General features: G+C 40.3%; 1 protein-coding gene across 2 annotated transcripts; it reads right to left on the bottom strand.

Annotated features, from left to right (window-relative positions):
• Positions 1-17,646: 17,646 nt before the first annotated feature.
• MSH2 (mutS homolog 2) lies at positions 17,647-71,823 on the bottom strand. 2 transcript variants are annotated; one of them, XM_061990180.1, is made up of 16 exons: positions 71,591-71,823; positions 68,250-68,404; positions 67,565-67,843; positions 67,092-67,238; positions 65,849-65,998; positions 64,009-64,142; positions 46,332-46,531; positions 41,315-41,424; positions 35,387-35,510; positions 31,160-31,310; positions 28,525-28,622; positions 26,530-26,775; positions 24,805-25,009; positions 24,188-24,435; positions 20,766-20,938; positions 17,647-18,022 (listed from the first exon to the last, which is right to left on the bottom strand). In XM_061990180.1, the coding sequence occupies exons 1-16, from the start codon at positions 71,808-71,810 to the stop codon at positions 17,852-17,854; spliced, it is 2,811 nt and encodes a 936-aa protein (XP_061846164.1). In that variant the 5' UTR covers positions 71,811-71,823; the 3' UTR covers positions 17,647-17,851. The 2 variants fall into 2 exon arrangements, with proteins under 2 accessions (XP_061846164.1, XP_061846166.1); XM_061990182.1 differs by having other exon boundaries at positions 68,250-68,396.
• Between the last annotated feature and the right edge of the window lie 266 nt (positions 71,824-72,089).

Raw genomic sequence — 72,089 nt, 5'->3', positions numbered from 1 at the left:
CCATTCCTCAAGCAACTCCTTCCAAGTATGAAAGACCATCACTGGGGGTAATTAAAATCAGTTCATATCCTGTTAGCATTACAGGTTTAAAAATCTGAGTGCCAGGGAAACAAGGCGTTTATAGTTTTCGTAGGAAACAAACTCCCACGAGAAACATGTAACTTAATTTTGCTGTCAGATGTTCCCACAGACTCCTCTTGAAAGTCAGCCGAAGCTGTGCATATGTGCCTGAGATCAGTTTTTGAAGAAAGTTAGATTTATATTTAGATTGCTGCCCTCCAGTCGTTCAAAGCGGTTCATGTGGGAAGTTTTTAATGCTGTGATGAAACCCTTTATTTTAGAATTTATTGACATTGGAGTGTCTATAATCGTGTCTACAGGGTGCATTGATTTGGAAGCTGACAGCCTTCCTGCAACCCATGAGGTCTTACACAGTGTGAGAGAGACCCCATGAAAAAGATGTTGAGTGCCATCAAAATCAAGAAGAGCTGGCCACAAGTCTTACCTCCCCAGAGTTGCAAATTGATTTCCTTCATGGTGTTATTCTGTTTTAATTGTAAATAAGTGAGTAGAACCTGAAGCAGTACATTTGCATGCCCCAGGAAAGATGAGCTTGCAGAGAAATCTTATTTCCTATGCAATGTTCCACATGAAAACTCTTGATTGCCTCTAACACAACACATCATGTCGACACCAAGAAAGATAGTCTCATGAGTGATTCAGCCCCGGAGTAATGGCAAATGACTGCACACACTTTCTCTTTGGGTATGTTTGCAGCCATAAGAGAGGCAGCCCCCTTCCCTCATTCCCATAGCTGCAGGTACTGCAGGTGAATGCGTGTTATACAGTCTTACGTCCGTATGTCCATCAGCATTAGTTGGTCAACCAGTTGGCAAGACACCATATGAACAGCCTTCTTGGCCAAGGAGATTATTCTGACTTGGTATGCTAGATAAAAGAATAACAAAGTACCCAGTCGTGTAGATCTAATGCATCTGTAATGGCTGTGCTTGGGTTTGATTTGGTAAGAGCAGCCATCTAATTGCATCTATTTGCTTTCAGTATGGTTTGATCTCTTATCATGTATGACATCGAGGGCAGGCCTGTGCACTGGGGGCACTTGGATACTGCTAGGCCAGTAAAAGTGTGCCAATCCCTCTGGCATACCAACCCTGTGCTGTTCCTCAGATCTTATGACTGCTACCAGAGAGAAATTCTTCATCCCTGCTGAGTCACGGACCTGTGGCCAACCCTACCTCTTCCAGGGGAAACTTTATGGGACAGGTGACACCAAGTGTCTTTCAGTACGTATTTCTTTCAGTAAGAAATATGTGGGAAATGGATTGTGCCTTTCAATGAAAGGATTTGTGCTAAACTGTGATGTCCAGGAAAGGAAAATGATTTAGCCTAACACAATACAGCAGCTTAATCATCACATGACAAAACAAGTGATGAAATTAACAGAGACACCAAACCCAGGAGAATTCTTCTGGGGTAATGTGAAAGGGACACTTTGCACTGTGCCTGTGCTTTGGGGTCTCTCCAGCTCACTCCCACCCCGGGCAGGCAGGGTCTGAAGCCTTCTGCTGCACTCGCAGCCAGAGATGTGTCTGTGCCAGGAGTTGCAACAGTCCGTGTCTCATTAAATCAACTGTATTGGCAACGCAAAATCAAACCAATTCACCTGAATTACACAGGGAGAGAAACCACCACTCCTGAAATCTCTGCAAATCATCCTCATCAACAACTAGAAAAGAACAAGCCAATATTGGACGAGACTGTTCATACCCTATATAATGACGCTGAATCTTTGTTCTCAGCTCTTCATGACTGAAAGTAAAATCTCAATTTGTACCAATATTTATCTTCAGCTTTCATTTTCCAAAATGTAGGCATAATTAAGCAACTACTCATGAGCATCAGCTGTGCTATTACTGAAGAAATGAAACATTTCTATGTAGATCTAATAGATGATGGTAAATGTTAACATATCCTTGAGATCTGCGAGATGGTTTGAGCAGAAATTACCTTATGTTAAAAATGAGTTATAGGCAGTTACAGGCTGTATCCACAGCACTTTAGAGAAAAAAAGAAAAATGAACCATCCAGGATAATTTTTAGTGACTGATTCCATCTGAAATGCAATCACCTTTTTTCTAACTCCTCAGAGCATTATCGATAATGAGGAGCCCGGGAATAAATTAGATACTCTGTCTTTGCTGCCTGGTATTTCTGCTGCCTATGATTTCCAAGCATCTCATGACCAGCCAGTTCAGAGCTTATCCTCAAGCCTCTGAACGAGAAGTTTTGGCATCCTCATTCCATATTCCTCACTCTGTAATCTTCAGAGTCTTTTCCAACCTAAATGATTCTATGATTCTGTAAGCAGAAACTCAGACACTGGAGAGTTGAGAATATGTCCATCATAATATGGGAGATTTCAGGAATTAACAGCAGATCCTTGAATCCCAGATCAATGTCTTAGGCAGCACATTTTTCTATATGGTTTCTCCTGAAGATGATCAGGATGAGAGTCCTGAGCCTACAAACCTTAAGCACCTTGGATCCAACAGAAACAGGGAGTATTCAGAATTTTCCAAATCTTTCACTGAACCGTCTCCCTTGTGCACGCAAAGCTGGTAAAAGCAGACATCAGGCCACAGCACTGAACACTTCAGAGTATTATTAAAGGCAAATGAAAGGGCTAAAAGCAGATGATGCCACGTATAAAGCTGAAGAGGATGAATCCTCCCATCACACAGGTATCAGATTTAGGAAGCAGGAGTCAGAAAGCAGCTCAGCTCAGTGAGATTTTAACAAAACATCCACTTATCAAAGCAGTCTAAAAAAAGCATAGCTCTACGTTTTGAAACTGCCAGTGAAAAGACAGCTGCGTCTCTCAGCAATTTTAAAAGCTATCCTAAGAATTACTTTATCTTTGCTTTGTACTTAAAGCATAGGAAAGTCGATGAGCTAACTTTTTAGAAGTGTTTTTATGGTACCACCTCCCAACCAGAATGTATTTTGATCTACACTTTGTTGTAAAAATATTGCTTCAAAAGTGCACGTGAAAACAACTGTGAGAGATTGTTCACTCTTTGTCTGGCTGGTTTCATCTACAAAAGAGCAGTGACAACAGAGAAATCTGGGGCTACAGACAGGCACTGCTGGAAGTTCCCAGAAATATCATAACCACTTTCCTGCTAGACCACGTCGGCTTATTTTCCAAAGCAAGTGGAAAAATCACCAGCTCAAAATTCTGCCTCATGTTACAGGTGATTTTGCTTTCTTTTTCTGCAGAGAAGGCCAGTGCAGACAGCAAATAAGGTAAAAGAAGGCTGACGTGCACTCCCATGCACCTCCTCAGAAGAAATTATGGCTTAACATAGGTAGAGGTAACTGCTAACACAGATATGGGATAGCAAATGCTCACCCTGCGTGGCAATGCGCAGGGGTCAGATGCCCAAAGCACCCCTTGGTGTTGTACACATGCCAGTGCAGCTCCTGACGTTTGGGATCCCATAAGCCAAATGTGAGAAGGAAGATCTGGGAGCCTCTGGGCAGATTTGGGCTGGATATGAGGGCTCTCTGAGGCTAGCTCGGCAACCCCGTCTCCCAGGGCTGCTCCCATACGGACCCAGCAGGGCGGGACAGGAGTGCCATGGGGGTCTCAGCACATCGGCTGAGATGGTTTATCCACTTTTCCTCTTTAGCCCCTCACTTTAATCAGACCTGCAAGACCGCCTTGATACTCAACCACCAAGCAGGGGAACAGTTACCACCAAATCTTACTCTCAGGCTGTCTTCTCAGTGCCTGCGGCAGTGCAGGGCCTGGATCTTGGGCTAAGAAGCCCAAAAGCTCTGCAGACCAGCCACAGCACTGTGCAGTTCCATTGCCAGCCATCAGGCAGAATCCAGAGCCCCACCAGTATCCCTTCCATTTGCAAGGATAAAATGGTTTGGCACTGATGCTCAAAGAAATAAATGCTCCTGGATGCCCTTCAAGCAAATAAATATATAACAACTCCAGCAGAAGAGACTCAGGACCCATTTTTTAAAGAACATAATTAGATTAAAGAATTTTAAAGGAATGGTCTTTGCCCAACAAAAGATGAAGAGGGTGAGTTTGCTGGCAGGACCTTGGTGTTCAGAGTGACACTGCTGCTCACAGAAGCTTTTTTTTCATCAGCCCTTCATCTCAGTAACAGGCACCATCACCACATCTCCCACTGGTGAGGAAAATCTAGTACTATGACATGAAGCGTTTCCAGGACCTGTCAGAAGGGAAACAACCTCCACAAAGCAAATAATTCCAAGTCAGTGCTGGTATCCATAGATGGCTAGGGACAGAGGAGGGAGTTTTCCCAGTGCCAGAGACAACTTTGTTATACCTCAAGTGGCATCAGTAGCACCCGATCTAGTCAGGAGAGGATGCATCCACTGCATTGTTCAGTATTGTCAGTCATCTTTCCTCTGAAAGTCTTTTAAAACTCCAGAAACTGCAGCTGAATGTTGTTAGCATGAGCCCTACACCCTCTGGTATCTTTATAGTACCCCATTAAGGTTTAATGTGCCACATCTATAGCTCTGGGAGTCTGGAAGCTACCAGTCAGCATGATCCTTCAGAGGGCTTGTCTCCACCTGGTTCAGTGCTTTCTTGTGTGGGCAGGAAATTTGTTGTGAACCTTATTACAGCACCTTCAAGGCAGATGCTGAGGACGTGAGGAGAAACTCTCAAGTACACAATATTCGACTTTTGAGTGGTGGGGTGTGTAATTCAGACCACAAAGGTTTTCACTGCTGCAGTTAAACAGGACAGTCCACAGAGCTGCCTCAAAGAGTGCAAAGTGACAGGCTCTTACGTCAATCTTCTTGCCCTGCTGCTCAATAAATTCAATCATTCATATCCTAAAATATTGATGGGCATTTTTATCTGAAGAGTACACAGAGGTGATTACAGGTTAGAATAGCTGCTACTGTCTCCAGAGAGGGACTGAGTATGGGGGCAAGCCTGACAACCAAGTAGTTTTTATTTAAAGGTGCTATCACCCACAGCAGTGACTGGTCCTGCTTCAGGGGGAAGAGCCCATCCTCTTTCAGGATATCAACAAGGATGCCTGTTTAGATTTGCATATGTTTCTGCTATGAATTGGATAAAGACCTATATCTTCACATAATTACAGAATGGCTGGGGTTGGAAGGAGCCTGTAAAGATCATGCAGTCCAACCCCCTGCTAAAGCAGGTTCACCTACATCAGGTTACACAGAAATGTGCCCAGCTGGGCTTTGAAAACCTCCAGAGAAGGAGAATCCACACCTTCCCTGGGCAGCCTGTTCCAGGGCTCCCTCACCCTCAAAGGAAAGAAGTTTCTCTTCATGTTCAGTGGGAACTTTTTGTGTTCCAGCTTATGTCAATTACCCCTTTTTGTGTAACTACACACCACAGGAAAAAGACTCTCCCCATCCTCTGGGCACTTGTCCCTTAAGTATTTATAAGCAATGACAAGGTCCCCCTCAGCCTTTGCTTCTTCAGGATAAACAGTCCCAGGTCTTGCAGCCTTTGCTCATAAGAGAAATGTTCCAGTACCCTCATCATCTTTGCAGCCCTACCTCCAGAATACTTTGTAACCCTGTATCTTCCTAAACAGTTTTTCCAGGAACCATTTTTAGCCACTCAGTCCATTCTAAAATAAGAACTACTGACTTTCGGGGTCCACCAAAGCTGAGAATTGTTATTTGTCTTAGGCTGGTTTCTGGCTGTTCTCTCTGAAAAAGCTACAAGCAGAGCTGGGTTCACCCCAGCTGAGCTCTGCCACAGAGGCTCATCCTTATTCATCACAGCTTACCTGCTCCCCTGTACGTTTTTAACATAGCCTGACAGGAGGGTGCAGAATGGTGAGGAACAAAGATTCTTTTCAGAAAGCTGTCCCTAGATACATGAATTTGATACTTCTCAAATCTATGGGATTCTTTTAAATGTCTTTTAAAAGAAATATTACTTTTTCCCAGTGTTTCCTAATTCTTGGGTATGTCAATATAAGCTAAATATGAGAAGGGATTTATACTAAGCTTACATTTACACATAAGCTTACATAGTGCCATGGTTATATTACTATTATCTTAATAGGTGATTATAAGTGATTTTAACAGGCTGTGCAAGTCTCCTAAATAATAGTCTCTTAAAATATCAAAGGTTTCCTGCCAGCTTTTCCCACAACCCACCCACAGAAGGAATGCAAAGGAACAGGCTAATCTCTGTGTATCAACACAGCCTTCAGATCACCTCTTCCAAACATTGTCTTAAACCTACATTTTCCCTGACTGCATTTCTAGAAACATGACTTTTTCAGCAGGCACAACACAACCTGATTGTATCAAGCTTTCTGCCATCCAAGTCCCAAAGGTTTCTGCCTACACACGTTCAGGAGCATCGATCTTCGCAGCCTCTTTCCTCATTAGCTGCAATTGAAGGACTTTGCAAGTATAGACATTTTTTTAAAGCAGAAATTGGACCATTTCCTGGTGCAAACAGCCTTTTCTCTTTTTTTTATATTTTGTTTGGCCCTCTTAGAGCAGCATGTGAAGGGCATCCAAAAGTCACAGCCTGTCCCTCTCCCACCTCTCCATGGAGGATTTGCTTCCAGCTCTGCTGCTGCACTCGCTCCCACTCACCCTCATCCCCAGTCTCTGATCCCAACCAGCATCTGCACTATTGCCACACAGGGGAAGGGAAGATAACGAGAGATGGGTAACCATGAGAGGGATCAGTAACAGCCAGTAAGTCAGGGAGAAACAGGGAGATGAGAGTGCAAAGGATATAAAAGGGTCTGGTATACAACAGCTCTCCTAGGGCTTAATTTAAGATTGATGTTTAACAGAGATGCTCTCTGTTGTGATCATAGAATCATAGAATCATAGAATGGTAGGGGTTGGAAGGGACCTTTAGAGATCATCTAGTCCAACCCCTCTGCAGAAGCAGGTTCACCTAGATCAGGTCGCATAGGAACATGTCCAGGTGAGTCTTGAAGACCTCCAAGGAAGGAGACTCCACAACCTGCTCCTCTGGGCAGCCTGTGCCAGGGCTCCCTCACCCTCACGGTGAAATAGTTTTTTCTTATATTTAAGTGGAACTTTTTTGTGTTCCAGCTTCATCCCATTACCCCTTGTCCTGTTGCTAGCTACTATAGAAAAAAAGGGATGTCCCAACCTCCTGACATCCACCCTTCAGATATTTATAAATGTTAATAAGATCTCCCCTCAGTCTCCTCTTCTCCAGACTAAACAGCCCCAGTTCCCGCAGCCTTTCCTCATATGAAAGATGTTCCAGTGCCCTGATCATCTTGGTGGCCTTGTGCTGGACTCTCTCCAGCAGTTCCCTGTCCCTCTTGAGCTGAGGAGCCCAGAACTGGACACAGGACTCCAGATGAGGCCTCACCAGGGAAGAGTAGAGGGGGAGAAGAACCTCCCTTGAGCTGGCCACACTTTTCTTGATGCATCCCAGAATGCCATTGGCCTTCTTGGCCACGAGGGCACATTGCTGGCTCATGGTTAGCTTATTATCAATCAGGACTCCCAGGTCTCTCTCTGCAGAGCTGCTCTTCAGCAGTTCGACCCCCAGCCTGTACTGGTGCATGGGGTTGTTCCTTCCCAGATGCAGGACTCTGTGCTTGTCCTTGTTGAACCTCATGAGGTTCCTCTCTGCCCAACTCTCAAGCCGGTTGAGATCCCGCTGAATGGCAGCACAGCCTGCTGGGGAATCAGCCAGTCCTCCCAGTTTGGTGTCATCAGCCAAGTTGCTGAGGGTATACTCTGTCCCCTCATCCAGGTCATTGAAGAAAATGTTGAACAAGACTGGCCCCTGTGGAACTCCACTGGCCACAGGCCTCCAACTGGATTCTGTGCCATTGATCACCAACCAGTGATCACCCACCAGTTCTCTGCAGCAGGAGCCTGGGCAGGGGTGCTGCAAGCCCACACTTCAGTCTTTGAGTTTAGAATGCCACTCAGCCTCAAAGTCTTCAGGACTTGCGTTTTCTGTACACAAAGAAGTGAGAATTAAAACATTACACAAGCGCATGGTGACCTCGTCTTGCTTTATTGAAATCGATGCAAGTTTTGTCACTAACTCCCATAACAGCAAAATCAGCCAGACTACAGTATGTGAAGTGAAAACCCTGTGGTTCTCTGTTTGCAGAGAGTTTGAACACATACTTCTCTTGGATGGGCTTCTCTTCTCCCTGTTTGTCTATCCAACAGAGGAATTTAGGCTAAATATTTGCACACATACTTGATACAGTACAATGCAGCACACTGTGTTTGCAGATACATTTAATTGCAGAAGAAACAAAGAAGAGCAACCCTTGCTTCCATGACAAAATGTATGTCCTGGCTTTGGCTGGAATAGAGATAATTTTCTTCCTAGTAGCTGGTATTGGGCTGTGTTTTGGGTTCACACTGAAGAGAACGTTAATAGCCCAGGAATGTTTTAATCATTGCTGGACTAGATGATCTTTCGAGGTCCCTTCCAGCCCTTAGGATTCTGTGATTCTGAGCAGTGATTGCACAGCATCAAGGCCTTTTCTGCTGCTCACAACACCCTGCGAGTGAGGGGGCTGGGGAGACACAAGAAGCTGGGAGGAGACAGAGCTGGGACAGCTGACCCCAACTAGCCAAAGGGCTATTGCATATCATAGGCCATCAAGCCTAGTATATAAACTGGGGAGAGTGGTCAGCAAGGGGAGGGGTCAGTTGCTGCTTGGGATGGGTATGGGCATCTGTCAGCAGGTGATGAGCAGTGGCATTGTGTGTCACTTTGTTTTGCTTGTTTTCTTTCCCAGGTTTTATTCTTCTCTTGCTCCATTATATTATTTTCCATTACTAATGTTATTATATGTTATTATTGTTATTATATTTTGTTTGGTTTAGTTTTTAAACTGTTCTTACTGTTCTTACCTCAACCCATCAGTTTTAACTTTTGTTTTCCTGATTCTCCTCCCCCATCCCATGGTAAGGGCAGGGGGTATGAACAAACAGCTTCACAGTGCTCAGCTGCTGGCTGGGGTTAAACCATCACATGGTGTCAAGTAGCACAAGGGCAGACAAGGCACTTGACCCCTACAGCAGCTGGAAGGTTTCACAAAACCACCCTGGTTGATGGTTATGAAGGTTTCTTCTAGTTGCCTGTCAAATGCATTAATGGTCACCAGTTCCCCATAGATGTGTTGCAATGCATTTTCCAGACTAAATTTCCCCACATGGGTAAAGCTCATAATTAGGCAGATCTCATAATAGGAGCTTGCTTTCTTTCAGGAGAGGTGAGGGATAATGAACTGCAGATAGCGGCAACCCAACTGAACGCCAAGCAGAAACGCACAAGCCCTGAAGACCAGTAAATAATCCTTACAACTATTTAAAGACTAGCAGCCATCTCCTGCACTAACAGGTGTGTTTCACTCTGCAGTCAAAGCCACAAGCAGCTGACTTCTATTTATACGTCACAGTAGAGTGAGCCCCAGCTGTTTGCTGTCGGCTGTCCTAAAGCCATGCAGGTTAACAGCTGGGCTAGAGCTGAACTCTGCTTTAGCATTATTTCTCTCTATTTTTGTAGTGCTTATTGCTCTAGACCTGATCAGCAGCCAAGCAATTGGAAATGGAGATCACTGTTTAGTGGGAGGGAGATAGATATTCAGAACTAAGAAGATACACCTTTCTGAGAGCATCCAGGGCCAATCTGAAAAGGTGCAGGGAGATGCCTTGCCCAGCTCAAGGTCACACTGCACTGAGCCTAGGGACCAGAGCTAGACCAGAGCTTTCATGGAATCATAGAATCATTCCACTTGGAAAAGACCTTTAAGATAAATTTGAGTCCAACAATTAACTCAGCACTGCCACATCCACCAGTAAACAATGTCCCTCAGTGCCACATTTATACATCTTTTAAATACCTCCTGGGATGGTGACTCCACCACCTCCCTGGTCAGCCTGTGCCAGTGGTAACAGCCCTTTCAGTGAATTTTTTCCTCCAGGCAGCTCAGGCCCAGTACAGCAACCCTATGCCAGCAGATGAAATCAACCTGGAAAGCTGTGAAACTGGTCAGCAGAAAACATGGCCAGCATTGGCAACCCACTTGGCTGGTGAGCTCTGCTGCAGCTGGGTGCGGAGGAAGGAGCAGAGCCTGGGAATAAGAAAAGCATGCCCATCATGCCTCACCAGCAACGCAGCCCATCATGGGTGGTAGATGAGTGAAAATTAGCTCCTACAAGCCTGGGAATGCAAATGCAGAAGGAATAGGCTTCTTTGCAGCATGCATAGCTGGTCTGTTCCACTTGCACAACACATCTAAACGAAGTACCACAGTCCAGGACACGGGCTTATTAATTTCCATGTAACCAGGTATTCAGTTATGTGGCTGCTACAACATACCACCTTGTCTGACTCTGGGAAGAGCAGCAAGGGATGGGCAATGATCCTCTCTCTGTACATCTGTCAGAGCCACTGCTGTGGTGTTCACTTTGGCTTCCAGCTCTGAAGCAGTGGAATTCGATATATCCCAATAGGAAATCAATATGTAATTTAATTAAGATAGATGGTTTCCAGTTCTTTCTGCAGAACTGTCAAGAACTGCTAAGAGACTTGCTCTCCATGCACATCCACTTGTGAGTGGCATACCAGGAGCTCCCTCGTGCTCTCGGCTCTATTTGGTCACACTGCTGTATTTACAGTACATTACAATAAGGACTTTTTTAACAAGGCTGTGCATGCTTTAAATGTTCATCTAATTACCATTTTACTACTTTCTTCTTCTCAATTAGCCAAGAAGGTCTTGTCTAATCATCTGAGCAAGAATAAGGCAAGAGCAAATAGCAGCTTACATTAAGAGTCCTCCAAACCACAGACAGGAGCCAGGAGTAACTCCTGCGTGTTTGACAGCAGTTTGATGTTGTGGGATGATGCCTTCAAGGACTGAAATTCAGCTGCTTCCACACATGCCCCAGACCACCTCACTTTGTTTGCACTCATCATACAGAGTGTGTCCTCCCCTACTTACAGCCCCCTCTACATACATACACAAAAGGCTGTGCTAAATCACTAGCAAGTGGACTCCAAGGACTACACGCTGCCTTTGAGCTCTCAATTTAAAATAATAAAAGTAAGAGACTGTCCTGTTCCCTGAAGCAGCAGCTGTACCTGTTAGTCCTGGTTCCTTTCAGTTTACCAGGTAATCCCTGTGATGCACCATGTCCTTATAGCAGCTCCCCCTCCCAGCTGCATGCAGCTCAGTGCACCAAGTGTTGGTGGCCAGAATTCCCCCTGGAGGGAGGCTGCTGGGTGCTATGCCCACAGCTAGCAGGGCAGCCACAGTAGCTCTGGGCTTTGTACCAGGCACCCCTCACATGCCACCTTGTCCTCCCAGAAAGGCCAAAGAGCAAGTTTTTTAGGCATTACCTGCAAATGTCAGATTATCGCACTGGTTACTATACTCCCCAAAAAAGTTCTTGTTCACATAAAACATCTTTAAGCAGCCTGACATCTTACCTGACTCCCTTTGGCAAGGGAAACTGGGAAAGAAAGATCCTAAAAGTACATTCCTTGGGATGAGTGGGAGGTGCAGCAAAGAAATCTTGGATGGTTTTAGTTTCTCTTGTGTGTATAGAATAAATGAGCATCTAGTCACTGACAGAGACCAGTTCTCACTGTATGGCTGGAATCCTTTTCAGTAAAAATGAACTTTCCAACATTAATGACTATGATATTAATTAGCTTCCAAAGTTTGCCTGTAAAGAAAATGACACTTTTATCTGTAGAAAAACTACACTCAAGAGAGAGATGAAACCACTGAGAACTACTAACAGCACTACAGCATCAGCATGGATCCGCAGACCAAATCAACAGCCAGTCTAATCTCAGGAAAAAAGCAAATTTACTTCATGTGACTCTTCCAATTCACACCAGATGAGCACATCTCTTACAAGAGAGATTACAGAGCGCTAATCCTGCGTCTCTCTCCAGCAGAAAGATAAACAACACTGCTTTCTCATAACTAGTGTTGCACCATGACATATTGTACTTCAAACCTAGCCCCTGTAGCAGAGAAAAGGGTTTCTGCAAGATTTCCTGTTTGCAAATTGATTTCCTTCCCAGGAAAAAAAAAATAAAGCAGTCATTAAAACGTTACTATAGTTGAAAATGTAGGTCAGATGACTAGGAATAAGACTCAGGTTTGTTAGATCCAGTTTGACTGCTGTAGCTGCTGCTTTGCTGAACTGTGAGTTGGTTTTGCTGCAGCAGGGCAGGCAGGTCGGAGCTGGGGTCCAGCAGGAGCCAGCGTGTTGGGGAGGTCACGCTTCTCCCTCAGAAGCCCAAATATCTTAAGTGAGCTACCCAGCCACAAAGTGTTGGATAGTGCTGGCGGACCACTGCCTGCTTAATAAGTGCCGTTCATTTTCTGGGGAAACCTCAAACACGTGATTCTGGTCTCAGATGACTTTGTTTAAATTAAAGGCAATACCTAGAACAAAATGCCAGCAGCCCAAAGACTGCTGAAATAGCATCCTGGAGGAGAAAAGAGTCAGCACTACTGGAGCTACCCCAGGTAGGTGCTTCCATTCTTGCAAGCTCAGGCTTTTGTGCCAGACGGGAGAGGCACAGAGCTGCCTGACAGCCAAGCCCTGCTACAAGATTTGTTCCAGTTGTTTGGTTTTGCAGTGCTCAGGGTACTGTCACAGCAACCAGCATGAAATTCACTAACAGTGCTGGCATCTCGCATGCTTAACTGCATAGAGAGAGGTGGAACAAGATGCTTTAGTGGGTGGATCAGCATCCTGGCATCCTGGGTCATCGGCATCCCTCATGACAAAGCTGAAAAGCCACCAAGGTTGCGACTTGGATGAAAATAATACCTTCAGTACATTCACACAGAGTTGGAGGGTTAGAAAGCTGTTGTGGGTTTGGTTTTAAACCCAGATGGCTGCTTGAGTTTTAATGTGGATGCACGTGCACAGAAAGAGGGAGCATCTCACACAGCTCCTGTGCAGCTCCTTGTTTTTGCACACCTAGATTGCCAGCCTTCTGCTCTTTAATACACTTCCTTTTATACAGCACACAGGCACAAAGTAAAGAAAGGTGTGGGTTCTTTTCTTTTAATGTCATTGATTGCTACAAATGTGCAAGAGAATTGTTACATTGCAACCCCAAATCAAATGATAAACAGCAGAGCAGAACAAACATTTGAGAGATGACCTACTGCAAACAGAAACAGAGCATGAGCTTGAAAAATCTATTACTGCCCAAGTTGAAAGGAGTGATCGATCAGTGGGTACAGAAACCAAAACACCTACACTGCCTTTCCAGGCCATGGCCAAAGAAAGGCTCCGAACAGCCAGAGCATCTGCACTAATATCAGCATCAGATTCATCTGACTGGCAATTTTGAGGTTGAACGTTGATGTGAAGCTTGATTGTTATTTTTACCTTACTAGCGCATCACAGCATAAGGAAACTACTTGCTATTGTGCTGGGACCTTGAAAACCAAGAAAGGTACATTTAAGCCAGCAGCAACCTACAGCAGAGAAAGACACAAGGATAAGTTACTGCAAATACCCAGGGAGAAAGGAATTGGTTCTGAAGGGCATTTCCAACCATCACCTAAAACCTGCAAGGCTTGCATTACTGTAACACACCTTACCATCTCTTGGAAGATTTGAGACCACATTGTAACAACAGATATGTTTCTTATCGTCTGTAGAGTGCTTGCTGTTGAAACCAGATGCCCTGAGGAGGAGGTACAGCATGTGGCCAGGTTTGTTAAGACTCGCTGTGGCTCCCCACAGAGCCAGCTTGGCTGCACCTGCTTAGGAACAGCAGGTCCCCAGACAGATCCCCCAGGGTGCAGAGGACCTTACAAGCTTGGATTGTTTGCTGTCAGAGCATCACAACCACGGGGCAGCCTGAAAAGACCAACAATCTCTGGTCTAAAGCCCAGAGTGGTGGGTATTTTCCTGATGGGTACACCATTTCTATGTACAAATAGAAATATGCAGGACAGGAGAAGACAAGGTAATATCTAAAAAATCTCAATATGAAAAAAACCTCTGGCCCTCAGGGTGTAAATGAGGCTGGCACAGACACGGTTTAGGAGTGCTGCCCAAAGTTCCTGCCTTCTGCACTGCACAGTCCAGCTGTGCATTGGAGGTGGGATCAGACTGCCCACAGGACCTGCTACAGCCCTCCCTGCTCAGGCTGAAGGGTTTTGTTTGCCACAGCAGCCAGGGCCTGCTGCCAGAGCCCACAGTGACCCAAATAGAAAGAGTTTGGAAAAAAAAAGGATTGCATTGAAGCCAGCCCCCATGCAAGCGCATCGCCCTGATGAGCAATGACTTTGCAGGATGCAGCAGGACCAGGCAGAGGGGAAATATTCTCATAAGCACAGGTTATTTACTTTCAGCTTTTCCCTCCACTCATGTTTAGCACAGCTGTTTTCAGCTTTCCAACCATCCCTTTAAGGACAGAATTACATCCTTATGGAAACTGTCACCAGCATCCAGCTGCTAAACCCAGGTGCCAAGGCACCTTTTCCCAGGACAGTGAAAAAGCAAATTAATTTGCTCCCCTCTAGAAAAGCGCTAATTACTCCAGCTGCTGGAGCAAACAAATCCTGCCATCTGCTTTTCAATATTGTTTTCGTTAGCTGCAGGCTCTACTGCTGGTCCAGGCAGCAGAGGACACGGTGTCAGGAGGGTAAACCCTGGCTGCCACTAAGAACAATGTCACTTCTGAGGTTGCCTCCTCTCAACCTGACTGGCAAGGCAGCACCTCCAGGGACATATCTACCCCCATGCCACCCCATGCAAAGGATAAAAAGTGCTGCTGATAGCTATGAGAGACACACATATGTAAAGCATAGTAATACAAGGCACTCCCCTGTGTAGAGAAACAGTGCAGACACCTGGCAGGAGTAGGGAAAGGAAAGGCAACAGGCTGGGAAAGGTGGCTGCAAGGCAGGGAGAGGAGCAATAACATGAGAGACAACTGCAAACAAGTCTTTTTCAACAAATAGGCAGCATCAAGAGGCAAGTTCTACCTGCAAGGGTTGCAGCCATCTCACAGCAATGACAGCATCTCTCCTACTGACTTTTAAGGCTTCAGGCTCCTATAGCTACTTGTTTTCTTTGTTCTCAGGTCAGCAAGACCAAAAAATTCACTGTGTGACCTCCCACTACTTTGGATGCAGAGCAGCAACTGCTCTTCCTTGATTTTTCAAATAAATCTGTCACCGCTACAGACTAGTAAAGCCAATGAGCAAAGAGAAATCTGCATCTTTATTCAAAGCTGACAGTTAAGTGGCCTCACTGCTTCTCAGCAGCTACATTATTTTGTTCTGAAGCTTTGATAATTTTTGCATCCTTGGCACAGCTCTGTAATAACAAGTTCTGGAATTGCGCTCCTGTCCCATAGGTACATTTCTGAACGAAGGGCTAAATTGGAACCAGCAAAAATAGCCATCCTCCCACTTACATGAAATCACACTACCTGTAACCCAGTTTGCAAGCAGCCCTGACATATGGAGACTAAACTCTGCCTGATCCTCTCTTGCCTATATCCAGCAGCAACAGTATACTCAGTGGGGAAGGCAGGGGGAGGGCCAGGGAGTGTAGTGTAGATGAGAAAATAGTTGAAAAGATGAGTCTTAAAAATCACATTAATTTACACCTGTCTTCCTTGTCAGTGTTGAAGGGCAAGAGAACAGTGAAATCCTCTTTGTTGCAGCTGTCTAATACCCTTTTTGAAGCTTAGAGAAGGTGCTGACCAGAGCTTGTCCAGTGAGGGTACCCCATTACTCACAAGTTTATGCACACCAAGTACAGCTTTCCCCTCTCAGGGACGGGCAAATCTGGTTACACAGAAGCAGCTCTATCAGCTTCCAACATAAAAATAAAAGCAGCCTTTCCTTGGCATACTGCAGACATGCTGTGCTGATGCACCACATTCAGAAAGAATAAAATCAAGAGGCACTCAATGAAACCAGGAATCGGGTTCCAAGCAAAGAAGTGGTCCCTGTTGCAAGTGGCAGCTTAGTGAGAAACCCCTTGTCTAAGAGTGCTGACACTGAAAGTTTACAGGAGGTGAAGGGGAAGACAGACACATTCCTGGAAGAGAAAAAATCCCAACAGTTTTGCACATGTTCCCACAGCTAGGGACAGGAGATTGAGCAAGGGGCATCCTTTGATCAGACCACTGCTATATCAGCGTATGTAGGAAGAGGCTGCAAGTACCAGCCCTTCCTGTCCCTTACAAGAACTGCCTATTCCTAGCAGCAGTTAAAGCAGTTTGATCCAATACAAATTATGTGTCATTGCAGTATTTGATCCTCCAACTTGATTCTCATTGTCTACTCCACGTTTAGTTCCAGTTTTGAGAGCTTGTGCTTGAACCAATTGACTCTGAAAAGTTTTATTCATTACTTTACATAACACAATTTTCCATTCATACACTTCTCCAGACACAGCTACTGAATACATGCATCAGCTGTGCAGTTTGTAAATGCAAGTCTATTTTTGCCTTTATAAGTAGAACGTGTTCTAATTGAAGGACCAAAATGGTGTTACTGCAGAACCCAAACCTCTCAAACAAGCCTTCTGTTGAGGGGTATCCAAGTACGTCCAAGTTCTAGACTGACTACAAATGTTTCCGAACTGCAAACTGAACAATACTCATCGTTTTCATTACTATTGTTTGAATGTTTAAATACAGACCACTGCAACACAATAATCCCTGATACAGAGCTTTATCACAGCCTGAACAGCAGCACTGCTGTCCCCAGCACACACCCACTGATGCAATCTCTGAATTCAACAAGACTTTGCATGGCATCTTCAGTATGATTTTATTCCTATAATCTCATGCGAAGAAACACCTTTTCCCATTAATCTTTCAGCACTGACAGTTTTATATATAGGTGAAGTGTTCTTGAGCTGTAATTTAAAATGCTAAATTTCAAGGAGACTATAAACTTGTATCTGCATGCTTTCAAACTGTCTTAGTGTGACAAGTGCCTCAGATAAAAATCAATGTGTTCTTTCTTTGTAGGCAGACCTCTCAAATCTTGACCAACTCAGAAGTTCCAGTTAAACTGTTAATGGACAAGAGCTGGAACACAGAAAGTTCCACTTAAACACAAGGAAAAGCTTCTTTCCTGTGAGGGTGAGGGAGCCCTGGCACAGGCTGCCCAGGGAGGGTGTGGAGTCTCCTCTGGAGGTTTGCAAACCTGCCTGGGCATGTTCCTGGGTGACCTGATCTAGGTGGGCCTGCTTTAGCAGGGGAGTGGACAAGATGATCTCTAAAGGTCTTTTTCCAACCCCTACCATTCTGTGACTGTGATTCTGTGACTGTAACTTCACCCCAGCCGTTGCTTTAGTAACACTAATATTGGGCTACTAAGACTTCCCTGAATTAATTACTGTAATTGCATCATCAAAAAAAAAAAAAACCCAAACCAATCACGGTCTAGCACAAAGATTTTGTATTTGTGCTGTTGCTTTTCAGGGCTGTAGCAGTTGTATCCCATCTCAATTGTTAGACTTTCTAGTATGCTTTCTGTTTGTACAGACAGTAACTCAATACTGAAAAAGCATTTTATTGAAAACTTCTCAAAGGACACAATGACAACAACTAAAGCAGGAAATCTGGCACAGGATGTGCTCAGGGTTTTTTACAAAACAATTTGAAATCAAGACAAAAATGCCTACATAAATCAGTACAAGTATCATAAAGTGTAAAAGCTACGAGACAAGAAAATGATAGTTCTTGCAATGTAAAACATGCCAAAAGAGCTGTATCCTGTTCTCACGTCTTTCATGAAGTAACTTTCGATCGGGAAATTATTTCATTCACAAAACTGTTGTTCTTTACCAACACATCATTTCTCATCTGTTTCAGCTTGATTTTGATGTCATCTTCTGACATATCTGTCAGGGGCAATGCTTTCACTTGACAAAGAAAATCCTGAATTATCTTTTCACCTTCCTGAAATGGAGGGAGAAGAAGGAAAGAAAACAGGATGTTTAGATTGCAAGCAGGATTTTTTTCCAAGCATACAAAGTATTGTTCATCACCAGAAATTTTTGCAGGCAAAAAAACATGGTTATTTTTCCACTTATTTTTCCATGTTCTCAACACTGAAACAATCTAGCTATATGGCTATAATCAGGAGTTCTTTCCCCTTTCAATCCATGAGCAAAAAGTACCATATCAGCAGATATACAGCATTTAACACTGCAAGCTCCTATGTGTTCCATATTTAATTCCAGCGTGCAATCACATCAGGTGAGGACTCTAGTAATAATAGCATCAGAGTGGACACGTTACCCAAACTAGCTACTTGTTGGAGGAACTGTAAATCAAAACTAATATTTTAACATGCAAAAGGAAAGAACAAATTGTAACTAAGCAACTGGAGAGTGGCCGTCACCAAGGAGAACAGATGATAATTAAGCTTTATGCATATGCTTTTACACAAACAGGCAAAATGGAACTTCTAAATAATCTGAACTGAACAAGAACAAACACTTCCATGAAGAGTATTCAGGATCCCTGTTATTAGAAACAATTTGCCCAGAATACAGAATTTTGACTAGCCCTCTGCTCTTCACGTATTAGAAGTCTATCACAAAGTTTTCTTAGTTTTGGTTTATTATTTAGGACTAATGCAGTATACTTTTAGTACAGAAGTTTCCAAAGGACCTGGAAATGCACTAACACACTTTTTCTTCTAACACAAAGCTAATAAAGGCAGACTAATCACCTGAGCAAGACATCTAAAGCTATGTCATCCTATGGCCCACAGAGTTTACAAAATATTTTGTTACTGAAATATCCAAGAATAAAACATGATGCTGTATTTGTTAGAAGTGTTTGCCATGTCAATTTAACTTACATCAACTCAAGAGCACATAGCCACATCCAACTAATCTGAAAAATACTTCACAATGATACCTAGCAAGCTGTCAAAAGAAAGGTAATAAATAGTGGAGCAACTAGGGTAGGTGGCAGCAGAACCTCCTGTCACTAAAAGATAGGACAGACCAGGGATCGCTCATCTGCATCATCAGATCCACTTATTGAGCCATGAACAAATGCAGCACACCTCTAAAACTGAAAATACAGCAGCAGCTAACAGCCTCTCTCTAGAGCAAAGGCTGTAGAAAGTGCTTTGGACATGGAATAACACTTCAAGGCTTCCATATACCAGAGTATTACCAAGATTGTCTTTGATGTACATAAGGAGATAAATGAGTAAAAAGTTTCAGGCTGGGCCACAGAATGAAGACCTGGAAGTAGGTTTATATGCATGCAGCAAGAAAGACCTGGCTATTAGCAAAAAACAATGCAGGTCATAAGGCAGCACGCAGGTTTCCTAGGAGGCTGCAATAGATTTCACCCTAAGGACTCTTAATCCAGCAATGAGATGACATAGGCTATTTTGAGAAAGCTTCCTGCAAGCTGTTGTTTTACTTTACACTATCTGCTAATGAACCTTCTTTTAAGTTCAGAAAGTGAAGAGAGAAAAGAAAAATCAGTTCACTCAGATGGCTTTACACGACTGTATTATGCAATGTGGATGTGATCAGATCTATGCTGAGATGTGCAATGTGCAATATGCTGAGATCTACACTTGAAGCCTGTGCAAAGCCAAGAGCGTTACACTTCTTAGTTGAGTAGAGAGAGAAGCAAGCTAAAATTCTCACATGTGAAATGAGAGGAACTTTGACATCTATAAATCAAGTGTTCTAGGCCCAAATTGCCATGTCCTTCAGTATTGTCCTGGTTTCAACTGGAATAGAGTTAATTTTCTTCCTAGTAGCAGGTACAGTGCCGTGTTTTGAATTTATTGTGAGAATAACATTGATAACACACTGATGGTTTGGTTGCTGCTAATTAGAGCTTATCTTGAGTGAAGGATTTTTTAGTTTCCCATGCTCTGCCAGTCAGGAGGTGCACAAGAAGCTGTGAGGGAGCGTGGCCAGTAGAGCCAACGTGAACTAGCCAAAGAGCTGTTCCATACCATAGAACATCATGCCCAGTATAGAAAATGTGGTGGGGTTGGCGGGGAGGCAAGCTTGGGCACCAGTCAGCTTAGTAGACGTGTTAGTACTGAGGGGACATGGAAGGGCTCAAAGGACAAAGCTGTGTACTCAGCTTTTCCCTGATGTGAGCAGATCTGAGTGTGTTCATGTTGAACTTCAAGAAACGAGCACTAGTGAACCCTTAAAGGGGAAGTGTAGCCCACCTGCAGAGGCAAAAATAATCTAAACAACAATTTAATCAAAAGCTATCACTTAAGTCACAAGACACACTACATACAAACTAATTAGCCAGCAGAAGTGTTGAACACAAAATTCTGGCTTGGTTCATCACATAAAGTAAACCCCACAGGACAGCTAGAGACACAGTCCCTTGTGTGACTCCAGCTGTACACCAATCATACCAACTGCTGATCATCATTCTTTAAGAAAATTAGTTTCATTCTCATTATTAAGTTTTTAGATAAAACTCTTGTCTACAGTAACTTGACATGAATCTAACTAAAACCTCCTATCCTCAAACATCTCTTCAGCTCCTAATGAACTTGATAGCTAAAACATTTTGTTATGGGAAAAGTTAGGTTACAGTTACTTATCCTCAAGCTTTGGAGAATCTGACTTCTTAAACTATTCTGCTTGGGCTATTACAGTTAAACAAATTTTTAAAAGTATTCCTGATAGCAAACCTCTCTTTCTGTGTAGAGTTTCTTGGCTGGTGGTTCTCCTTCAGATTCCTTGGGCTTGCCGATGTTTTGAAACTCCTCAAGCTCCAGTGCCTTCTCTCTTGCACTTTCTATCACATGTTTTGGGAAAGCCGCCATCTCTGCTACATGTATTCCAAAACTCTGGTCACATACACCTGGATGCAGAGGAAAAAAAAACCATAACAGACTAAAGAATATGCTCTTATTTAATTAAGATCTCTTAGAGCAATAATTGAAGAGCTCAAAAACACTTCAGGAAGAAAGGGAAGAAAGAATTTCCCTCTAGTACTTGAATGGAACTGAATAACGGTTTTTATGAAAGTGCTTCAGCACAGTCTGTAGAATATGGGAATTTGCACGATTTCTTCTTTTAAAATTTGTATTTTTCTCTATATTTATATGAATACATATGTATGTATATCTATTAAAAATATTGTAATAGTTGCATCCTCAATTATCCTCCTCCTCCTTTGCATCAGTACCATTGAACGCCTCCATCTCCAGAAGTCATCTTTAACTACATCAAAACCTTTCAACTTTACACTTACTTCAATTAATACACTGTTTATAACATTTGGTTGAAAAAGAAAAGTTCTCATAATTGCTCAAAATATGTTAATTATACAGTTACATAAAACAATTATCATTTCAATACTGAAACCCCTCCAATACAATCTGTCACCTCCACTACTACATCTTTTAATTCTGGTCTCTAGCAAGCAGTTATGAATAAATTCATCTAATCATTAAACACTGGGTAACTGAAGAACAGGTAAAGGAAAATAGCATTTAGGGTGGTTTTTTTTCTGGTTTATTAGCCTTGAAATATCTCAGGTTTTTTAAAGGAAATTAATTTCTGCTTCAAAATGTTAGTCCCCTTGATTTTATATTAAAAACACACATCTCCTGAGACACAAAGCTAACCCAGGTCTCTGCTCACAAAATCCTGAGCAGAGTCCTGGAGAACAGTACTTTGTCTCCTCTTCTAGAGATTCTGTCACAGTCTTGAGCCATGAAGACCACGAATACTGCAAAAAAGTTTCTTGTCATGTATTTCACATTTAGTTACACATTTCAAATGATGTGAAACTTGTTACTTGTTTCACAACACAGCTGTATCCCAGCGGCCTATACTCACATCCTTGCCTGAGCTACATCACTCTTCCAAAAGGAAAAGCACACAATTCTAAATGCAAAAACTTATCTGAAAGACACTCAATTTGGGACCAGGTATTTTAAGATGACGATTTCATAATGCTGTATCTCACCTGACACATTTGAATAAGATAGATGCAAAATACTGTGACTCTATGCTTAAAGGCACTTCCAAGAAAATGGACCAAAAAGACACCACAGAAAAGAAACTGTGCATATGACTAAAAATGGCAAAATTGATTGAAGAAAAATACAAAACCAGGCTCTCAGAGTTTTCACCAGGACCAGAATGGGTGAGTTAATACACATTTTTAAAAAGAAAAAAAAAAAAAAAGAACCACAAAAGCAGGGGCGGGGCCCAGAACTGGACACAGGACTCCACATGAGGCCTCACCAGGGTAGAGAGGGAGCTCAATCTCCCTTGACCTGCTGGCCACACCTCTTGAGTTGAATTGCTACACTTGTAGCGATTTACAACTATAGCTGTCTTCAGTCCCTAGCCACACTAAACTGTATTTTAAGCACTGACTTGAGAATAACATTCAGAGGGCTCTGAACTTCCACTTGGGTGGAAAGAGCTCAATATGTGGTGGATCAAATGGGAAACAGACAACTACGAAAGAACCACAGATGCTGCCTTATCTGGGAAATCAGGACCACAGCACTTTGGACTAATCCTCAGAAGCAAAGCCTGGGTATTGCCTTGGAAAAGTGCATGAACAGACACGCCACTTCTAAAGAATAAAGATCTCAAATGAAAAGGACAAAGAGTTAAAAGAAAAAAAAGCCTTTATGTCTGAAAAATATATGCCAGGAATAAACTGAAAAGTCCTAAATTAGCTAAAGTAATCAGGAAATATTGGAGAGAATACCAGGATAATAAATACATATAATGAATATGCACTGATCATGAAAAGCATTGTTATTATGATGAACCAGGCAAGTGAAAGCATGTATTTGGCATTGTGTCAACGTGACTAAACAGTTTTTAAAATGTGAATGAATTTCAGCAACTGTACCGGTAAGATTAAATCCTAAACTAAAAAGACAAAAGTAAACATCAGTCTCTAAGACCCAAGATATGAGGCAAGGACTAGCTCCTTAGCTTTAACAAGGATGGATGATACTTAGGCATTATTTTAGTAAAGACAGTAGCCTAACTCTTGAAATAGTTATTCCTTATTTAAGACAAAAATCATTCTAAAAGCTAACTTGTTGACCAGATACAGTATCGCCACAGTGTTCTGTATTAACCATGTTCTATCCATCCGAGTGTCATCTAACTCATTTCTTCATTGTGGAACTCAGAATAGGAAAAGCAAAGAGGTATTTTAAAGTGAAAACACAGCACCAACAGTACTCTGCTCACATTTTAAATCAAAATCTCTGTCCAAAGTTTGGCAACACAACTGAAAGCCTCTTACAGGAACAACAAAATCACTGTAGAGTTTACATCTAAATTAGAATGTCATAAATAACCACACCTTGCAAGCCACAGTTACACAGCCCTGCTTTATGTAGCATAAATACAGGCTTCTGCTGAGGGGAGCAAGAACAAATGTAGATACCACGAAACAGGAGGAACTGCTTATTGTGGTTAACAAATGAAATGTATGTCCAATTAAAGCTTGGCTAATTTAATACCAAAAGGAATAACTGCATTCACTAAAGCAGTTAAATAGAACTGACTTATCTTACATTAACAGGTTACTTGTTATTTTACTATAATGCCATTTGTTAAAAACAAAACATATGATTTTTCCTATATCAAACTACTGCATAAATTGGGCAACATCTTTCTTCAGTGACTAAGCCTTACTACAATGAAGCAGACGTTATGAAAAACTGCCAGCACATAAAACTTAAACTGTTTTTATAAAATAAATGAGTGCAAGGGACATGACTTTTCTATCAGAAGGTTAAAATGGCTGACTTCTGAAAACAGAAAATAACTTTTTAAATCCTTCTCTCTGCTCTTTAAAAAATAAAAAGGGATAGACCTCAAAAGCACTTCCTAGAGTGGCAGAAATAACCTAGAAGTCTTAACAAACAACAACAACATCACCAACTGTGTTCACACATGGTCAGAGCTCCTGCCATACATACTCTCTATGGACAGAGAAGAACATGTCAATTATAAACCATAAGCCTGGAGAACATCATGAAATTGTATGGTTTTTTCCATTACATTTTCTTCTGCTCTCAGGATGAAATAAAGTTTATCCTGTTCACCATTTACAGAGTCTTACCTTCCTTAACACGATAAAGCATCGTCAGAGTGTCATCACTGGTCAGAGCAGTAACGTGCAGGTTATTTACTGTTGGCACTTGGTCAGCAAGGGCTGTCAGTTCATGAAAATGTGTAGCAAACATACAGAAAGCACAGATTTTGCTAGCAATATATTCTGAAATAGCCCATGCTAACCCAAAGCCATCGTAGGTGGAAGTTCCTCTTCCCAGCTCATCAATGATTATCAGGGAGTTTTCAGATGCTGTCCTAAAAAAACAAGAGCATTTTATAAGGTTTGAGAACAGCATGAACTCTGGGTATTGGAATGCCACAAGTTATGTTGTAGAGGCATACTGTGACAGAGGCAAAAGACCTTTCCTATTCACGTCACAACATACGAATAAAGTACATACAATGTCACACAGATCATTCCCAATTAGTTTCTTTGTCCCATTTAGACTTTGGCCTCCTGGTAGCAGCCCTATATGACCACTGAAACACAGAAGGCTACTTCAGGAACTTACGAGTCTGCTAAAAAGGACCTGAGATCCTGCATAAAAGGAAATCTTAAATGCATCTTTAAGAGTACCTCCTTCCTTGTCAACCCTAACAAAAACAACTAAGCAGAGGACTTACCTAAGGATTGAAGCAGTTTCTAACATTTCAGCCATGAAAGTAGACACACCTTTCAGCTGACTGTCTCCAGCTCCCACCCGAGCCAGGATACAGTCCACAATGGTTATTTCCGCAGAGTTGCATGGTACAAAACACCCAATCTGGGCCATGAGAACAATCACTCCTGTCTGTCGGATGTAGGTTGATTTCCCTCCCATGTTAGGGCCTAAGGAAGAAATTTTGCAAATAAAAATCCATCATCTTCTACAGCTCAACAGCTCCTTTAAAGGAGAACAGGCTCCAAATTAAAACAAAGAATGTTTAAAGTCATTACTCTCTTGCCAGGAAAGAGAAGCAGACTCGTCTAACAGGTGCAACAAGTAGCTCCACTGCTAATACGGTTTGCTTGTGTGTCTTGCACAAAAGCTATTTTTTTTCAAAAGAAAAGTGATTGGGGATCTTCCTAAGTTTTGGGACTTCACATGACTACAAGAAGTCATCTAAAACAGACATCCATATTTAAAACTAAGAAGCTTTAAGTTTAAGAGTCACTAGGTACTGCTGCTTAACAATGAAAGTAATTTGCTTCCACCTCAAACAACAATTACAATTTGTTTGTAAAAATGAAATTACTTAGTTACAGGTCGTGTACAAGCTAATGGATGATTTAAATTCCATTCTAAAGTGATTCTGAATCAGCAAAACCACAGAGTAATGGAAGTTAATTTTAACTGAAGAGCAAATGAAATAAAAATATTTTCCAGAAAATCAATCATTAAAACCAATTTTATGCTTTCACTAACCAGAAAAACAAGGGTGTTACCATGCATTTATTCCGATTTTTTTGTTTCTTTTTTATTATGTTAGAAGTGTTCATTAAACATTCTCTAATTTCAGATCTTTGCTACTCAGAATGTACGTCAAGGACATCTGGATGGAACTTAAAATTCAATTAAATCTATAAACACTAAAAATGTTTTCCTGTGTAGTAAAATTATCCTAATTACACCAGAGAATAGAGGGGAAAAAAGGATACAGTCATTGAAACATGTTTTGCATTTAAAATTGACTTGCATACTAAACAAAGAAAACATTAATAAGAAGAGTGCTTAAAATGTTGCCAACAGAAAATGCCTACATGGCTACAGTACAATTGATACCTAGTGGAATTTTCCAAATCACTTAAGCATGTTCAGGATCTCCAGTTCCTGAGGTTGCCTGGCTTGTGGAATTATATTCACTAAGACAAAGGATACATATATTAAGGAAGGCTTAATTTCTTGTTTCCTACTGTCCCAGCAGCCTCTCTTCTTCTCAAATGACTATTTCTGATTAGTCATCACTATCTCCAAACAGTACACTATAAATATAATTGTAACAACTAATTCCATGGCTCCTAGTTTGGAAAACGAGAAATATGTCTGTATCTGCATAAACATGCAGAATATATCTACTATGAAAGGAAATATTTCAGAAGAATAGTTGGTTTTCTAATGTAATAAACAACAGCTTACAAATACCCTCCCCTCTTTTCCAGAGCTAAATCTCACCCCTCCATACAAAAAGATGAATAGCTTGCTAGCTGCTTACCCTTTGTTGATTAGAGACATTGTTTTGACAGAGTTTTATTGAGTTGCTGGTTTCTTTGCTTTTTGGGGTTTTGTTTTTTTAAAGACATCATTATTGGAAATACTCCATACATTTAAAATATAAATTACAAATGAAAAAGAGAACAGAAACATTTACCAGTAATAATGTGGAACATCTGCTTGTCCTTTTCAAATGTAATGTCATTGGGGATGAAGGCCACCTCATCCTGCACTTCGATGCAAGGATGCCTGGCACCCTTCAGCATGATCCTTCCTTGTCCCTTTTCCAGAATGACAGGACGGACATATGGCACTGGCGCTCCATTTGACACATGAGCAAAACTGACAATTGCATCTAATTGGGCTATGACATCATTCATCGTCTGTATTGGCTCTGCATAACCTGGTTTTGATTAAAGAGAGACACAAATTCGACACAGTTACAAAACTTTTTTTTTCTTTTTGCTGAAAAGATATCCAAAATCCTATACTGAGCCCATGAAATTAATTCATTTGCAATCTAAGTCAATTTTGTGAAGGTAGTAGTCACTTCTGTGAGTATGAAATGCAATCCTAAGGATTCTATGCCTTGACAACAAAGGGGACATCTTCAGGCTAAGATAAATAAGAGGTGAGGCCACGTTGATTGTTTTGCCTTAACACTGGACAACAGGAAAAAGCTTATCTTAGAACAGGAATCCATGCCCTCACAATGGCAAGATGACTGGAAATCCAGTATGTTTCCTTACTTAAGTAGCACACTGCATTTTGATACTCATGCAAACAAAGACAACAGAGACAGAGCATTGATAATTCAGGCATAGCAACCATTTACATTTATGTGAATGATACTATGAAGAGGTCTGTAAGATACAATTCCTGTGATACTAGGATGTCCAGCACCAGTTTTTGGTGCTGGGTTTTTCTAGTGAGAAGAATGAGGGACAGGAGGTAAAACATCTAACACTTGCAAATGGGATGCAGGTGACAGAAGATGTGAGCAGTGACCATGAGAAAGAGTCCTACCTGTACAAAGTACATTTACTGTTCTAACAAAGTCTCTTGAATTGATTATGTATATATCACTAAAAGGATTTTTAAGTCACTTTCATTCAAGAACTATACACATAATCCAGACTTTTACACTTAAGAAAAATGCTTTTTAAATACACCTATATGCTCGTAAGTCTATGACTGCACACCACAGAAGCTTTAAGCAGCAGCAAAAGACTTAAACATACTACATATTTCTAGAAGGTATACTGAAGCCAATCTACTACAAATCTTTAGTATGCTACAAACAAAGCCACCACCAAAATACAAAAAAGAATATTTAATAAGCTACTAGTTTTGCAATATACTGGCAAATTCCTTACTGTGACAACGGGTCAAAGCTTAACTTTATACACACTCTAATATATTCATACATGAGCTTAAAAAGTGCTTTTTATCTTTAAAACATTTACCCTTAGCTTTAACACCCATCAGTGCTTTCACTTTCCACTTCTTTCTTTCAAAGAACTAATATTTGTTCTGCTGAAACTAGTGCCTTTTGGAGAGGCAATATTTACAGAATGCCCAGCCCAAATTCCCCAATGTCTCTTCCTCTTTTTGCGAAGGATATCAAAGAATGTCCCATAGCAGATAACCTTGGAGCAAGATATATGGAAATCAATTAGGAAAATAGTAACTTTTTTTTGTACCATATAAGCAATGACTACCTTGATCTCATATTGCATATCAACGTTCTTCACTCACCACCCTTAATAGACTTCAGGTCCCACTCCCTCAGTTCTCTGTTGTTCCTTACCTCTTCTGCCTTCTACTTAGGCTGCCATTTGAGTGGGAATGTCCACAGTCAAGGAGTTAGGCGGAGAATGGTTGTAGCCCTTATAGGTATATTTTTGTCCCTTTTCCAGAATTAGCATTTGTATACAACCCTCACTGCACATTTGCAGCAATGCCAAGAAAGGGTTTGACCATAGACGAGAAAATATTCCAAGCTTTCAACAACTGTCTAAAAGCCAAACCACATTTTCCACACCAATTCTTTGGGGAACATTATGGCTCTTCTCTATAGAATTATGTTCAAGTAGCTGCAAGTCCTTCTAGCATTCCAGACTGTGACACACATCAACACTGTCATATTTACCTGAAGCGATGTTAATGATTTCCTTAACAATTGCATTCTGAGCCTCTTCATACTCTTCTCTGTTCTTTATATACTCGTCATTGATGGAGCTCAGTTTGCTGTGAACAAAGCCACAATATTTAGAAGTCATGATGTCCTGCCTTCACTGTTACAATGCCAAACTTCAAGTCTCCTCATCTATGAATGAATACCGGTAGTCTCCACCTGTTTTAACACCAAGGTACAGCACAAAGACCACAATGCAACTAATCTATGATTCATACACACCAGGATATCAGTAAGATTAATTAGAAGTTGAAAATTGGCCCCCACAACGGCCAAACCAGCAATTCTGAATTGTTCTGAATAACCATTCTTAAAAATCTTACTATATTTGTTTGCTATAGGCATGCTATGTGATAAGGACTTACTCTTAAAAGCTGAATTTCTGGCTATTTTTCAAAAAAAATATGGCACATTAATGAACTGGCAGATGAGAATTGCTGCTAAGCAACTCTGTAATTAGCCCAAAGTCCTCCAACAGGCTTACCAGAGCTGAAGGCATGGACTTTGTTCATTTAGTAAAAACCTCAGTAAACTATTGTCCCTAAAAACAGGTTCCAGTCTTCAAAATGAGGTAAGCTGAAATCGAGACAGTATTTAAACAGGCGTTTACTGTTCTCAAGATCATCTCCCTGTTTGGAGAGGAGTCTGCAGGACTGAATATCAAATACACCAAAGTAGCACACCCATACTATAAGCAGAAGTCAGCCTTGTGCTTCTAGTGGCATCTACAGAAGCAACTGTAACTTAACTAAGCACAGAGAAGTCTGTTTTATTGGTGATCCATGAGATTTCTCCTTAGGAAACTAAGAGAGATGACATGTACGGTAGTGATTCTTAGTACCATCTTTGCAGTTAATCGAAAAGCCTAACTCCACTGTTTAGATTCATAACATATTTAAAAGAAAAAAGCTGTTTAAACTTCAGGGATGCTCTGAAAAAACATAATCCGAGAAAACATTACCACAAAACACAATTAAGATTTACACTTTGTTCATTTAAGTAAATCGGTGCAAAATACACCAACGTATTGATTATTGTGAACCAGTATGTTTGCCCTCCTTTTGAAAGCAAAGGATTTATTACTGATAGAAGTGGGTGACTAACAGAAACAGTCACTATTAGTAATAGCACTGGCATGAAACCAACCTTGCCCTGTAGGCAGTGCTCCTCTTGTCAACCAAGGTCTCTCAAGAAACTGATTTCTCTAACTCCAGTAGGAACTGTTATACATTAAGCAATAGAAGCACAGTTTGTCTGAAACATACTTTATGATGTATTAATCTCTGCTATTTTTACTCTGTCTTATATGAACATGTAAGAGACTTAAAGACTAGTTTTCTCCAGGACCTGCCACTGACAGACAAGGAAGAACTTGTTGGGTTGCTCCAATTTGTGGGAGACTATTAGCAGCATATCTTAGGCTCGATACTGGGTTTGATACTATTTATGCCTTGATTAACAACTTGAATGATGGGATTGAATTCACTCTCAGCAGGGCTGAACAGCACCATATTAAGGGGAGCTGTCAATACACTGGAGGACAAGGCTACTATGCATAGGGGTATATACAGACTAGAGAAAGAGATGGACAAGAATTTCCACACAGGCAAATACCAAGTCCTACACCTGGGATGAAATAACTCCATGCAACACTACAGACTGGGGTGCAAATGGATATAAAACATCTGTGAAGTGGCTTTGTTTTCACTAAGAGTAGCTCAGCACTGGAACTTGCACTCACCAGGTTAGCAAGGATGCTTATGGGATGGGCTCTCAGGCAAGGCCTCATCTAACTTTGAGGTAGGACCCAATTGCCAAAGGGGGCTCTGCTTTGAGAGTGGTTAGACCAGCTAACTTCAAGAGATTGCCTTCAACCTAAGTTATTATCTGATTCTGCACATGCAACTTTCTCCCTTGTTTGCTCTGCATAAAAATAGAAAAGTACAGAAAGAGAAATATCCGATGACTAAAGTAGTCCTTGCTCCTTCTAAAAAGCTCTAAAAGAGCTAAAATGTCAACAAAAAGTATAAACCTTTTGCTTGTCTGACCTGTGACAGAACTGCTGTCCAGACAGGGAGACACTGAAACAGCACCAATGCAATTAGGCTGAAGAACAAAAATTAGTAATAGCTTAATCTACAGCAACAGAATGCAAGTCCAATACATAAGACTAATAGAAATTACAGTCTGATTTGGAACAACAAAAAAAGGTAATAGCCAATAAAACGGCTGCATGATTTGGTGATAAAGAGCTCTTTGCCTATTGCATCTTGTGAAAAGTGTTGGTATAAACACGGTGAATGCAATTATACTACTAGGTGCAGCTAAAACAGAGACATTAATCCAAGTCAAAGGACCAAATATAGCTAACAGTTGGCAAAGTAAATGGGGAATAGAGCTTTTAACAGAAACTGTATAACTACTCCTCCCTCACACCAGTCTTGCCGTCTCAATCTGTGAGACAATTAAAAAGGTGAAAATTCAGACATTCAAGATGTGGGGAAACCAGTTTGTCAGCACAATGATAAAGAAAGGAACAATTTTCTGTCTTTCACAACAGGTTTGAAAAGCTACCAAGATGATCTCATACCTGTTTGTAAATTTAACACCATTCTTCTGCGTATCAACTATTCCGTATTTTGCATTGTTACGGAGAACTTTTTCTTCCTTGCAAGTTATTCGGAAGTGATGTCCAAACTGCGAATTTGTTTCCAGCTTGATACTTTTGCCAGCTTCCAAACCTTTTATGTGAAAATAAAACAAAACAACAAAAAGAAAAAAAATCTGTATTATCAACAATCCCACATTTTGTGCTATTTCTTCTCACTAACCACTAGTTTATATGTAGCCTCTCATACCTACACTATCCGGTATACTTGCTTTGGGATCATACAGCTATGAGAAATACCCAAATCTAACAAGTTTACTGATTCGTTCTCTGCTTTTACTTTTATATGCTCTCAAACTGCTTATTCAAATAGGGCTCACAATTATTGTATTGCTACATATTCTCCAGAAATGTGAAAAACATTCATAGCACACTGCAAGGTCATTTCCATATTGCTGCTGTAAAGGAAAGCACCTGTTGTCTTGATCCATTTACTAACAAAAACTTTTGCTTGTGAGATTTCTCCGCCCCACACACACACACTACTCCTCCCGTGGAGTCCTGTGTTCAATTCTGGGCTCCCCAACTCAAGAAGAACAGGGAACTTCTGGAGAGAATCCAGCACAGGGCCACCAAGATGATCTGAGGACTGGAGCATCTTCCTTATGAGGAAACACTGAGGGAACTGGGGCTGTTTAGAGAAGAGGAGACTGAGGGAAGATCTCATTAATAAGTTCATAAATGGTGGATGTCAGGAGGTTGGGACATCCCTTTTTTCTATGGTAGCTAGCAACAGGGCAAGGGTTAATGGGAACAAAAACTTCCACCTAAACATAAGGAAAAACTATTTCCCTGTGAGGGAGAGGGAGCCCTGGCACAGGCTGCCCAGGGAGGGTGTGGAGTCTCCTTCTCTGGAGGTTTTCAAAGCTTGCCTGGACACATTCCTGTGTGACCTGATCTAGGTGGACCTGCTTTAGCAGAAAGGTTGGACTAGATGATTTCTAAAGGTCCCTTCCAACGCCCACCATTCTGTGATACACAATCTTGTCTTTTCTTCTTTTCATCCAGGTCTTATTTATGTTTAAAAATCATCTAAAAATATACAAGCTCTTAAAGATGTGGCCTAAAATAACTACTGTGTCGACAGTTCTCCTTGTCACCTTTGCAAGAAAAGGATTTTCTGTTTTAAATTGCTCTTTGAATGATCTAGATGAGGGGACTGAGTGCTGATTTAAGTGTTCATTAAGTTTGCTGATGACATCAAGCTGAGTGAGAATGTAGATCTGCTTGTGGGTAGGAAGGCGTTTCAGAGGGATCTGGACAGACTGGAGCGATGGGCCGAGGCCCATGAGGTTCAGCAAGGCCAAGTGCCAGATCCTGCACTTGAGTGACAACCCCATGCAATGCTACAGGCTCGGATTAGAGTGGCTGCAAAACTGTGCAGTGGACAAGGACCTGGACGTGTTGGTCAACAGCTGGCTGAACACGAACCAGCAGTGTGCCTAGGTGGCCAAGAAGGTCAACGGCATCCTGGCCTGTGTCAGAAATAGCGTGACCAGCAGGATCAGGGAAGTGATTGTCCCCCTGTACTTGATGCTGGTGAGGCCACACCCTGAATACTGTGTTCAGTTCTGCACCCTCACTACAAGAAAGACATGGAGGTGCTGGAGCATTTCCAGAGATGGGCAATGAAACTGGTGAAGAGTCTGGAGAACAGGTCTTATGAGGAATGGCTGAGGGAGATGGAGAAGAGGAGGCTGAGAGGAGATATGATTACTCTCTTAACAACTACCTGAAAGGATGTTGTAGTGAGGTAGGGGTAGGTCTCTTTTCCTACATAACAAATGACGGGACAGGAGGGAACGGCCTCAAGTTGCACCAGAGGAGGTTTAGGTTAGCCATTATGAACAATTTCTTCACTAAAAGGGATATCAAGCACTGGAATGGGCTGCCCAGGGAAGTAGTGGAGTTACAAGTCTTATAAGGAGCGGCTGTGAGAACTAGGGATGTTTCGCCTGGAGAAGATGCTGCGAGGAGACGTGATTACTCTCTATAGCTACCTAAAAGGAGGCTGTAGTGAGGTGGGGGATGTCTTCCCCCAAGTAACGAGTGATAGGAAAAGAGGAAATGGGCTCAACTTGCATCACAAGAGGCCTAGATTGGAGATGAGGAATAATTTTTTTCACTGAGAGGGTTATTAAGCATTGGAACGGGCTGCCCAGCGAGATGGTGAAGTCACCATTCCTGGAGATAATTAAAAGATGCATAGATGAGGTGCTGAGGGACATGGCTTAGTGACGGGCTTGACAGTGTTAGGTTAGTGGCTCGACGTGATGATCTCACAAGTCTTTTCAAACTGAAATCATTCTGTGATTGAATGACTGATTCATCAGCTGCACAGATTTTTTTTTTTTTAATAGGATAATCAATTCTTCAAATGCATTCTTTGCTTACACATCACATACTGCAAAGAACTTCAAAAGAAAAGTAGCATGTCGTGAATGGTCGCTCAGGAGAATCCACGGGGTGTGGTGGTGGCTGGGGTGTTTCAGTGCATGTCCTCAAAGTATGTAAAACAGAACTAGGCTTAGACGAGAGCTACATGAGTTACAGTTCTAGAAAATGAATTCTGCAATATCTTGTAACATACAATTCCTGAAATATTCTAGAATGCTATCCTTCAAAAAGAAAAACTCCAAGTTACACACCAAAAATCACTCAGTTTTCAACAGATTTCACTGTGACAAATACTTTCATACTGTCATGGTTTGACATGACAGCCTTTTCTGGTATGGGGGAAGGGGCTGCAAAGATGGCTCCTGTAAGAAGTTGCTCACAACTCTCCCCAGCTCTGAGCCAGACCCACTTCTGGGGCTGAGCCAATTAGACGCCTCCACGATCACTTTTTAAGAAGAAGCCGGAAGGGGAGGTGTCTTCTTTCTTTCTTCTGCCCCTTCTTCTCTTCTTCTGGCTGGTGGTGGTGCAAGGAGTAGGAACGGTGAGAGAAACAACCATGCGGACTCCAAGGTCAGTGATGAAAGGGAGGAGATGTACTGTAGCAGAGACTCCCCTGCATTCTATGGAGAGAACTGGTGAAGCTGAGATTTATTTTCATTTCTTTAAAGACCCCGCATCAGCGGTACAGACTCATTTTGATAATGAGCCCGCATCAGGGGCAGAGACTCATTTTGCTAAAGCTGACCCCGGACCAGGGGCAGCAATTCACTTCATTAAAGGCCCCGAGCCAGGGACAGTGATTTTGGCCGGAGGAGGCCTTGTCCCAAAGGAGGGGCCCTTTATCACTATGGCCGGAGCAGGCCCTGTCCCGAGGAAGGGACCCAATATCCACAGCTGCAACTGTGGGGAGGAACCCACGACAAAGCAGCTCATTAAACTTAGGCCCAGAAGAGGCCTTGTCCCGAGAGAGGGACCTTGCAACTGCAGAAACTGCAACCGCGGTGAAGAATCCACGTCAGAGATATTCACCAAGGACTGTGTCCCGTGTGAGGGAACCTGTATCGGCAGAAGCCGCAGCTGCTGGGAACAACCCACACCAGAGAAGTTTGTTAAGGACTGTGTTCCGGGGGAGGAACCCCGTGTTGGAGCAGGGGAAGAATGCCAGGAGTCATCCTCATCTGAGAAGACAGAAGCGGCAAAGCCCATCTGTGAGAGACTGACCACATCCCCCACTCCCTACCCCCCTGAGCTGTTGCGGGGGGGGAGGAGGTAGAGATATCGGGAGCAGTGAGCTGGGCCCGGGAAGAAAGGAGGGATGGGGGAGGGAGATCTTAAAGTGCTGGTTGTAATTTTCTCATCATCCTACTCCCTTTTTGCTTTTATTCTGTTCTATTTCTTGTAGAATAAACTTTCCTACTTTCCTCTCTAAGTCGAGTACTGGAGTCTGTTTTGCCCAGAACCATAATTGGCAGCGAGCCCTCCCTGCCCTTGTCTCAATCCACAACAATCTTGCTTATCTTTTTACTCCCATTTTGCTGGGTCCTCCACCATCTTAACGAGGGTGGGGGTGAATGGGGGCATCGAGCGAGAAACTGTCGTGGTGCTGTTGTGCTAGCTGGGCCAAACCACGACACATACCAAACTAATAATAAAAAAATACAAACATCCCTTAACTCCTCTAAACTAGTTTTCATCAGTTGATCTCAGTATTTTACAAAGGAGGTAAGAATCAAAGACAGTTTTATCTCCTACCTAGCTCTTTGGCTGCACTTTTCAAAATGGACTGCATTTTTTCTTCCAGTTCATTCATTTTCTCTCTTAACTCTGTCAAGTTAGGATCAAAAGAAGCCTTGACAAGAAATTCATGATTCTCCACCTAGGAAAAAATAACAAAAAAAAATTTTCTGTGAACATAAGCAGTAAAAAAAACCCCAAACAAACCACCCAAACCCATCTCTTTGATCACAAACAGTGAAATTAATTTCACAGAATCATAGAATGGTAGGGGTGTTTTCCTTAATCATTTCCCTAATCATTTATTCTATTTTTTAGCATATAATTTTGAAATGCTATGCTGTTTGTAATAATTGGTTTCTGACTCAACTATGAAAGAAATACATCTCAAACACGTTTCTCAAGTGAAATGCTTTATACAAGCAAAATATAGAAATGTAACAAATACCTACATTTTGAAATGTCCTCTGCAGATTTATTTGCAAACAAATAACTGAGTAGTAGGCAGGAAAAAAAAGGAGTAAAAAAAAATTGTTATGTATATAGAAGCTGTACACTAGTCTGGACTTCTGCAGCTAAGGCAGAGTGTAAAAGGATGGGGTGTTTCAAAATAATAAGTCTTTGGAAACAGAAATTTCTGAAATGGAAATTCCTGCTCAAAATATACTCAAGAACTTATGGAAGAAGTCTCTGTGTTATCAAAAATCCTATTTAATTTCTGACCACTTGTTTTGAGTTGAAAAGCATACACATTTCTTTCCAAGCTACATTTTCAGAGGCACAGATTAAGTTATTTTTCATTTTCACTCTCCCCACCTCTTCCCCATGCTTCCATGGACAGATGCATTTTTCTGATGACCTTACAAGGTTCAAATTTACTTTGCAAGCACAACTTGTGTAACTATTACATAAAAGAAAGTACATTTTTAATACAAAAACTTTTACAATCAACAAAATATTAGCACTGCAGCCCAACATGGAGAGAAAGTACTGGATTTCATATTAGTGATAAATTTCATCTAAGCAAGTTTAAAAAACAAAACAACACAACACTTCCATAATCATCCTCTAGCTCCAACAAGTTGCATTCAAAGCAGTTGCAGATACTTTGCAAATACACCGAAACGAAGTAGTGGTTTATATACAATTTCACTTTCACCCACAAGTATACGTAAGAGAAGGAAAGAGGAGAGTAAAGAGAGGTTCACAGTGCCTTTACTCCTTCCTTGACAATAAAAGTATCACTCTAGAGAGCACAAAGCAACAGGAACTATAACTGCAAGAACGACAGCATATATCATGCTCTACTAAGCACAAGCAGCACTTTAAATTTGCAGTGCATCAAAACTATTGTAAAAGCATTAGACTGCAGACTCGGGTTTTGCAGCAGCTTGGAACAAAGACCTAGGAATGCAATCTCAAGAAGGAAGTCATGGGACTTCAGACATTTTAAATTTGGAATGGGGGGGACAAGTAAATTAACACATGAAGAAAATGCACAGAATACTATATATTCAAAGGATTGCTACTTTATTCTGAGGATGATCTTCCAACAGATAATTTTATGTTCCATAGAGGTTGCATCATGGAAAACTGAACCACCGGTGACTGTTTTCTCAGTGCAATTACCAGTACTAAAAGGCGTTCCACTCAGCCTGATATTTTGCTGCCTGATGTGTGTAAATACACTGCAGTGGCAAAGTTCTCCATCTGCTTAACCAGAGATGTGGACTCCACAAAATAATGGATTACAAGATTTTAGAGGACCATCTTTAAACTTGGAGGCATTAAGAAAGGGGTATGAACAAATTCCTTTCCTGTTACATCACTGTTGACAGGCCTACTCCTCCTATTCTCTTAAAAATTCTGCAAAAAGAGTAATGAACATTAATGACGGAGCATATAACAGAAAAGATTATTCCTGTCTTTAAAGGGCAGATACTGAATCTGAAACTGAAATGACTGGGCTGTAAATGCCACACATGCCAGTCCGTGTCATGACTGACTTCATGAGACAACTAAGGTTGACAGTCAAGGGAAAAGTTAGTTACAGATCTTCAAGAATTATTTGAAGTCTGGAATAAATCATAGAAATATGGGGAAGGGAAAGGAAGGTAACATTCCCAAGGACCTATAAAGTACCAGCAGCCACAGTAGGTATCCAGTTTAGCTGTCAGTGCAGTCTTCTCCCAGGCTGCCATGCCAGAGAGGCTGGTCAGAACCAAAGCCCAGGCCTCCTCACTGCAGATAACTTTCATTTCACCCCAAATAAAGATCCATATGTGGCTAAAGCTTATAATGTGCAAGAAAACAATGTTACTGCCTCACTCACTGCTCAGTTCACCTGTCACAGGGATGGAGTTGGTTTTCATGTGCTTGTTGCTAACTCTATTACAGCTCGAACAGATCCGTGGTGACAAAAACCTGAGAGGCTGCTAGTGTGCAAGAAACAAATTTTAAACTGATGTGAAGTTTTGGGACAGGTGCAGTTCACAGCAGATCCAGCCCCAGGTTAAGTGCCTGGTGGCTTTTCCAGGTGTAGATATCAGCTCTTTAGGACACCTAGCAGCTTATATCCCATTACCTCATCCTGAAAATCTGAATTTGAAAATACGTAAGAAGCAGGTTTGAAGATAGTATCTAATATATTGTATCACCCATCCCCACTATTATAGGGCAGCTCCTTCCTCATTCAGGCCTTGAAGTAACCCTCAGCAGGTGACAAACAGAACTGTTCCACCTGATCACACTCTCAGGTGGAGACACTTTCGCTGAGTCTCTTTAAGTGTTTCAGGTGGAGACAGTTTAACTCTAAATAAAAGCCTAGTGTATTCAAGTGAATAGAAAGCATTTAAAAATTAAATTAAAAGTTCATCTAAACTGCCATGGAAGTAAACATCATAGGTTACTAAAAATATTTTTAAATAATAGTGTTATTAATCAATATACAAAAACATCAGGCACTCACAACAATATTACCCTCTGAAGTTCTTCTCAAGCTGTGCAGCTTCTACAGCATTACCTCAGCTAGAATTAGGTAAGTAATTTAAAGAAAACTTTTGCTTTTCTATTCTACAGTACTCTGTGTGAATATGGTCTACAATCTGGCAGAACAAACATTAACAAGAATGCAATATTTGAGTTCTTGCTGCTTTGTACCTAATGAATCTACCATCAGTAAGGCTGTACTTCACCAGAAAAATGGAAGGAAATAGCAGTGTACCCAACTCACTCCCCTCTCATTGATTTTGGGTTTAAATACTCAACATCACTGTGACATTTCACCAATACACTGATCGCTGAAATGCACTGAAGTCTAAATTAGAACTCAGTACTGCATTAAATACAAAGTTTTCTTCAGAGATTAAGGAATGCAACAGACGTGCAACAGATTGGTCTGAACACTCTTGCTACCGCCTTCACTCTATATATAACCTTTTACTGGCAAGAGTCATGCAAAGGGTTATAATGAAAGCAAATCTCTTAACACAATATGAACAAGGATCAGCTAGACATTTTCTTTTGTTCTACTAACTGAATACACTGAATTTTTTTAAGTGTTAGTTTTTGCCCAAAGCTACTCTGAAATGAGTGTTCAAAGTTATAAAATATTTAATGTGCTAAGTAGCAGACTAACATCCCAGCACTGACAACTCTTTCATACCTGTCTATGTTTACTGCAATAAGACCAAAGCAAGTCACATTTCCAAAGGGTGCTCAACTGAATGAGGTGATAGCAAATAATTTGCAGGCTCTAGGACTATGTTGAGCTAGCTAGCTAATCTGAAAAACAAATCATAGAATCATAGAATGGTAGGGGTTAGAAGTGACCTGCTAAAGCAGTTCCACCTAGATCATGTCACACAGGAACATGTCCAGGCAGCTCTTTAAGACCTCCAGAGAGGAGATTCCATACCCTCCCTGGGCAGACTGTGCCAGGGCTCCCTCACCTGAACAGTAAAATAGTTTTCTCTTATGTCTAAATGGAACTTTTTGTGTTCCAGCTTCATTCCATTACCTCTTGTCCTGACACTAGATACAACAGAAAAAAGGGATGCCTCATCCTCCTGACATCCACCATTTATATACTTGTAAATATTAATGAGATATCCCCTCAGTCTCCTCTTCTCTAGACTAAACAGCTCCAGTTCCCACAGCCTTTCCTCCTAAGGAAGAAGAGGTTGGGGAAGATGATTTTTTGAAGGCCCCTTATGATTCTGTGAAAGATAGGAATGGAAATGACAGTTTCTCAACTTTTATTACAGCTAGGTAAACAAATAACCACATCCCACACTTTCTGAACTTGAATGGTTTTTATATTAGAATAGATTATTGGCATAATTTAGTTGCTATGACAACATGTCCTTCAATCACACTTAGAACAGAGATGGGTATTTTGCTTAAACTCCCTGAAAATATATGAGGAATTTCAATTCAAAGTCCAAGTTTTAACATTCATACAGGTTTATTCTGGTAAAACCAGTGTTGGCTTATCTATTGTCATTTTCCAGCATCTTGAAGAGGAAAAAAATTCAACACCCTGGACTCTATGGGACTTGATAAAAAGTAACAGTTACTCTGTTTAGAAGGACAACAAAACATTTTTAAAGCAGAAACTGAAAAGACATTTGAAGAGCTGGACTTGAAGGGTGAAGGCCTAGAACAGCTGTTAGTTTTAAAGAAAACAGAGTCCCAGAGCATACAAACTGCACCAACAGATGGTCTGTAACTAGTATAAAGTTATAAATTTCTTCATTAGCATATATCATAAATTACAGCAACATGTCAATCAAACAGTCCTTCCTTAAACAGTGTAACGCAGTTGAATAATGCAAACACAATATAAAGAGAAAACCTGGTGCTTCTGCTCTTGGAGAAAAATACGCACGTTTGAAATTTTAAAGCCGTTGCAGTTTTCAAAAGTTCAACACCTTGCCCTTACTACTACGCCTGGCACATGGTTTGCTAGGTCTCCTATTTCTACAGTCAGCTGAGACTGACATAACAACCCAAAAAGGCTCACAACTTTCCCAAAATGACCGAAACATCTTACTGAGAAAGGAACATTAAACAAATTTTTAACCAAGCATTCACATTTCAACATGCGTCTCACGAATACCCTAACAAATATGGGAAAAAATATGCACTAAACCCCTTGGCATTGTTTCACTCAGCTAAGCAACAGTTCTTGGTTTTGGCTGTGTCTTAAGTGTTCACAGCTGAACAATAACAAATCATTCATTTATATTCATCCCTTCTTCTTTGCACTACAGATTTAAGAAATAGGAATGTTCCTTCCACCTTTCTTTGGCTTATTTTTCCTCTGAACAAAATGACAGTTTTCTGTTGCAAGCATAATCCTATCATCAGGAATACTGTACAAGCAAGTATAGATGCAAAGCTAAGATAGTTGTAATAGCTTTCTCATCTGTGAAAAACGTATTTACACTCTAAAATAAAGTCATTCTTTATACCTTGGTCATCTATTTTTCAGAGAGGCAAACTGTTATGAAGACTTAATTCCACCAAAGAGAACTAAGTCTAATGAACCTCGCTGACTCAGAGAAATATGTAATAAAGATATTCTGGCTACATTCTAGATTTGAGACACACCATAGTAACTTCGAAAATACAAAGCAGAAAAATGATGAAATATCTTTTTTACTTTTAACACTGATTAAGTTTTTAAAAATACAGTTTCATGTCCATGGCCTCCATGTACCTAAAGCATTTTTCGTTGGATGGATAATTTCAGACAGTGGGTGAACAGCCTCTTGATACTCAACTGCTATACTAATAACAGTCTTCATACATTCCACAGCTAAACTACCATTAACTACTTCATACAGATGATCGATTAAATTTAGTGAGTGTAGATCAGATTGCAAAGTTCAATGAGAAACTTTAATTTATAAGTAAACCCCCCTCCCATACACCAGCCCATACCTTTTCCATGTCTAATGTTGTTTCTATCATCTCCAGAAACTTTGAGAAGTCAGAGTAGATATCACTAAGAGGTGTTATAAATACTGCCAACAACAACATCTGGTGAGCTCCTGTTAAGAACAAACAAGAAAAATATCATTTACAAAACCTCATAACTACCAGAATTCGCTTATCCAAGATAAACAACACACTATATAGCTAGGTAATTTTTTTAAGATTGATTATGACTATTTCACTGATGTCCACATATCTTCTTCTAAAACTGGCATTTTCCAATTTATATTCTGATTAAGATTGTACCTATTCTGTCATCTTTGTTCATATCTGGTGGTATGAACTCCCTTCTACTATGAGTACAGCTACAAACAACAATTTAAAAGTAAACCTGCTGTCTATTTCTTATTCTTGCACACAAAAAACTAAAATGGCTTTAGTAAAAAAAAAAGTATTTCACAGCAATCCAATTTTAAAGATGCGAATGGAAATTCTCATCATCCACTCTCACAGAGTTTTAAATTTTTCTTAATTAAAAATCACCAAAAATTGGTAATATTTGATAATTATAATATGGGCATAAATAGAAATTGAGGTGTAGGGTTTTTTGTGGTTGTTTTCCTTAAAAAAGGACCATCTACTCTATCCAGATCTTATAGTCACTGATCTTTCCACTAAACAGGAAGCCATCAAAATTAAATTAGTATTTTCCAATGTATTTGGTTAGCACAGATACTCTGTAGGACCAAGTATAACTGCATAGCACGCGTTCTAGTTGGAGGTCCATAGTACACAAAATGCAGATTACAGTTAACTCTGAATGCACAGATATTGCCAATTTTGTGAAAGTAGTGTTTTCTCCAGGCCTACAAACAAGCATCTATCTAGCAGCCAGCTGTGAAAATGCTGTTGGTAAATGAATGTTTACATCTTTGCAGCCACTTCAAGTTATGATTTAATCACAGAAAGATTAGCATTATTGACTACATGATTTACACAAAATGCCTCAAAAAGAATCCAATACTATGAGCAGAATTACAATATTTTCCTCTGATGTTTACAGACACAGCTTTGCACATTACAGAATCAAACTCTTGCTGTTCCAGAGCATCCCAATTTTTTACCAGACTAGGCAAAAAGGTCTTACTCTTTCTTAAGAAAAACTTCCATACAAATTTCTTAAAAGCACAGAGTGAAGACAGGGAATATCACTTCTCTCTCAATACTGTAACTCAAGTAGAAAGAAAAAGATTGGTTTCCTTTTCCTCCTGTGCCTTTTTGCTTCCCCACTCCCCTATGCTTTTAAAGGTAAAGCTCTTAGCCAATTAGTATCTATTAATAGAGAACAAAATTACAAGTTGTTGAGAAATTATTGAACTTGTAAAAATGGTGTCTTCTGATGATTAAAACCCTTCAAAACTAAGAGAGATCTGAAATAAGATACGGCTTGTTTTTTATTTGAAACATCTTGCTTTGTCACATTTTTCTTTTTCTCCCCATTCCTGTACAAAAACACACCTAAACCAACCTAGGAAATAAAAGGAGGCAGTAAAGAAGGAAGAAATTGCAGAGCAGAAGTTTCACGTCCATTCTTCAGAACAGACTTAGCAGATACCAGTGCGCCAGTTGACAGAGAGCATGACACACACAATGAAATGATCTTCAGTATTCTTGAATTACTGAAAAATTATTGTGCTTGAACTTAAAGCAGTCACTACAATTGATTTTATTGAAAGGAGCAGGCAGAAAAGTTTCAAGATCTAATTTCATTATTTAAGTCTGAAGAGTTTGAGATGTCACATTCAAATTTTAGAAAATATTAATTTATTAAGTAAATAAAATGCTAATATATTTACATATATTTATGGTTCAAACTGATATATTGCAAAATTTATTTACAATGTAAATCTTACTTCATCTTCAGTACTCAATACTTTCACAAAGTAAAACAGCAGTTAGTGAATATTGAGGATTTAGAAAAGTTGTATGTGTATGTTTTTCTTAAAAGTGTAACCCCTGGCATTAAGATATTATAAGCAAAAAATGCCACATAAAAATCCTAAATGAAAACCCAATTTGTCTTACACCTGCACTCAGAAATTCATATAAAAGATACATGGTAAAAAAAAAACAAAAAAAACCCAAAAAAACCAACCACACTTTTGCACCTCTGCAACATTTTTACCATGTAAGCTAATCACTAAAAGAACAGATCTGTGAACCATCAAAAGCAGAGATACGTATTGATCACAAAGCCTATCTTCTCCCAGATACAGTTTTTTAATTTAAACCAATTTACTTTCTGAAGCACATGTATTTATTACATCCATTAAAGATTTTACTATTAATACCATTTAAAATGTTGCGTAGAAATTAAAATAAAGCATTAATCTTCAAACTTGACGCATTTATATAGTTAGCTTGGCAGCAAACAAAAGTATGAAAACTGACACTATCCTATGAAAGGAAAACAGAAAAATCTAGACAACTAAATGCACTTAAATCAGCAATTTTGATGGTACAAAAGGTCTTAGAAAAAATGAGGAAAGAACAAAGATCAAAATAAAACAGGCTTACTAGAGGCAGATCATACTTGCAGAGTGTGTCTGAGATAACTAAGACAAAGGGAAATCTGTAGACCTAACCTGAGCTCTTCTATAGCTTTCAACATGGTGTCACATGGGATTGTAAGATGAAAGATGTATGGTTAAAACAATGATCAGAATGCAGACAAAAAGGAATCAGAATCATAGAATGGTAGGGGCTGGAAGGGACCTTTAGAGCTCATCTAGTCCAACCCCCCCTGCAGAAGCAAGTTCACCTAGATCAAGTTGCATAGGAACATGTCCAGGTGGGTCTTGAAGACCTCCAAGGAAAAAAAGGACATCACCAACTTACAAAAAATGAATGATCTGGAAGGACATCAGCAACACAGTTTCTCCAGGACTGAGACACGCATTCATCTTTTTAAGATGTGTGAAGTAATAATATTAATGCACAAAAGAAAGCTGCTTGCACAATTCACTAATATATACAACATGGAAGATATCAGTAGATGAAATTGGAACAAAATAAATCAGGGACATAACTAACTGACCTTGAAAACTGGGCTAATAGAAATGAAGTAAAATTTAATGGTAAGATGATGCACCAATAGATAAATTTCCACTATAAGTATGGGATTAATCAGCTGGATCTGACAAAGCATGGCAAACAGCCAAGTTCAATCATAATGTGTTTATAACACACATCCAACAGACATGAGAAGAACACTACTAGAACATGCAACAAGAGGTATTTCTGAAAGTAGCAAGGGAGGATTCAAGCCACTGAATACAATATGGTAAAAAGACACTGGGAATCCAGCATATAATTCCTGTTCCTTGCATATTTATAGGCTTAAAGTATAAGTCTGAGATATAAAGGAAGATCTTTCAGCTGCTTCTTCAAGACAGACATCTTCTAAGTACCTAGGTTTTATGCCCCAGCAATTTGAATAATGAACAACAGCTCCCTTTTGCCAGCAACAGCAAAATGTTTTGATGACTCAGAGTTCTTTCCCATCTTATGCAGGTTTCTTATGTCTAAAAAATAAAAAGTCATCTTCACTCATTACTCTGCTCCTCAGCTTTCATCACTCACAAAAACAAGCATATCAACAAAGCAATGCATCATACTGCAGGAAAGGCAATCACTGCTGATCACTTTATAGTGTAGTTGCTCTATCTCTCCAAAGTCATTCACAAGAAAAGAAAGTTCTGAAACTGGGAGATACTCAAAATTGACAAAAATATTTCTCACTCTCCACCTCTTGAGTTAAAAGATTTTGTACAGTCTTAAACAGGAAAATTATCAAATCATCAAATCCAGTCTGAATCAGTCACATCCATTCAAAATTACCAGGTCATTCTTGCACTTTAAACTAGGACATAAAAAGAAAAATAAAAATAACACACTTCACCTATTTTAAATTTATCCTGGATATGCTGCTGACGAATGCCCTGCTAAGGCCAACTGATTCATGTGTAAAACAGCATGAACCTTTTGCAGTCTATTAATTTTTCCATATGGTGAGCTTAGCAGTTTGCCTTACGCAGCTTGCTTCTCAAAACTTTTACAAACAGAATTGTTTTCCTATGTCAGTGTTATGACAGAGAAATTCTGTTGATCCAGATTACAACTAGTAAAAAAAGAAGTAAAGGCAAGAAGTGAACATTTTGAACTAATACCTCAGTTTAAGATGGAAACCCCAGAGCACTGTGCCAACGCAAAAACAAGCAGAATCTGACTTGAAGAGCCAAAAGGACATGACTGAGGTATCTCTTTAAGGCTTTGACACTTGCTTTACGAAAATTAATGGGCTTCTACAAAATATACTGACAGGCTAGGGCTGCTATTGCTGTACTGAATCACATCCTGTTATGTTGACAATGTCTTGTTCTGCATTTTCTTGGTAATACATAGAAAATAAGAAATAGTAACCTTTGTATTTTCTAGATTTGCTTGTCATAGCATTGAGTTTCCTACTAATGAAGTTCAGAAGGAACCCTGTCATATTACTCTTCACAAACACAGGAGCACTACCATTAAAAAAAAAAAAAAGAAGCCATTCATAATACTTACACTGGGGGTTTTTTGTGTTTAATTACAACCCAAAGGTCAAAGTATTTTCAAAAATAACATAATAATATTGTATGGATGGTATTTTCTTTGTAAGACCATAATGTGAACTCAAATGGTCAAGAATTCTTAGAAACAAGTCAAACGAGACCATCATCCAACAGTTCAAATATTTCAGCCACACACTAACTGGAATGCTTTCATGTAAAGATTTGGCTATGTTAATTTTTAAGTATCTGGTAGGCATTTCAGAATTTCAGCTCATTTCAAATTCAAATGTCTTTAAACTTTATTCCTGCAACAAAACTAGACAGAAAAAAAGTAATCTTTGGAAGTCTACATACTATTTCTTCGCATCATCACTGTATTATAAAACTCTGAAAACAGACAGGGGTAGCATTACCTTCATATTTTTCTAGTGCTTGTACAACATTAGGCAGTTGATTAATAGCCTGATACATGCGGTAGCAGTCCTGTAAGTTTGCTGCTTGTCTCTGAAATTTCTTTGCCAGCCGGTTAAGATCTGGAAAGCGACGTAAGAGATCCTCTTGAAGACATTGACGTAGTTCTGGATCCATCACAAAAGCTTCAACCAAATTCAACCTATCATGAAGTTCATAAGAATGATTAGCATGGCATAGTATATAATTATTTTATATCACTAATTAGAACAAAAACATTTACCTAGTAGTTTCTATCTACTCTTTCTCTACAGCTGGATCCATTGGCCAACTTTCCTGATAAAAGAATAAACAAAACTAGGACTTCATTGCCCATCTCTGGAAACCCTCCAGCACTTCCATGTCTTTCTTGTAGTTAGGGGCCCAGAACTGAACACAGTATTCAAGGTGCGGCCTAACCAGCATCAAGTACAAGGGGACAATCACTTCCCCGATCCTGCTGGTCACACTATTTCTGACACAGGCCAGGATGCCAGTGGTCTTCTTGGCCACCTGGGCCCACTGCTGGCTCATGTTTAGTCAGCTGTTGACCAACATCCCCAGGTCCTTTCCACTGGACAGCTTTCCAGCCACCTTAACCCAAGTCTGTAGCATTGCATGGGGTTGTTGTGGCCCAAGCATAGGATCTGGTACTTGGCCTTGTTAAACCTCATACAATTGGGCTTGGCCTATCACTCCAGATCCCTCTGTCCAGATCCCTCTGTAGAGCCTTCCTACTCTCAAGCAGATAAATATACTTGCCCAATTTGGTATTATCTGCAAACCAGATGGTGCACTCAAAAAACTTTTTTTCTCATTTTGAAAATAGTAATCTCTAAATTACACTGTGCAGTGTTCTGCAAAGAGCACTAGACATTGCAAATAACACACAGAGGTTAATGCAGTACACCTCCTCAGCTAATTAGTAGACAGTCACTCAAGAAAGAAAGGTGAGAGACCTTTGGACAGGTAGCAGTACATTTCTGTATACAAAAAAAATTTCAAAAGGACTGTCCTTCTGTTGCAGAAAGTGTTCTGCTCATGCCACTCTAGTGAACCTTCAGTATTATACTGAACAAAACCAATTAAAAAGACAAGAAAAGTATCCTACCTCTACATTTATCCATCCAACTATTGCCTATACGTAAGTTAAAAGATTTATATTTCCAATCCATAACAGTGTTTTATTTCCAAAAAATATGGGGAATATCAAAAAGATACTTTGAAGTTTCAGCACATTTCAGACCTTGTGAGAAGTAGACAGGAATATACTTAAGATACTGTCCTGGTTTTGGCTGCAATAGAGATAATTTTCTTCCTAGTAGTTGGTGTCATGCTGTTTTGGATTTAGCATGAGAATAATGCTGACAACACACTGATGGTTTGGTTGTTGCTAAGTAGCACTTACCCTAAATTAAAGATTTTTTTATTTTCCCATGTTCTATCAGCAAGGAAGTGCACAAGAAGCTAGGAGGATGCACAGTCAGGACAGTTGACGAGAACCAATAGACCCAAGAACTCCAAGGGACTGTTCTATACTATAGAGCATCATGCCCAGTATATAAACTGGGGGAAGCTGCGCAAGAGCAGCTGATCACTGCTCAGTCAGACTCACCAGGTGGTAAATAACTGCATTGTGCACGTGTCTGTCTTGGGTTTTATTTCACTCTGTTATTTTCCTTTTCATTACAATTATTATTATATGTTTAATTATTACTGTTATTATTTTATTTATTGCACTGTTCTTATCTCAAGCTAAGAGTTTTAGTTTTTTTCCAGTTCTCCTCCCTATCCCACTAGGTGCAGGTGGTGAGTGAGCAGCTGAGGGGTGTTTAGTTGCTGGTTGGAGTCAAGCAATCACAGCATCTTAAAGGTTGGAAGGGAACCTCAAGAAATCATCTAGTCCAACTCCCCTGTCAGAGAAGGTCACCTACAGTAGGTCACATGGGAATTCATCCAGGTGGGTTTTGAATGTCCCCAGAGAAGGAGACTCCACAACCCATCCGGGCAGCCCATTCCAGTGCTCCATCACCCTCACTGTGAAGTTTTTCCTTATGTTTCTTTGGAATGTCTTATGTTCCAGCTTATACCCATTGCCCCTTGTACTATCATTGGACATGATTGAGAACAGCCTGGCTCCATCCTCCTGACACATGTGCTTGACGTATTTGTAAACATTAATGAGGTCACCTCTCAGTCTCCAAGCTAAAGAGCCCCAGCTCCCTCAGCCTTTCATCTTAAGGGAGATATTCCATCATCTTTGTGGCCCTGCACCGATCTCTGTCCAGCAGCTCCACGTTAGATCCTAATCTTGCCCTCTGATAGTTTAAGTCAGGGAATTTATTTTCTCTTCAAGAGGTCCTTACACAATCAATAATCATGGCACATAGATACATACACATGGGATCACTTCTTGAAACTTACTAAATTTGAAAAAGACCAGCAGCTACAGTTTCTATGATGCCACCATACCTAAGATTTAAAACCCAACCTCAAGAGACTTGCCTTCAACCTGACACACAGATATCCAATACCCTTTCCGAACCCATGTAAAGGTCCATAATACACAGGTAGATTACATTCATTCTTTTTATATACATAGCTTTATACTTATTAAAATCCAAACCATCGCTGTTCTGTCCAATCAGTCAGCTTGGTTTGGTTTTCCTTAAAAGTTTGGTCTTTATTTCTATCATCTATAAAAGTGTCGGTATTGTACTAGTCACAGCTTCTATCCTGATCATTAGAGCATATCTCAAAGTAGAGCTCTAGACTGTTGAGCTTACCTTTACCACAGTTAAAACTTACTTTTTTCTTGTACCTTTTACACAAACAAACCCTTCACTTTGATCCCACAACTTCGAGCTTGTTCAACAGCCTCTTGGATAAGAGCTTGTCAAAGGCATTTTGAAAGCTTTAATTTATTCTTTTTTTTTCTCCTCTCCGCAACAATGATAAGTTCAAAGAGTTCTCAGATCACTATGATACACTTTTCATGTGCCAAAGCCATGCTAATTAGACTAACATCTCATAACCTTCCTAATATTGCTCCCTTCCTATATTGGCAATCCACAAATCGGAGTCTGACAGGTTTGTTCATGCCACATTTTGCATAACAATTTCTTGTATGGTAAAAATACATACAAGGCTGCTGAACAGAAAGGGCTGAATTAAGATAACGCAACTAATAAGCCATGTCTAATGCTCATAGGTAATAATAAAACCACGTGACAGGTCATTTTTTAACATAAAGCTCGACCAGGGAAATAAAAAAGGAAATACAAAAACAGATTTTTAAAAAATCCAAGAAAGCATAATCAAATAACAGTTGTCAACACGGGATATCTTGATTCTGCCACATAGACGAAAAGGAAAATAAAATAAGGCAAAATTTTCCACCATAGAGCAAAGCCAGTCCAGTCAAGACATCAGAAACACTGATGAACGTAAATGAAATATTTGTTTCAAGATGGTCATAAGAATTTGCAAATCAAACCACAAAATCAGACCAATTAATTTCAGCTAATATAACTGAAAACCAACACAAGTACTTTTCCTGAACTTGGAAATGATAGCGCCCTTTTTATTTCTCCTGCTATTCCAAACCATGACTATTTATCAGCTTTGAATTCTGTGCAATATCAAGTAACATCAGTCTTAGTGTGCTCTTCCAGAGAAAAAAAAAAAAAACCAACACCTATCTCCCAAGTTTCTGTTGGATATTCTGGAATCCAACTGAAAGTGTTTCATCCCTTTGCATTTTTTATTGTTGGTAAGAGGCATCTCTCAGACCTACCATTAACAACAAAAGGCTAAACACTCCACATCAAAACAAGATAAACAAGAATTTTCAATCTAATAAATGGCACCCACTTTCCCAAGGCTCCTCTCAATGCTCCTGTCCCACCGAGGTTTACATCTCATTTCACATCAGAAAAGATTGCTTCTTCCTCTGCTACATCTGTGCAGCACTTCTCACAATTTTAAGGTTGCTGCACTCAATACTGCCACAATACAGAGGTTGTCAGGAGAGTTTAATCATACTTCCAGGCTTTTACAGAGCTAGATGCAGAAGTTTAAGTTAATGCAAAAACATTAATCAAGTCTGATTTGTACACAGATTTCTTAAAAGGATGAAAATAATTGCTTGTAGAAATAATAACTAAACTAACAGATTAAAAGACCAGAGTTAGAATGACTAGAGTATTTTTAATGCCTGAGTAGGATCAGTCAGCACAAAAAAAAAAAAACAACCCTAACAAACAGTGAGCTGTACAACAAGCTAAGTTATAAAGCACTAAGGTTTTAATCCTCTGCTTGGCCGACATCCTGCCAAAGCCTGGGCAGTTCTGTACTTTTCTGTGCATGCAGGTAGGCACATACTTCCTCCAAGCACCTCTGCTCAGAAAAAGGACTCTCTTTTTTTATCATACTTGGATCCATACATAATCAGTAATATATATTAAATATTAGTAAAGATTTATTTAATTACTACTACAAAGTAGTAACCTTAAAATCCCAATTCTGGTAGACATTTTCATCGTGAAAAACTACTAATTAGAAGTTCCACATGACTCAAAAAAACCTGCTAATACTGATATCAAATTAAGAATGCACTCTTTTATAGGAGAAGCCGACTTCCTTTTAAGATCTTAAAGGTTGGAACTCCCCTGGTTACACAAAAGACAAGTCTTCTGAACAGCGTACATTTGAATTCTCTGCCTGATAAAGATTTTCTAATATTGCAGAATAAGATCAACTTTTCTGTCCAACTATTCAACTTGATTAGAGAGAATTTTTTCAGAAAAATGCCACTTACAAAAGCAGCATATTAAGGACTGCTTTAAGATATGCTAAGACTTCCATTTCACTGTAAAAAATTCAGAATATGCACAGCTGAATTTCATATTTCCCTTATACAAAGTGGAAGATACCTGATGTGCCATTACTTTGGTCCCCTTCGGGTTTCTTTCAGACTCAAATCCCTTCTTAATTCAGTGTGGCCAAAGTAAGCCCTCCCTGGACACACTTGATCCAGACATATAAAACTGACAAAATCTTCTAATCCTATAGAAATTACCAGAATAACTGAATAGACTTCAGCCTCAGGTGCTGCCCCTTCAACAGGAAAGCAGGGCAAAGCTAAGCCATTATCTTACCTGTTCTAATTGGGTTTTCTTTTCCCAAACAAAGCACTTGGGATTTTAACATGCTGGAGAAGTTCACACCAGAGCAAGTTGCTACGGTTGATTAACAGCAGCATTTGTGTTTTCCAGACAGAAATAAGCAAAAACACTGTCCTAAGCTCCCTTTATAACTTCTCCCTAGTGACCCAGTTATTCCCTAGACACACATTATCTCTCTCACAAAATTCAGCCAAAGTCCAGTTGTCATCTCCTCAGTATCCACCTTAAATTTGCAAAGCTCTTTTCATGACAAAGAACCCCAGTATGCTTTACAGCCTTTGAAGTATTAAGAGTCACCTAAGATGCACACACAGGAGACTGTGTATCTGAAGCCTGATATTGAGAATAACTTTACTCCAGTATAAATGTTAGCAGCATAAAAATCACACTGACCATCCCAGGTAACTTTGCCCAATATAATCAGAGTTGCTACATGCATTTATAAAAATAATATTCAAAATTTCTCAAACAAGCACAAAGAAATAACAATGCAAAAGATCTGAACAACCCACGCATGCTTTAAGTGCTTAGTTATGCACAAAAAACTTTGTTATGAAATTGGAGCAATCTTTGTAAATGACTGGAAACAAAACCATCAAAACCTGAGGGATAAGGAACCAGTAGCTTTAGAGAGACTAATACCATCAAAAATTATTTTATTTTACTCATACATCATATCACTGATCTCAATCCTCCACTCAATATACCAGACACTGTGCAGACAGAACTTGTTCTGATTTCTGGCAGTGAGTCTCCAGCTGGTGGCAACATTTACCCAAGCTGCAGGAGCAGCCTTGCAAGGGACTCGCCATAAGCACCACTTCTTTCACTTGAAGACATAAGATTTAAATCACAGAATCTCAAGGGTTGGAAGGGACCTCGAAAGATCATCTAGTCCAACTCCCTTGCCAGAGGAGGGCCATCTAGAGTAGGGCACACATGAACTTGTCCTGGTTTTTGTGTCATCAATAACATGGAACGTGCTCTTTGGATGAGCTGTATACATAGCTGTAACTATATCTTACACATGAGAGAGAACATCCCAAGCAAGGGGTCAAAATCTTTCTGTTATTTTAATGAAATTGGTACTATTTATCCCTATAATACCACCAGGTTCCAAAATCTTATGTCTGAGCAACTCGGCTGAGCAAGCTCTCTTTCAGCTCTCCTGAACAGGCATACATGCACAAGGGCTTGTAGTTCAGAAGCAGATAACGTAGCCAATTCCAACAGGGCTGTGAGACATTTGAGCCCAGGTAAACAAAGCTTCTTCCTACTCCGTCTGCCAAAAAGGCAGCCTGCGTCTTCACATATACCTTCACATGTCAAACAGCTCGAGTTCTGCTGCTTCCCACCTGCTCTTGCACAAACTCTGCGGCCTGTCATTATTTCTTCTTAGCATGCTCGCACAAAGTCAGTTTTGTTTCCTCAGTTAAAAACACACACGTATACAACAGTGTACATACATCCTCAATTCAGAATTACGGATGTATGTACACTGTTGCTATCATCCCAGTAAGACTATAATCCTCCTTGTACATTGATCTTCTTCCTAGCTTCTTAAAAGATTTTCTGGCGATTTACAGTTCTACACCGAAACAGTTACAAAACTTCTCATATGCAGAAACAAAAATGTCATGGAGACCACACATGACCTGTCTCAGCAGTATTGCTTGAAAACCATCCTGCACTTTGCACTAGCAAGCCACATAGCATGGAAGAGGAGAAACTGGTGGTCTGGTAAAAGCAGCTGCAGACATCTCAAGTGATTCTTCTAGTTGCAGCCCCCTCCTTAAACATATATCCTCAATCTGCTGTGGTTGTGTAAGCTTTCCAGCAGTGATGTTCCCCTGAACTACCTTGCCCTGGAGTGGCTCTACCAGTTGTGGACAAGTCCAGTTGTATCTTGATGTTGGCTTAAGCTGGCTAGGAAATGAGACCCTCAAGTCATAGTACCAGCACTGTCATCAGAAAAAGTGTGAGGTACTGTTGCTACCAGCTGCTCTTCTCCATTCTCCAGCCTGCCATACTTTCTACCTCAAGTCAGAAGTGAACTAAATGAAGGGAGCATCAGATACTTGCCTGGAGATCTCATGATGTATTTAGTATTAGAAATTGGCCTTCATTCCAATATAACAGGGCAGGTCTTTGGATTAAACTTGTTACTACCGTCTTCTAATCTCAAAGGTGTAACTTGAAGCAACCATGAAAACACTGGCTATATTTTGTAGCACCATTGAACTAGTCCATTCCAAGGGACCCTTCAAGGTCTGAAGGGCAGCTTTAGACCCTGGGAGAGCCACAAAAAAAGAAAAAAGTAAAAAAAAACCTAATCACACTGCACCCACTTCCAGAGCACTGGGTACACAAACTGTGCTGCTTAGCAGCCAGACAGAAGTATTCCACATCAGGCTTAAAAGATTAAACAAGGTAAGAAAAAGCCACATCCAAACATCAGTCTCCTGCCTTTTCTAATTTTCCTCATTAGTCCCCAAATCACTCTACTGTGAAAACAATACTGGATATTTGTAACCTCAGAATGGAGCACTTGCAGATAAATTAAATTCAATAAATATATTCTTTGAGAGTTCACTCCTCTACAACAGTTAAATTTATATAAATAAAATTAATATGTATCAGGGAAGCAACAGACACTTTACCACCCCACATGAATTCCCATATATACCACTGGAGTATTATGTCAAAGCCTAGAGACAGGAAATTAAAGCCCTTAGGATTGTATCAGGTGTACTAGGCACAAAGGAACTCTTTTCTTACACAATCAAGCAAAGCTTTGTATGTATTGACCGTGAGACTGCAAGCTAATGAGCTCAGAGTAAGAAACCAAAACAGGATTATCAGAAAAAGCACTGTTAACTCCAATATTATGGGTTTTTTTCTCCCCAAAGATACTTATTGTAGTCTTTTGTAATCTGAAATACATTACCAATAATTCATTATTTTTGCACAACCATTTAAGCACTTTCTTAACCCCAGCAGATTAGGCAAGGTAATGAAGAAAACATGTCTTCAGCAGAAAAATAAAATCTTGGGTCTTATCATTGCCAGAAAGGTACCACTTGATGCAATTAAGCTCTTGCGCCTCAAGCAGACTGCTGCAACAGCAATATTTTTAGACCCCGAGGGAATGGAGTGCTTGGCATCATTCTGAAGCATATGCAAATAAAGCAGCAGCACACAAGCAGAGCTCTGCCTCGCCTCCTCTAACCAGAAAGCATGTCAAAGTGAAGAACTGCAGGGCTCTGAGGCATGCACACAAATTCCCTACAACAAAAAGTAAGAGAAACATAGAGGAAACATTTTTTCTTCATTTATAAGGCATGGCTGGCAGCAGTCCTGCTGATACCACCACAAACTTATCTCTTTGAATTGCCAAAAGCTGCAAGCTCCAAGCTACATTTCAGAGCAACAACGACCGGGACCCTTAGGGATGTTTCTACAGGCCGACAGTGACCAGAGCCTGTCAAGGGTCACACTGTTCCGCTCCAGATAGGAAAGAAGACCACTTATTCCCTGCAGCATGGACCCATATAGTCCCACTAGCCTCTCATCAGCTGCTGCTGATAGTTCAACTCTGTGCTTGGGACTACTTCATGCTCCCCTATCAGACAAGCCCTGCTCTATGGGACTTGAGTCCTGAAAACTATTAAAATGTTTAATGCAAAAAGTATCATTGCTATCTGTATTCTAAAAAAAGTTTCACATACCTGTGAATCCAACCTATACCTACCTGACCACCCCAGTCACAGTTAAAACCAAAACGAAATATCTTTTATTTCCCGGTACACAGTCTGGATATATTACCTAGAGTAACAGCTATCCAAGTTATAGAAAAGGAAAATTAGCCTTCACTTATGTTTGTTAAAAGTTATATTTCCCAAAGTTTATTTTTTAATTATTACTGAGAATTGCCTTCAGACTAGAGTTTTATGTAACAGCACTATTTAGACTTGATTCACCACTCCTCCTCATTCTCAGTTAATAAACAACAAAATTATTACCCTTAACCAAAGAGGAACTGGGATAAAAAGCAGAAATTCTCACCTTATAGCAACCTGTTACTTCACAGAATGCTAAATGCTGTTCTCAACTTTTAAACATGCATGCTTACACAAGAAAAAATAAACAGAAGATCCATCAGCAAAGCTGTGTTTTGAACATAAGACATTTTACACAGCAAATCCTCTCCCACCTCAAAAATCTAGCACAATCTTGCAGGACTAAACTGTCTCTTAACCTCAAGGAACTGTACAGAGAACAGCGATAAGAAGATATTTCATAAAACAAGATTATCTAAGTATCTCCCAAACACTTCTTAAGTCATTTTCATGCATACATTGTTTTTTGTAAAATATCCACGGCCTGTCTTCTGTAGGAGCTAAGTGTATTCAAGCAGCATCAAGCATAGTAAATTAGTCAGAAAGACAGCAGGTGTATTGAGCAATGGCAGTGAACAGCTCCACTCCACAGTATCACTTTTCCAATTCAAGGATAGGCAAATATCCAATTTATCCTCCTGTAGCAAGTTTGATAATCTAACTCACAATATAAATTAGTGTAAGCTATGAAAGAGTCAAGATACCAAGAGAAAGCAAACACAAGACAGATCATTAAATCTCGAGAACGGGCTTTCGGTATTGCTTGTTCTGCGTTTGAGAAGTTAATCTTCTCATGTATATGATGACAGCAGGTCATGGACCAGCTGCAGAGGAGTGAAAGGATTCATTTTAGATGACAACTTATCTCAATTTTTCATAGATTATTTATTGCTGTTGCAGCAGTCTTCTTGAGGAGTAAGATCTTAATTGCATCAAGTGGTACCTTACTGGCAAGAGTAAGAAATTATGCTGTAAAAAGGGAGCAGCTGACACTGAAGGCCAGAAAAGGGAACTGAGATTGCCCCTTTTGGCAACTGCCTAGTTTTACTTGGATTATACAAGATCACATCCTTGAACACTAGTGTCAGTGCAAATAACAAGAGAACTGGTAACAATCCACAGTCAGGGGATTATGAGTACACATTTTGATTTAAAGTGGTTACAGACAGTGTCATCCAAATATAAAACAACTCAATGTCACAGGCTGCTGCATTATACCTAAGAGTCAAACAAAAAGAAAAAGCTTTCACACTGAATTCTTGCCACTGGAGACCAAAGCAAACCTACATACAGAACAGCTAGTGCAAGTATCAAGGACAAGAATGCAAAAATATCCTAATTTAAATGAAGGCAAGAACAAACAGTCTCATACTATTCTTTTTGAATATTGCCACTCCATCAACATAGTATTTAAGGTTCTAAAAAAACAAGTGCCTATCTCCTACAAATTGCTAATAAATCTCCATTTCTTATATAACAAAGAACAACAAAGATGACAGAGCAAGAACCTATCAAGTACCTTAGGGTCATGGGCAAGTTCGTAAATTGCATGTAGTGAAACTGCCCCACCCAAAACCTCCCATAGAAACCCAAGTCTGAAAGCAGCTAAGGCTGCTTCTCAGTATAATGCCTTACACTGCAGAGGTTTTGTGCCAGTTCTCCTTCATAATTCAGTATGATATTTTGGGATCTAGCGATACAGTAATATTACCGTGTGATCTTCAAAGACTAGAGACAGCTAAGGAAAGGTATTTCCATTATTGTTTTTTCAGTGTTCTATTCCTTTCAAGTTTCCATACATTACTCAAATTAAGAGGTTAAGTTTACTACAATACCCCACCAACACTAACACTCTTTTAAAAAATTTGCTAACCTGTGCATTTCCTTAAACTTGTACAGACCAAGGGCATACTGAACAAGTTCTACTTCTTTGCCATAAAAATCAAATATTTCTTCATTTGCATTCATTCCATACTCAAAACTGTATGCAAACAAAACCTTAAAGACTTTCACAAACCTTATACACGTTGAATGAAATTAAATCACAAGTCAAGACAAAATTACCTTGACAAAAGCTTCTGTTGCACTTTTCTAGTATGACACCTTTCTAATGCCTGGGGACACAAATTAACCAGAACACAAACAATAATACATTCACTGTTCTTTCATGGAGAATATACCATATTCCTGTACACAATGTTCAAAGTAGTGACCACCAAGTATACTGTGACAAAACAGAAAGCTCCGCCCATGTACACGGTTTTCATACAGTCATACTCTTTAACTGGAAACTTCATTAACTTATGGCTGTGTTTTTTTTTTTTTTAAATTTGGAATAATCAAACACAGATTATAAGTAAAATTTAGCTATTGCAGTAATTACCATCCATCCACCTCCTTTTGGCTGGATGAGAGTAAAAGAACGGTATGGCAGCTACAGATTGACATTTCCCTAAACAAATAGTAATTTGATTATTTCTTAAAAATCTGAAAATCAATTTGATGTTTCAACCAAATTTTAGTTTGATCTTTATTTCCCTTCAGGCTCAAAATTGAGAGGCCAAAGAAACTGACTACAAGCTTATGTGGACTTGTCAGGATGAAGTGGGCGAGCTGGAAGTATCAATGAGGAGATATTTGGACTACCTGCTCCAGTGCTGCACCACTGAATGTCACCTATAATTTACAGTTTCGTAATGCTGATTGCTGATCCTTGACCTACAAGACAAACGATCTGGATAATATGCAGAATACCAACAGCTTTCAAGCACTTAAAAATAAAACCCAGGAAAAGACAGATGATGCACAATGCAATTGCTCACCACCTGCTGCTGACCGATGCCAGAGCATCGGCTTGCCCTGGCCAACCTCTCCCTAGTTTATATACTGGGCATGACATCCTGCTGTACAGAATAGCCCCTTGGCTAATTCAGGTCAGCTGTCCTGGCCATGCTCCCTCCCACCTTCTTGTGCACCTCCTCGCTGGCAGAGCATGACAAATCCTTCATTAAGAGTAAGTGCTACTTAGCAACAACCAAACCATCAGTGTGCTATCATTTAGTGCTATTCTGGCACTAAATCCAAAACACAACACTGTATCAGCTACTAGGAAGAAAATTAACTCTATCCCAGCTGAAAGCAGGACAAACTCCGTGTTCTCTCCTCAAACAAGAAAGTTAAAAATAATTCTCTTGGCACACAATAATTTTTTTAAAATAGATTTCAGGTGCCTGGGATTTTGATGGAAATACCTTCTTAGAAACATAGCCTGTCTGACATATGCTTGATTAGTAGCCTTTGCTTAATATCTCTAGACAGAACTCACTGCCAACCCACGTTTTACAAACAAACCCAAACAGAAATATAAGTGAGCTAGTAGTTTTGAAAATAGTATATGTAAGTCAAAGTAGACAAGAGGGTTAAAGAAGATGTGTTGAGAGCTTCAAGCTCCAAACATTTCTAGAGGAGACTTAAGAGATTATAACTTTTGAAATTACAAAGGTGACTTTTTTTTTTTACATCTCTATGGGCTTATTGGGAAGACACGACCATTTTCACATGACTGGAATGACAATTTCTTTCATGTGAAATATTTATTGCATCATGATCTGCATGACTGTAACAAATTACATTTCTGTCTTCCAACCAGTTTAGATTCAACATGTATTTCAGAAGCTTCTTTACAGGCATTAGGGGCACTCCCAGCATTTAAAGCACATATTAATTAAGCCATTTAGACAAATCTCCAAGTTGTTCCCATTCTACCCTCCCTTACTGAGGACACAGGCCACCACTTTTTAATTTAACTGCCTGAAAATAGTCTGTTGCTCTGGAGAAAAATTTCCTGTGCTCAGAAAAATACTGAAGGTCTTTCCAGAGCTGCTAACCACAATGACAGATGCAACAAAGCCTATCTGCAATGCTTGGCAGGGAGAGCTGCAGGTTAGAAAAGAACATGAAAGTAGTGAAAATGTAACACAAAACAATTCACACTGAAAGGGAACTCGGGTTCCTCAATTCCTCTAGTTCCACAGCCCTTGCTCAGAACAAGGGTAATTTCAGTTGAGCACTGAACAAGAACACAGATCCTTCCATCTCTCTGAGCACATATTCCAAAGTCGTGCCATCCTCACAGTGAATTTTCTTTTCTTTATGTCCAGCTGGAGGGTCCTTTGGTGAAGGTGGTGTCTGTTTTGTCTCCTGCTTTTTCTATACCCTTGCAAGAAGCAGCTGGCTTCACTTTCTCTATGACTCCCACCCACTAGGCAGCCAAAGGCAGTAGTTAGGTACCTCATAGTCTTCTCATCTCCAGGCTACAAACGCAGTGCACTCAGCTTCTCCTCATACACCATGTGCTGCAGCCCATGATCCTGCTCGGTGGCCTGGACCAGCTCCTGTTTGTTCAACTACCCGTACTGCAAAGCCCCACACTGGATACAGTACCCCAGACAGTCTCACAGCTACCAAGATGATGTGAAAAATCATATTCCTCAACCTGCTCTTAAGAGTGGAGCCCACTGCAGGGTCGCCCTTCACCACCCCAAGGGCACACTGCTGATTCAGCTGCTAAGAGTCAAGTATCATCCCTCACTGCAGCACGTGCCAGGGTGCCTCAAGTCCTCCAAGAGAGCCAGGACCTATCATGTTTCTTGTCTAAAAGTGCCTTTGTCCACTTCCTCATCTTGATGGGGCAGGTGTTGCAGACGCTCACAAATATTTCCCCACCTTGTTGTCTTCTCTGCAATCCTGACCCATACACCCCCCTCTCTGCAGCAGAGCTCTGCAATTTCATGCCATGCCTTAACAATAACACAGTCCCTCCATCTTCCCTGTCCAGCTTTTGTAAAGAACATATTCTACAGCACTCCTGTTGCATGATGGCATTTCTGCCATCTGAGAGAGATCACAGGCCTGCAATGCACAGACTTCTAATTTCACCTGGCCTTTTGTCATCTACACTGTACTCATTTGGACCTCAGATGAGCCTCTAGTCACATGGCTTCCAAGCTATCCCATATGCATTACCCCACTCTGTTCCTCCATTTCTCTGCTAGAAGAAGCATATGTTAGTTAACTTATTGCTAAATAAAGCACTGTAAAGGCATTCAAGTCTGCCTACACTAGCTAGCAACAAGTTGAGGTTTTTTTCCATTTTTAACCAAGCTGCTACTTTAATTGTCTTTCAAGACTGATTCATGAGAATGTTCTATGAACTTGGACATTTTACCCTGCTAGCCGTTTATTCACCACAAGTTTCCCAAATCTATTACTTCCTGACTCTGCTAGAAACAGAACTCATTTCTACAACGTGGTCCTCATGCAGCATGATATTTAAGAACACAGAAAAGCTCAAAACAGGCTTGAATCAGAAAAAAATGACGTTGTGAGTACAGCCTTTAACTCCTCTGAGACCCCTGTATCTCTTCTATAACAGGACACAGACATATAACAGAGGTTGAGCCACGGTATGTATAAAGGACTAAAAAGGTGAATGGGAATCTTATATTTGTGCTGTGTGTGTCAGAGTTTCCCCCAAAAGACAGGAAAATAAATAAATATATTCAGCGAGAGCTCTGTTCTTGAGGCATAACAGAACAAGCTCTATTTTACATTGTGACACATTTCTGAGACTTTCCCGTATCTGAAAAATAAACATTACATACTGAAGCTGCTCGCTGTATTACAGTCAATCATGTTACATAACTAATACATTTGCACTTCCTGTCTCTGCAACTACATTATAATTTCAGAAACATGCTGACTATAGGCAAGAAGCAAGAACCTCATGTACTCGCCTTCTAAACACACCACCTGGGAAAAGCAGAGCTCTATCTCATATACTTATGATTGATAATTATTTTTTTAATCCTGGCAAACCAGATAGACATGGGCAGAACCCCAAGTCTTTCAAGACCGGTGGGTATCAGGAACCCCTGTTTTCCTAGTTCTCATTAGGAGCTGTTCCAGTAGATAAACATTATTTTATCTAAAGCACATGCACTATGTACATTAATTTGGGTTATTACTGTACCAATGGTTATCATGGACTAGTGATATAACATTGTGTTCTATATATCCATAAATGTTAACACCACATTGCAGATTACAAAATACTGAAATAAATTGCTCCATCTAGCTCCAAAAGATGACTTGCACCACCTACAGGCCTTAGCAGATGGTTACAACAGCAACTTTTAAAAAACTTTCAGACATCCAATTCTACACTACTCAAGTGAAAGCAAGTCAAAATACTTCCCGTATGAGCAAAACGACAGGCTTACTCCAAAACACTGTCACCTAACATCAGTCCAACTTGGGTAGTTCAGTCTAGTTTTGATACAAGTTTTGCACTGGTTAGTGTTAAATGGGATCCTTTAACACAAACACAAAGAAATAATCAGTAACTCCTCTTGATGACAAGGGAAATGTAAAGGAACAGCAGTCCAGATAATTTACTTCTCAAATCCCTTTTATGTTTAAAATGACAGTTTGATATTTTTAAAACAACCACAATATACTGTAAAGCACATAAAACCAACTGGGAGATTGATATCTTTGAAAAAACATATTTGAATCTGTCAATACATCTCATCAGTCCCACTAACAGCTTCTCTTATTACATCGTTTCTTCAGAAAAAAAAAGAATTTTCCTACATATTTTGAAAAGCATTAACATTGGGAAGACGGCACACAAACAGTCCATGAGTAAAATAAATTGCTTTTATCCCAAATAATTAAATTCAAAGTAAAACTTGAAAGCAAGATGTGTTCACACAGGTTTAGCTATATGGCAAAATAAACTGAAAAAGTATTGCCTATAGTTTTTCACTGTCCTTAAGCACAGATTACTACTTTTTAGACATTTGGGCTGCAATTTGTTATGTTGCTGGGCAAGACACAGGAAGTTATCAATGGATCTCTTTCAACCTTGTTAACACCTGGATATTTCAACCTTTGCAAGCTTCACCAAGAGCTTAACTCCATTTAATTACTCCCCTCTGCCTTTAAACATAGCTATTCCTAAATACAGTCAACATTAGCTGTACGGAATCGCAACACAAAATGTGGAGATGACAACTCCACGAAACAGGTCAAGTTACATTTTCTGCCTGTAATTTAACCCTAGTTTTGTAAAGAAAATAATCTCTCTTGCAGGACTTCTAATGCACAATAATGAGCAAAAAAGTCTGAAAATTTCCAATGCGTTCTCTGACATAAGAGGACTACAAATGCAAGTATAATTTTCAAAATCTTAAAACCAACGTAACTGTAATATGAAAGTTAGCTCAGATTTTACGATCCAAAACTGATAGAAGTAGAAGATCCTATGCATGTAACCAAGAACGAACAAAGTTTGTGTAATGCACACAAGAGTAAAATACAGCACTCAGTAAAGCTGGGGACAAACACTTGTGTCACATTAATAACATTTCTAAGTGGGCTCTGATCAAGTTACTAGCCACCATTCTGTAAATTATTAGAAAACATGTAAAAAAATTGCTGGAGAGAAGCAGAATAACTCAGTCCCTATAAATCTAGAGAGAAAACTCTAGATTTATGCTCCTTGCATAAATTTTTAAATATTGACATATGTAATCCAAAATTTTTTTTCCTAGTAATCTTTACTAAAGCCCAACAGAATATACAGACATATCTCCATCTGAAATACGACCCTTAGAGAAGGTATCAAAGTTAAATTCAGTTTTCTGGTCTCTTCTTTGTCAAGATATACATCAATATATATTTTGCAATGCGTTACTCTGCTGATGACATGAGGGGCATGAAGTTTGGTTTTAGACTGTAAGAATATAGCTGTATCTAGCATGAGTTTAAAAAAAAATGTAACTTCTGTTTGCATGGTGAACACAATCAAGAGTTAAATACACACAGAAGGTATATGGCCTTTGCAGTTTTCCATTCTGAAGGATTGAAAATACAGATTGAAAAATCTCTGTACGTTCAGAACAGAGATTTGCCAGGCTCTGTAAGGTTTCATATCAACTGATACTGCCGGCTACTGGTAGGGCAGATGGGTGGCAAAAAGCAGTGGTTGAAAAAGCAAGGAAGAAAAAAAAAATCTAGTTAAGATATGCTAAGAGTTACTCACTGCAACCAAAGCTCTTTTTTTGGCAGGGGGGAAACTAGAAAATGGTCACTACTGCTTAATTGTTCAGTGGTATGTTGACTAACTTTTTTTAAATTGACATCAAATGTTTTTATATGGACTGAGCATTTGTAGTATGAATAGCTAGAAAGTGGCTGCTACACTGCCTTAGCCTGCTGCATGAATCATTTAACCATTTAAGTGCACCATACCTCCTCTTTAAAATGTTGCAATTGCAAAAAGCATTTAACCTAACAGTACCCTGTCAATTTGCATCTTAGGAAAAAAAATATTTCCTACTCTGTTTAATAACAATGCTTTACAGGACAGCATACAAAAATCTCCAACTACCATTATCTCTTGGTTATAGTATGTTGTGCTTAAAAAACAAGAGCCTTCTGTAAAATAGTTACTAACTTGTGTAAGTCCATCAAACACACAATAGTATTACCTTTCTTCAATTCTGTTCTTGTCCATAAGTGGTTGTTTGATCCACTGATTAACTAGTCTTTGTCCTTGAGGGGTTCTGGATTTATTTAGTAAACCAGCTAGAGACTGTGCAGTATTAGCATTTTCCACAGAACTCTGGAAAAGAAAAAGAGAAAGTTAATGAAGTTTATTGTCACTCACTGAATGGCATTCAACTTGGCTACCTAGGAAGAGATCAGTGTGTTTTCTGTATTCAACTTGGCAACCATCAAAAAAGGCAAATGAAACAGCCTGGCATTAGACTCTGGCAAGCAAGGAATAGGTTGTCTATTTCGAGACTACTACTGGCTGAATAGTAGAGTTAGAAACGTACCTACTCACTGGGCAGTTTGCCCTTTGAATAGGCAAAGTGCAAATATACCTAAATATTTGCTAGTTTGTGCTTTGTAAATTAAAAAAGGGTCCCTTCCATAGAAAAGATTTTTGGTTGGAGACCTTTGTGGGATGCCAGGACATGAAATGCAAGTACATAACAGAATGAGGCAAAGGGAAAGAAGGCAGTTATCAAATTCTCTTAAGCTTCTCCAGATCATCTTTGGAGGACAATAGACATCTCTAAACTGTTCAGATTATAGTTTACTCTCTATACTTTAGGTTTAATATTAATTGAAGACAGCCTTTGGGTATTTTTCTTGGGGTTTGCAAAACAGCTGCAAAGACAAGACTTTATTTAACATTGAAAAACAGCAAACAAGCTTGTTTCAACTCTTAACTTTGAAATTAATATTTCAAACCTCTCTAACCAAGAAGACCTGCAATTAAAATAGCAGAAAAGAATTCAGCCAGGAGCAGATCTGGATGTCTGTAAACAACTGGGATGAAAAACTATCACCATCACAACAGGAAATGAATACAGTGAGAAAATATACTGACACATTTAACCCCTGGAAAAATCTAATATCTAAAGTGGATGTGTCTATTTCTGTGTTCGGGAGAGTATTACATATAAAAACCTTCCACACACACACAGACACATAGACAACCCACTTCAGCACCTCCAGGTTGGAAAGCTACAGTTTAATATCATCAACTGCATCTGCTGCATCATAAGAACTCTATCTACATACCTGAAAGCACAACGTTTTCCTACTACTATAAAGCAGCAAAGAAGAAAAACAGACATGGAAAAAAGGGGACCGGTAACTAGCTTGGACTTGCAAGAAGTAAAATTTACACACCATGGTGCTGTAATTACTGTTCTGTTCATTGCCCTGCCTGCCACAGACAGTCTTCCCTTTATCACTCCTTGCAGTTCCCTTAATATGATTTAATTCAGGCTTCTGTTCTCATTCATCAAAACAGCACTACTGTACAAAGCAACTGCGCTTTGGAGTTCCCTATCATAACACAAAACCACAGAACTCTCTTTCCTACTCTCTCATACCTCAAGTCTACTCCTGCCACTGCAGATGTAATCTTCTCTGACTAAAACCAAGGAAAGACAAAGCTTTCCTCCCACTGTTTAGCCAGACTCCTCAGCATCTACCACCATGAGTTACTTATACAGCTCTTCTCATATCTACATTCAACATAGACACTTGTTTGTGGTCACATCCTACTACTTCCTTGATCATCTTCTCTACTACATTCAAAGTAAGCGAACAAAACACAAAATCAAAAAAGGTACCACTGGCTAACAGTGTTTAAAAGACATGCTGTACAGCAGAAGTTGAAAACAAAGTAAAAACGTAGAAGGTGCCATTAACCAAGATCTGAGAAGTAGCAATTTGGCAATCAGGCTATTATTAAGCACCTGACCTACCATATTGCAAAACACTTAAATTCACATGTGTATTTCTTACCTGAAAAAGGTTGAGGGCTTGAACAGCTGCATTATCTAGAACCATATATTGACTAAGGTCAAAAGTAGTCAGTTCAAATTGTCCAAAATTAGATTCATCTGACAGCAACTCTAAAAACTTGATAATGGCTGACAAAGATGAAACAGCGACCTGAAGTTCAAAAAACCCAAACCAAAACACACAACAGATAATTAGAAACACTCTTGAAACAGGGAGTATTTGATAAATACCCCTAGAAAACTATAACTCGGGAAGACTTTGAGCCATGTTAGTTCCAGCAGGGCTATGAGAGACTCATCCTCTTCAATACAACTTCATTTTCATAGAGACATTCTGTGGCACTGCAGTGTCTTTCCAGGTAGGTGCCCAAACACTACATTTGCATAATCTGATAAACAAAATGTGAACTGCAAGCCTTGCCAACTTTCCAAAGCTGTTATCAGGATGTTTCTGGCTCAGGAACACAAACAAATTACTGCAGATAAATGAGATATCATGGATCATCTCAGGACGTGGTTTCAGGGTTAGTTTTCAGCTAGAACAAGGATCTGCTCTGACTCACTGCATGGAATTACAAATGCTAGTGCCAGCACAAAGGAGAGGCAGCAGCATGACTGCCTTGTTCAGGTGTAACACACTTCAAACAATTTTAATCTGTTATGATTAAGACACATTAAGAGAGACTAACTCTGTATCTCACACCTGCAGTGAGCATTAGTAGTGAAGGGCATTTTAAAACATGTTTATCTCAAGCAAAGGACCTCTTGTTCGCAGCTAAGAACAAACATGTTCAGTTCACGTGCAGGCACTAGATCAGATGTTTGATCCACAAGATTATATAAAACACAAAAATATTATCATAAACCTTGTTTTCAAATATTAGTTCTCCCGTCATGCAAAATAATCCAAGTATAGCATTTTGGTCCTTAGAATAGAGAGATTATGATTAGGGAATTATGTGCACCTCTTGTGCAGAGTCTGTTTGCTTACCAGAATTTATTACTTTAAAGAGCTAAGTGAAGGGTTTTCTCTTTTTTTTTTTTTTCCCAGGACTCCTGGAATCCAACTTCAACACAGATTCAGGAAGAATGTAGCTTAATATACCATGGGTTGCACAATACACTTTTCCAGAAGTATGGGAATCCCGCATAAATCAGGACTAGTTAGGATAGCAATCAGTTCACAACAGACAAACACCAATATACTTCTAAAATACAGGAAGAGCACATCAAACATTGCTCACCTGCTTCTCCATTTCTGGCAACGCTGCACTATTTATTTGTTCTTCTTTTTTTGATTTTAACAAGCGATTGAGATCCTGAACAATATCTTTTGTTGTGAAATCTGCCTTCTTCCTGTCTGTAATCAGGATTCCTCCCCTCTGAATGACCTGGCATACATAAGACACACAGTTATCAATTACTTTCAATGTTGGAGGGACAGATGGTCATCATATAGAAGCAATACCTGTAGAGATACTTATGTATTGATGGGTTGCAGGCAGAAGAATGACAGACAAGGTTTTACCATTAGAACAATTTTTGCTGATTAAAATGCAAGCAAATCAAATAATACATTTTGGACACAAAAATCAAAAGTCCGAGGTAATATATTGTTGCTTGATTTTTCCATAGATCATGGAGCCTAGCTAATAAGCTAGAATTCATCTTTTTAGTTGAAGTTTTGTCTAACTGTAAGGCACATTGGCTCCCTTACTTGGCGCATTTTTCCCATCTCTCCTGCAGTCTCTCCTCCTGGTAGGACACACTCCTTCGGGCCCAGTTGAACCAGTAGAGCTTCAAGGTTTGAGAACTGATCATTATCTGGAAACTCACAGACACTTAATTTTCTCAGAGTAGTGTCGACATACCCCACTCCTACTACTCTTTGTCCATCAGCAGTAGACAGCTTAACCCCCACAACCCCAATGGCTGTTGACATATCATTGTTGGCAAAGAGAACTTCCTCAAACTGGGCAAGGTTTCCTGGAGAACCCTATTTAGAAAAGAAATATACTTTTTAAAGAGTGTATATATAGACACATACTTTTTCTTACAAAAAAAACCCCCAACTACTCATAAAACTAAGTACTAAACAGTCCAGTAATATAAAATGCATAGTTGTTCTATTTTTTTAACCATCTTACACATCACCTACACAAAGTGAACTACTTCATGTTTCCTCTATTTCCCAAGCTACCGCAAAGATAAAGAACAAGCTCTTCCAGCCTTAGAGCAATAGAAAAACAGAGATATGTAACAGATCACACGATTTTACCGTCATACGACTGATGTCAGTCCCCGAAAAAAATCGCAAAATTCCAAGTTAAGGGACTCAGGAAAGAGTTACAGATTTCTTTTTCTTTCATCCCACAGTTATAAAGAAATATTGAAAACTGTACCTTGTATGCTAAATACCAGTCATTTTCTTTGATAGATTTGCTCCCTGCTTTGTTCTTGTAAACTTCAACTCTGTAATGGCGAACCAAAAGCAGATCTCTCACAAAATATTCAAAGTTCATTTTACTAAGCACAACACTCTCAAGCTTCTGAGTTCCTACAAAAAAAAAAAAAAGAGAGTAATAAAAAAAAATATGAGATGCCTGAATTTGTTCATAAATTGTATCTTCTGTAATCAAAATCACGAAGAACAGCCTTCAGGGAAGACGCTATTCTAGTATCAAAGAAGTAAACACATAAAACCCATGAAACAACACAAAACCACAGCATTCAACTGTTTACTGTAAGAATGAAGAAAGCACACTCCATATCCAAATAAAAACAGTGTTCATATCCAACTTTCTCTAAATCTATATCTACAGAGAGATCTCTTCCTCTCAGCTATCCTCTCTCCTTAAAATATTCTTGATTTGGTTTCCTAATTAATGTCACACACATTTCAATCTAATGAGTGGTGGAAGTCTGCTACAGGTTTTCCTTCTGGCTAACATCTTTCCTGGACATGCTACCTCTGTTGACAGAGTAGAATGACATTCTATTCACACTCAGAAGATGGCAAGACACATCCCTTTTATCACAATATATACTGCAAAAACAACATAGTCTCTAAAGTTGAAGTTTACATTTAAAATCAATTTAGAAAGTGCTTAACTGACAAACTTCTTGCTTCTGTTCCTATAAGGGTGAAGACAGATGATACAGCTGAACAAATTTAATTCTGCACAGCTGTCAAGAGTGCAGTACCACTTCTACCTCCCATCTCCCATGCTATCTCTAGCACCAGAGGATAAGGTGCTCATAGAATAAGATAATTCCACTAGTAAACAGACTGGCAGTTTGAGAGGGTATACCAAGTTATCTAACAGACTGACAAGTCAGGTACATGATATAGATGACACAAAATAAGTACAGGCAATAGATTGGTATTAGCAAATCCCTCTTTCCAGTAGTATGCCTTCATCACACTTGACGCTCCTCCTTCAGTGACATGAAAGGTGTTCAAACAGCTAATTTTCACACTCATAAGAATTTGTAGCTTTATTTTAAATGGGATTTTTTTTTCATTTTCTTCCCTTTTCTTTCCTCAAATCTCTAAGAAGATTTTTTTTGGAATCAGGTGAAAAACTGACTCCAAATAATTAGGTCCTCTTTCCCACTTCCAAACTTCCCAAGAAAATACTTTTTTTTTTTCATCTGAGAGTAAATAATACACTAGCAGGGGGTGAGGGGGCAGCTGAAGCTGATGTGCACTTTGGAATCATCCTGAAAGCAAAAAATGTAGGTTTTGTGCTGACTTTTAGTTATATATACTAGATAGGGCTTTAAAGGTTTTAAAACTGAAGCTGATAGTCTCAGGCTTACATTTGTGAAATTATCACTTTAAATGCAATATAAAAATAGCACTGATGCCTGGGTTTCTAGTCTGGAAAACATACCAAGTTCTTCAACTTCTCCACGAGTTCTTTTTTTTGGGGCGGAGTTGTTTTTTTCTTTTGTTTGTTTTGTTTTGTTTGTTTGGGGTTTTTTTACATATTAGCTCATAGCTTGCAATAGAAAGTGAAAAGCATATGAGAATGCTATTTTTTTTTCAAGCCATTGCACAGACATACCAAAAATATAATTCATAACAAACAAGTGTATTTTGCAAAGTATGAGCCAATAACTTTGTAACACTATGTTCCTCAAGATTAAGGATAATAGTAATGTTTGCCTCCTCTGACAAGATAATTTATCTCCATTCTCTTACATCTGACATTGCAAGCTCCACCACCTCATATTAAGAGATACAAAAAAAGCAACAGGGGGTGGACAGAAGATAAAATCTTCTGAAATACATTATTAAATGTTATTTACTTCTGCAGGCCATTGTTAGTCAAGCAAGATGTTCCCATTGTTTACCTCTACACTACAGAACTGTGTGAGTCCCATCCTCATCACAAAAAATATCACGCAATCAATTACTTTGACAAATGGAAATCTACTACTGTGCTGGGAAAAAAGTTATTAACTGCTGTTAGGCTATGCAACATGTTGTGTTCAACCAATTATGACTATCAGACAGTCCTGTAGTATGAGCTTATGTGATGGGAAACGTGCTTTCTGTTGTAGATACCTTCCTCAGTTTGTACACCTACAACTGTCACACACATCCTACTCAGAAAGGCTAATTATCATTTTAAAGCAGTGAGAGGCTGAAGATTTGCATTCAGTTATGTTTGCAATGAATCGGGGGAGACATTAAAATACGGAGACTGCTTAATCATAGAACTATTTTGGTTGAAAAGACCCATAAAATCATCTACTCCAACTGTTAACCCAGCACTGTAACATCCACCACTAAATCATGTCCCTCAGTGTCTCATCTACACATCTTTTAAATATCTCCAGGGATGGTGACTCCACCATCTCCCTGGAAAACACCTTCCAATGCTTGATAACCCTTTTCAAGAAGAAATGTTTCCTCATTTCCTCTTGTCCTACCACTCCTTACCTGGAAGATGAGACCAAACCCCACCACGTTACAGCCTCCTTTCAAGTAGCTGCAGAGTGATCACATCTCTTCTCACGCTCCTCTAGGCTAAACGTCCCCAGCTCCCTCTGCTGCTCCTCAGAAGAGTTGTTCTCCAGACCCCTTTACCAGCTTTGTTGCCCATCTCTGGACATTCTCTAGCACCTCAATGTCTTTCTTGTAGCAAGAGGTCCAAGGGGACAATCGCTTCCCTGGTCCTATTGGCCACAGTTTCTGATTAGAGCCAGGACTGGACTTCTTGGCCACCTAGGCAGACTGCTGGCTCATATTCGGCCAGCTATGGACCGACATTTCCTTTCCCACATTCATCAACACAAAGAACAGCAGCACATATGGCTGTTTTCTCTCTCGGCAATACCCGGGTGCTGCAGGCTTCAGCAGCCCAGCGCCTGCCAGCAGTCATACAGGGACCTAGAGAGGGAAGAAAACCGCAGCACCTTCTCGCCCTGACAAGGTGCCTGTCCTTGACTAAACACGCCACGGAGAACTTAAGCCCAAGGTAGCCACGACTTAACGCGAAAACACGCAGGGTCGCGACCTGAGTGACACCCCAGAGGCCATGCCCTTGAGCCACTGCAGCGCAAGCCACCACGGGCAGCCGCTGTCACCGGCACTCCCCCGCCGCGGGCGGCCCTCCCGCTCCCGGGCCGCCACCCGAGGCCGGGTGCCCGGCACCGCCCGCCTCTGCAGCAAGGCTCCGGCGGCCGAGCCCGACCCGCCGAGCCCCCGCCGCCCCTTAGGCCGCGCACCCACCGGCTGCCCCTGCCAGCTGGCGGATGACGGCGCGGGTGCGGAAGAGCTCGCGGGCGGCCAGCCGCGCGTCCGCGCCATGCACCGTGTAGTAGTCGCCGCGCTCGAAGAAACGCACGGTGGTATCGGGCTTCTCGGGCAGCGAGAGCACGGCGCGCACGAAGCCCGCCTCGGCGCCCGCACCCTCCAGCCACACGGCATCCCGCGGCGGCTCCACCGCCATGCTGCCACCGCCTCCCGCCACCGGCCGCAGCGCGCCCTCCCAGCCGCCCCCGGCGCGCGCGCGCCGCCCGGCGCCAGCCAATCGCCGAGGAGCTCGCGCCGCGCGTCACGCCCGCCCCGCCCCTCTCCGGCGGCGTCGCGTTGCGGGCGCGGGGGGACACTGGTTGGGCCTTCCCGCGCTCCGTCCGCTGCCATGGCAACGCCGGGGCCGTCAGGGCCCAGCGGGGCGAGCTGCGGCCTACCGGTGGTCGGCTGTCAGCGGGGCAAGGGCTCGGCGACG

The sequence above is a fragment of the Colius striatus genome, chromosome 2, assembly GCF_028858725.1.
Source record: "Colius striatus isolate bColStr4 chromosome 2, bColStr4.1.hap1, whole genome shotgun sequence".
NCBI lineage: Eukaryota > Metazoa > Chordata > Aves > Coliiformes > Coliidae > Colius > Colius striatus.
This window is presented reverse-complemented; position numbering and strand designations above follow the sequence as displayed.

Excerpts from the sequence above, each read along its gene's own strand:
- MSH2 (XM_061990180.1), bottom strand. The coding sequence starts at position 71,810 with ATGGCGGTGGAGCCGCCGCGGGATGCCGTGTGGCTGGAGGGTGCGGGC. Across the intron at positions 67,239-67,564 it reads AGATGGGAAAAATGCGCCAA|GTCATTCAGAGGGGAGGAAT; the intron begins GTAAGGGAGCCA and ends TATGTATGCCAG. Across the intron at positions 35,511-41,314 it reads CAACATTAGACATGGAAAAG|GTGGAGAATCATGAATTTCT; the intron begins GTATGGGCTGGT and ends ATTTTTTCCTAG.